Consider the following 71,806-nt stretch of genomic DNA (forward strand, 5'->3'; position numbering starts at 1 on the left):
AAGCTCAGTCCGATGATGCTGTGACACACCGCCCAAGACCATGACGGACCCTCCACCTCCAAATCGATCCTGCTCTAGAGTACAGGCCTCGGTGTAATGCTCATTCCTTTTACGATAAAGGCGAATCCGACCATCATCCCTGATGAGACAAAACCGCGACTCGTCAGTGAAGAGCACTTTTTGTCAGTCATGTCTGGTCCAGCGATGGTGGGTTTGTGCCCATAGGCGACGTTGTTGCCGGTGATGTCTGGTGAGGACCTGCCTTACAACAGGCCTACAAGCCCTCAGTCCAGCCTCTCTCAGGCTATTGTGGACAGTTTGAGCACTGACGGAGGGATTGTGTGTTCCTGGTGTAACTCAGGCAATTGTTGCCATCCTGTACCTGTCCCGCTGGTGTAATGTTCGGATGTACCGATCCTGTGCAGGTGTTGTTACACGTGGTCTGCCACTGCGAGGACACTCAGCTGTCCGTCCTGTCTCCCTGTAGCGCTGTCTTAGGCGTCTGACAGTACGGATATTGCAATGTATTGCCCTGGCCACATCTGCAGTCCTCATGCCTCCTTGCAGCATGCCTAAGGCACGTTCACGCAGATGAGCAGGGACCCTGGGCATCTTTCTTTTGGTGTTTTTCAGAGTCAGTAGAAAGGCCTCTTTAGTGTCCTAAGTTTTCATAACTGTGACCTTAATTGCCTACTGTCTGTAAGCTGTTAGTGTCTTAACGACCGTTCCACAGGTGCATGTTCATTAATTGTTTATGGTTCATTGAACAATCATGGGAAACAGTGTTTAAACCTTTTACAATGAAGATCTGTGAAGTTATTTGGATTTTTACGAATTATCTTTCAAAAGACAGGGTTCTGAAAAAGGGCCATTTCTTTTTTTGCTGATTTTATATATGTGTGTGTGTGTGTGTATATGAACTCAGCCAAAATGTCACGGTGTTCATAATAAGAAGGATTGGACCAAGGTGCAGCGTACATCTTTCTTTATTTGATGAACACAAATTTTATAAAAATTGGCGCTAACACAGCAACTATACAAAAACAAGATCCCACAAACTAAAGGTGGAAAAAAGGCTGCCTAAGTATGATCCCCAATCAGAGACAACAATAGACAGCTGCCTCTGATTGGGAACCATACCCAGCCAACAAAGAAATAGAAAAACTAGAATGCCCACCCAAATCACACCCCGACCTAACCAAATAGAGAAATAAAAAGGCTCTCTAAGGTCAGTACGTGACACACAAAAGAAACGTCCCTTTTTCAGGACCCTGTCTTTCAAAGATAATTCGTAAAAATCCAAATAACTTCACAGTTTCCCATGCTTGTGTTTTTGCTGAGTTTATATATATATATATACAGTTGAAGTCAGAAGTTTACATACACTTAGGTTGGAGTCATTAAAACTAGTTTTTCAACCACTCCACACATTTCTTGTTAACAAACTATAGTTTTTGCAAGACGGTTCGGACATCTACTTCGTGCATAACACGTCATTTTTCCAACTATTGTTTACAGACAGATTATTTCACTTATAATTCACTGTATCACAATTCCAGTGGGTCAGAAGTTTACATACACTAGGTTGACTGTGCCTTTAAACAGCTTGGAAAATTCCAGAAAATGATGTCATGGCTTAGAAGCTTCTGATAGGCTAATTGACATAATTTGTCATCATCAATTGTCATCATCAATTTGTCATCATCAATTGACATCAGTCAATGGGAGGTGTACCTGTGAATGTATTTCAAGGCTTACCTTCAAACTCAGTGCCTCTTCGCTTGACATCATGGGAAGATCAAAAGAAATCAGCCAAGACCTTAGACAATTAATTGTAGACCTCCACAAATCTGGTTCATCCTTGGGAGCAATTTCCAAACACCTGAAGGTACCACGTTCATCTGTACAAACAATAGTACGCAAGTATAAACACCATGGGACCACGCAGCCGTCATACCACTCAGGAAGATGATGCGTTCTGTCGCCTAGAGATGAACGTACTTTGATGTGAAAAGTGCAAATCAATCCCAGAACAACAGCAAAGGACCTTGTGAAGATGCTGGAGGAAACAGGTACAAAAGTATCTATATCCACACTAAAATGAGTCCTATATCAACATAACCTGAAAGGCTGCTCAGCAAGGAAGAGGCCACTTCTCAAAAACCGCCAATAAAAAAGACAGACTACAGTTTGCAACTGCACATCGGGACAAAGATCGTACTTTTTGGAGAAATGTCCTCTGGTCTGATGAAACAAAAATAGAACTGTTTGGCCATAATGACCATTGTTATGTTTGGAGGGAAAAGGGGGACGCTTGCAAGCCGAAGAACACCATCCCAACCGTGAAGCACGGGGGTGGCAGCATCATGTTGTGGGGGTGCTTTGCTGCAGGAGGGACTGGTACACTTCACAAAATAGATGGCATCATAAGGAGGAAAATTATGTGGATATATTGAAGCAAGCTTGGTCGCAAATGGATCTTCCAAATGGACAATGACCCCAAGCATACTTCCAAAGTTGTGGCAAAATGTCTTAAGGACAACAAAGTCAAGGTATTGGAGTGGCCATCACAAATCCCTGACCTCAATCCTGTAGAAAATGTGTGGGCAGAACTGAAAGAGCGTGTGTGAGCAAGGAGGCGTACAAACCTGACTCAGTTACACCAGCTCTGTCAGGAGGAATGGGACAAAATTCACCCAACTTATTGTGGGAAGCTTGTGGAAGGCTACCTGAAACGTTTGACCCAAGTTAAACAATTTAAAGGCAACTCTATCAAATACTAATTGAGTGTATATAAACTTCTGACCCACTGGGAATGTGATGAAAGAAATAAAAGCTGAAACAAATCATTATCTACTATTATTCTGTCATTTCACATTCTTAAAATAAAGTGGTGATCCTAACTGACCTAAGACAAGGGAGTTTTACTAGGATTAAATGTCAGGAATGGTGAAAACTGAGTTTAAATGTATTTGGCTAAGGTGTATGTAAACTTCCGACTTCAACTGTATATATACACACACTGTGTTTCTGGGAACGTTTATTTGTAGATTGCAGTGAGGTTCTGAGAACCTTTTACTCTGGTTCCTTGAAAATCTTATGAACACTCTGAGAATGGAAATTATTGGTTATTTGGAGGCCTTTTAATAACTTCCTTACAACTTTTAATAACAATGCTATTTATGTATTTATTTTTTAACTGCAAGCACAGATAGGACACATGGCAATTAAATTCCTGAGGCATCAATCATGCAAAGACATTTTGTTTTTATTGTGACACGGCAGCAGTGAGATTTGAACCTCTGATCTTCCGGTTTCTATCCATGGAATTAGTCCACTGTTCCACTCGAAGGGAGCAGGCATGCCATGTTTTTTTTAGACATACAAAGCTGTTCATTTTAGTCTGTTGCAACGGATCCCATTTCAAAGGAAACAAGTTATCATTAAGATCAGGTGTGGCCGATGAGTGGGCACGGCCAACACATCTGAACACACTTAACAGAGGATAGAGAGAGTTTTGTTGATGCTGAGAACGGAATGTATATGTGTTTTTTTTTTAAACATTCTCGGAACGTTCTTACGTTTCCTTGTGGTTTTTTTATGGCAAGTTTTATTAACGTTCTCTGAACAATTTGAGGATATAATCAGGAAATAACCATAGGTCAACCACGCTCTCACCACGCTCTCAGACACATATGGTTGTTTGAAGGTTTAATGTGCTATCTGAGTATGGTGTAGTTTAATCAGTGTGACTAGGGCCAACATACCATTATCTCTGACAGGACCATCAAGCAAAGAGAGACAAATACATGCTCAACCCTAAAGGTCAACCCTAAACCCTACCAGCCGTTTCACCCACCAGACAGACCAGTTCCAAACAAGAACTAAAAATGACCTGTCTCAGTTATGTCTCAGAGTTCCAGAGCTTGGAGTTCTGAGTGGAGTGTTTTTACTGGGAAGGACATGGTCCGAGTCAACCAATGGCAATAACAAGGCACACACCACCACAACTAGGGGGGCCTCGAGAGAGACCATAACACCGTCTGTCTGATGTTTATTTCACTATACTCCACTCTGGTAATTGCTCAGAAGTGATACTTATGGAGAAGTTAGGCCTCAACCTGTGTTTGGCCCCGTCTGTGATTGAAAACACACTCATCCAGGGGAATAAAACGTTTTTAAAAAGAATTGCGGCTAAGCCTGTTAGTCTTTACTAATCAACTCCAGACCAGACAAAGGAGTATGTTCTGGTAATTGAACGGTAGCAAAACAACGTCTGGTGCGTTGGACAAATCGGGGGAATCTATTTTCGGGGGGATTTGTGCAACATTATGGAGCTCAATGTGTACCTGACTGCCACTTCACTTTACAGGTTCTCATATACCGTTTGTGTCTCACAGGCGGGCGATGTGAAATTGGTCTGTTGTCTGTCTGTAACTGCACTCTATAAAAGCCCATTGGTCAACGTTAACAACGTTAGCTCTCACCTCGGCCAATCATAGGTGCATATTGGAGTCCAGAGGAATGCTTAATGTTACAGTTGTGTCCAGAATAAACTCTATGGTAAGTAGAGTTGGCCTTATAGCAAGACGTTTCAGCTGGAGAGAGACAGGAAAGTGGAGGAGGTCAGAATTTGGAAGTGTTGCAATCCTGTGAAGGGTGCACATTGCACACACACACACGTACACAATCTTCATGTTATATGCCAGACTGTGTAAACCAACCACTGAGCCCCAAGGTGTATGTCTGTAAACAATATGAACACAACACCATACAGAAAACAGCACTAACCAGCTGTTTACATCAATGGGGAGAGACTGAAGGTCGGGACGAGCCAATGGGAGGCTGTCACTGGACTGGGTCCACTTGCAGTTACGGAGTATAGTAGCTGTGATGGTCTAGCAGTCGGAGGCAGAGGCCAAGCGAGAGATGATGAGGGAGGTGGCGGGGAAGAGGGTGTCGGTACCAACTGTGCCCATGCCAGCCCTGCCAGTGGTGGTTAACCGACCCAGGTCACCTACACTTCCTCTGGCCTCTCCTCCGCCTCTCCTCTCTGCTCCTCCTCCTCTTCCTCTCCTTCAGAGGGAAAACAGTCTAGTCTAAATAATGGTGTAATTTTGGGCTCTTACATTGGGGCTGGAGTGCTAGGCTAGGGGGATAAATATAGCATCCGACCAGCAGCATCAACCAGGGGAGGGTTGGCTTTCGGCTGCTGAAACCGATTAAGAAACATAGCGAACAAAAATGTTTTTTTTTCATAAGCGGTGTTAAGATGTGTGGCTTGACTCCAGCTGCAGGCTGTAAAATAAATTCAGATGTGTCAGCCTACGCAACCCTATTATAACTGGGTTCTGTCTTCCGCTGCTTGCTCGCCCTCCATCTCTCCCTCCCTTCCTCGCCTCACTCCTTCCCCCTTTCCTCCCTTTCCCTCTCTCTGCGTGCAGTCGGCTGGTCCATGAAGATGAGACAGGGGGGAGTGTGTGTGTGTGTGTGTGTGTGATGCCTCTGTCTGTCTCAGACTCCAGACTCCAGACCTGTCTCACATGCCACTGTGAGTGTCATGCTCCAAAAGTATTTACCACCCTGCTGTTCTGGCACCTGCAATAGAGCTTTGCCTATTCAAAGAGACTGGATAAACGTGTGTGTGTGTGTGTGTGTGAGATACTATATAACCACAGGAGGTTGGTGGCATCTTAATTGGGGAGGACAGGCTCGTGGTAATGGCTGAAGCGGAATAGGTGGAATGGTATCAGATGCATCAACCACATGGTTAATGCCATTCCATTTGCTCTGTTCCAACCATTATTATGAGCCGTCCTCCCCTCGGCAGCCTTCCAATGTATATAACCATGTATACTGAACAAAAATATAAACGCATCAATTTCAAAGATTTTACTGAATTACAATTCATATAAGGAAATCATTCAATAGAAATTAATTAATTAGGCCCTCATCTATGGATTTCACATGACTGGGAATACAGATACTGTGGATCAGAAAATCAGTCAGTATCTGGTGGGACCACAATTTGCCTCATGCAGCGTGACACATCTCCTTCACATATAGTTGATCAGGCTGTTGATTGTGGCCTGTGGAATTTGGGGTGGCAGGTAGCATGGTGGTTAGAGACTTGGGCCAGTAACTGAAAGGTTGCTTGATCGAATTCCTGAGCTGACAAGGTAAACATCTGCCTTTCTGCCCCTGAACAAGGCAGTTAACCCACTGTTCCTAGGCCGTCATTGTAAATTAGAATTTGTTCTGACTTGACTTGTTAAATAAAAAAATTAATTTAGAAAAATGTTGTCCCACTCTTCTTCAATGACTATGCTAAGTTTCTGGATATTAGCGGGAACTGGAACATACTGCGTACATGTCAATCCAGAGCATCCCAAACATGCTCAATGGGTGACATGTCTGATAAGTATGCAGGCAATGGAAAAACAGGGACATTTTCAGCTTCAAGGAATTGTGTTCAGATCCTTGCGACATGGGACCATGCATTATCATGATGAAACATGAGGTGATGGCGGCGGATGAATGGCACGGCAATGGGCCTCAGGATCTCGTCATGCCATCTCTGTGCATTCAAACTGCCATCGATAAAAAATGCAATTGTGTTTGTTGTCCATAGTATATGCCTGCCATTACCCCACCGCGACCATGGGACACTCTGTTCACAATGTTTGCATTAGCAAACTGCTCATCCACACGATGCCATACAAGTGGTCTGCGGTTGTGAGGCCGGTCGGACGTACTGCCAAATACTCTAAAATTACGGAGGTGGCTTATGGTAGAGAAATTAATATTAAATTCCCTGACAACAGCTCTGGTGGACATTCCTCCAGTCAGCATGCCAATTGCACGCTCCATCAAAACTGTGGCATTATGTTTTGTGACAAAACTGCACATTTCAGAGTTATTGTCCCCAGCACAAGGTTCACCTGTGTAATTATTATGCTGTTTAATCAGCTTCTTGATATGCCACACCTATCAAGTGGATGGATTATCTTGGCAAAGGAGAAATGCTCACTAACATGTTTTTTTTACATTATTTTTGAGGGAAATAAGATTGTGTGTATGACTAACTAGGACCATAACCTATACACTTCACGTAGAATGGGTCTCCAAATTATAGCCTCAACTAGGGGAAACTGGGTATTATGCAACCAGTATAAAAAGTATCGTTTTTTCTCTCAGAAAAATATCCCAGTATTCTTTACCGAGGAGTCACACTAATAAATGTCACCGCATTCTTGCCTCCCCCTCAGTTTTCAGCGACTCTATTCTTAGGGTGCCATTCATTGAAGAAAACCAACAGGTCGTCTGTGTCAACAGAGTGTCTCACCGCCACACCACTGTGTTGTGACTCGTTGTGACGTTGTGGAGCCTGCCTACGTCAGGGAAGCCCGGTTGAGTGGGTGGAGGGGCTCCAGCCCGCATTAGGACGAGTGGAGCAGTCTCCAAAGTTATTGGGCATTATGACGGGGAGACCATCCCCATCCTGACGATTTCCATACTGATGCTATTTTAGGTTGGACCCGGGTCTGTTTTGAGTTTTATCCCCAAAGCCACAACATTATTAACGGAATTGAGCAATGTTTACTGAAAGGCTTGCCTGACTCAGTCGAGGCAGATGGGCGAAGAGACTGATAGTAGGAATGGGACATATGGAAAACATTTCTTGAAGTTTAAACTGCAATTTTTGGGGGGTTTTCCATTAAAATGTATTCAAGTCCACGTGAATTAACAATGCAGCTGCGCTGCTGCCAGCAACAGTTTGGGTCTCACGGTACGACCCTGGTTAAGCAGCTGTACTACCATTACTGTACCTCAATTGCACCTCGCAAAGTTTGCATTTGCTTGTCATTTAACTTGTCAAAGTATTGCAATACAGAACTTCGCTGCGGTCGCTTGCCTTTCTTTGTCATTTTCCCAACTGTTAACGACGGAGATGTAGTGGTGGAGAGTCGACTCCAAAATAATTGATTCCTCGACTCCTTGCGTGTCGACTCCGGGTGTAAACTCCCATTTCTGAGTGTCGACTCCTAAGATTCAGTATTTTTGGAACTGAAGAGACAGATTAGTTGCAGTTTCTTGGCTTGTAATGTCTCGCAACTTCCGTAAAGTAGGGTCAATGAATCAATGAATAGGCTAGGATATTTTGAATCAAATAACATTTTATTTGTCACGTTTCGTAAAACAACAGGTGTAGACTAACAGTGAAATGCTTACTTATGGAACCTTCCCAACAATACAGAGAGAATATTAACCCCACCGCCAATGAGTAGCGTTAACTATGTGCAGAGGTACGAGGAGAGGAAGATACTGTATGTACATTTATTTAACTAGGCAAGTCAGTTAGGAACAAAATCTTATTTTCAATGACGGCCTAGGAACAGTGGGTTAACTGCCTTGTTCAGGGGCCGAACGACAGATTTTTACCTTGTCAGCTCAGGAATTCGATTTTGCAACCTTTCGGTTACTAGTCCAATGCTCTAACCACTATGCTACCTGTCGCCCCAGGTATGGGTAGGGTTAAAGTGTGATGTTGTGGGTAGGGGTAAAGTGTGATGTTGTGGGTAGGGTTAAAGTGTGATGCTGTGGGTAGGGTTAAAGTGTGATGTTGTGGGTAGGGTTAAAGTGTGATGTTGTGGGTAGGGTTAAAGTGTGATGTTGTGGGTAGGGTTAAAGTGTGATGTTGTGGGTAGGGGTAAAGTGTGATGTTGTGGGTAGGGGTAAAGTGTGATGTTGTGGGTAGGGTTAAAGTGTGATGTTGTGGGTAGGGTTAAAGTGTGATGTTGTGGGTAGGGGTAAAGTGTGATGTTGTGGGTAGGGGTAAAGTGTGATGTTGTGGGTAGGGTTAAAGTGTGATGTTGTGGGTAGGGTTAAAGTGTGATGTTGTGGGTAGGGTTAAAGTGTGATGTTGTGGGTAGGGGTAAAGTGTGATGTTGTTGTTAGGGGTAAAGTGACTAGGCAACATGATAGATAATAAGCAGTAGCAGCAGCGTATGTGATGAGTCAAAAGAGTTAGTGCAAAAGAGTGTCCACGCAGATAGTCCAGGTAGCTATCGGGTTCATTATTTAGCAGTCTTATGGCTTGGGGGTAGAAGCTGTTCAGGTTCCTGTTGGTTCCAGACGTGGTGCATCGGTACCGCTTGCCATGCGGTAGCAGAGAGAAGAGTCTATGACTTGGATGGCTGGAGTCTTTGATTATTTTTAGGGCCTTCCTCTGACAGGAAAGTCCTGGGTGGCAGGCTCGGCACACTGTCTGCACTACCTTCTAAAGCCCCTTGCGCTCAGATGCCAAGCAGTTGCAATACCAAGCGGTTAATGCAGCCAGTCAAGATGCTTTCAATGGTGCAGCTGTAGAACTTTTTGAGGATCTGAGGACCCATGGCAAATCTTTTCAGCCTGCTGACTGGGAAGAGGCATTGTTGTGCCTTCTTCAGAACTGTGTTGGTGTGTAGACCATGTTAATTCCTTAGTGATGTGGACTCTCGACCTGTTCCACTACAGCCCTGTCGATGTGGATCATTTTTCGGTTTGTGATGTTTCTTAATGTCAAGGATCCCAATTTCATTCACACACCTAGCGGATAACGACAGTAGAAGGGATAGAGAAGATACATGTAAACACTGTGTGGCTTAAGGTGGGGAAAGCTAAAAGCAACAACAGTTAGCCATGATGTCACTAATGTACTTATGAAATATGACACAAAGGAATATACATTCTGACAAGCTTCAAGAGGAGGAAGTGTTTACCACACACTGTGTGACTCGGTACTTACACTGTAGTGTGAGGATTTAGAAATGTGAAGAAATAAAAGGAAAGCGTAGGTTAATTACTGTATCAAAGATTTATTTAACACAGCTTCCGCTTGTCAGATACTTTTTAAGAGCCTTTAGTAGGCTAAAAAAATAGACAGCCATTTTTTGACGAGTCTTCACCACCTCCATTCTACTGGCTGCCATACCTCCGCAAGACTGTGGTTTTCTTCAACGGTGCAATCACAACATCGTTCCTCATCGTCATCACTTCCTGTCTATAGAGGGAGGTTAGACTAGAGAACCATATCTGTCTGGACTCTGTCTGGGAAACAAACCAAAAAGTGGGTTCAGCTTTACTTAGCCAACTGTGCTATATATGGGGGTTCAAGATATGGGTTATGGTATATTATGTGATTGTTTGGTTGTGACTAGAGAAACCGGATTTGTCTGGAGTCTATCTGGGACAATTAACATAAAAGTGGGTTAGCCTACAGTAGGTAAAGTTTATCTAGGTGTAAGATATGTTCAGTTGTTCAGTTGAAATGTCCCACTCTATGCTTAAGGTAATAATAGTATATAATATCTTAATGTCATGTGACATCAAAATATAAGGTCCTATTAATACTGTAATTCGTTACCTGGGATCTTCCTTTTCTAAGAAGGTACATTTTTAAGTAAAGAATGTAGTTGAAAGTTATTGCTTTGAATTGCGTCAAGCTGATTTGATTCTGTCTGACTGAAGAAGGGAATCATTTATCTGGTCTGTCGAACTTCCACTCCTGTTGGTTCCTTCTCTCCTCTCTCAGTCTGCAGCTGTTTCCCATATGTGCCTCTGCAACCGCCTGTTGCACAAGAACAGCAGCGAAGCGACATGTAAACACAGCAATTACCCTCGATTAAAGTGGCAAAATAACGCCAGAGCCATTTTCTTAAATGTTTTTAACCAATATATTTTCATATAGAACCAACCCAGGATAGCCCAGTCAACCTCTCATATAGTCATTATCCTAAACAAAAAAAAGAAGGTGCCCTATCTCCTCCACCCCAAAATAAACCAGCCCACTCACTGGCCTATTGTAACGGGTGTCGTCAGAAGGATGAGACCAAGACGCAGCGTTCTTTGAGTTCCACATAATTCATTAACGAAGTGAAACTTTAGAAAAGAGAAAACAATAAAGAACACAACGACCGAACAGCTTCGTTGTGCAAACTACCTGCACACAAACAAAGAACAAGATCCCACACAGAAGGAGGGAAACGGGCTGCCTAAGTATGATCCCCAATCAGAGACAAACGATAGACAGCTGCCTCTGATTGGGAACCATACTCGGCCAGAAAAAAAAGAAATAAAGAACATAGAATGCCCACCCAAATCACACCCTGACCAAACCAAATAGAGACATAAAAAGGCTCTCTAAGGTCAGGGCATGACACCTATATAACACATTAAGGTTGTGTAAAATTTGATGTAAATGATGTTAATTAAAAACACAAACACATTTAATTCCCCCTATATTCTCTACATCTCGGACTCACTTCACGCCTCAAATTCACCGTAATAATAAACGTGACATATATACAATATGTGCACACTATTGGGCTTTTATTTATTAATTGAACCTTCATTTACCAGGTAAGTTGATTGAGAGCATGTTGTCTTTTATAGCAATGACCTGGGGAAGAGCAGGGATGATTGAGCCAAGCTGGAGACGATTAGGTGGACATGATGGTATGAGGGCCAGATTGGGAATTTAGCCAGGACACCGACTCTTACGATAACTGCCACGGGATCTTTAGTGACCACAGAGAGTCTAGACACCCGTTTTAACGTCCCATCTGAAAGATGGCACCCTTTGCAGAGCAATGTCCCCTTCACTGCCCTGGGATCTCTTTAGACCAGAGAGAAGAGGGCCAATTCTTCAACCAATAAGGTTTTAGCTAGCTTGATAAGCTAGCTAACGTTGCTAATAATAAAGTTGGCTAGCTTGCTTAAATTGAAAATATTGTCAAACTAGCTGGCAGTGGCGGGTTTAGGTATAGGTGACATGGGCAGACGCCCAGGGCGGCACGGGGCGGCCGCACCAAACAATTTGGAATGGTGACATTTGCACGATCGGTTTTCTATCGCTCATTTGCACGTCACGTCAATGATATCATGTCACCGTGTGGGACTGTGGGACAATTAACCTTGTCGGAGTTGGCGCCCTGATTCTAGTTTGTGAGCTAGGCAGGCTACTGCCTGGGAAGGTCTCCCACTCAGAAGTACAAGTTGGGGAGGGGGCTGGGGGTAGGTTGACCTCAGGTCTCCCCACTCAAAGCCCAAGGTAGGGGGAGTGGGGGAATCGATCAAATATTTTGGAGCATCCTCTGGCACAGGCTAGGAGCCATCTACCTCCTCAGCCACACAGGCCTCTTCAGAAATGACTTCGGAACCTCAGGATGAGGAGCCATCCACCTCCTCAGCCACACAGGTGTCTTCACAAATGTTGTCTGAGCCTGAAGATGAGGATGAAGACCCATTTGCTTCCACATCTTCCCAGCAGGATTCTTTAGATATGTTTGTGCGCATGCGTGTGGGTACACGCACATGTGTTTATGTGTGCATCCCTGCATAACATAAACAAAATTAATAATTTCCCTTTTGCAAAGTTTTATGCTTCCATATTGTAGGTAACAATGATGATTTTATTATTACTGGGTATGTACAGTATGTGGGATGTTCCACCACTATAAAACTATAAATGCTGTGAATAAAGTGTGTAAACTAATGCCCATGTGCTCTCCATTAGAATCCCCACCAAATCCTGCTTTTTTTTTGTGTGGGTGGGGCTGAAGTGGGGGTTCGCCCAGGGAACCAAACAAGCTAGAACCACCACTGCTAGCTGGGCTTCATTATCTACATTGATATGTTTGTAATTGTCCAAAACTGATATATTCTCATCTTTTGGTTGAAAAGGTGAAAGGTCGTGGTGAAATGTCACAACTCGGCAACGCGGGTAACAACATTTTCTCAGAGTTTCCCACTTGCAATTAAGACCTGGAGAGTTGTTCAAGTGAAACTTCCTAGTCAGAACTCCGAACGTCCAATAACTCCGACAGCATGTGAACGCCCCATATGTGCTTTCGAATAATGTCTTAAAAAATAACCAACATTATACTTAAAAATGTGAACTTGTTTTGACACTTGAACCCTTAATTTACTTCCTATAGGAAAACGATTTGTTTTGTGTACTTTTTTCCTCGTTAGTGTGCACTTCCTTGGAACCCCAGTTAGCTCTCTATTAACCCAAGGATGAGGAGAGCTTAGGAGAGTTTAGAATTATATATAGAATCATAGGATCTCTATGGAAGAGACTTCCTGAAACTGTCATTGTCAGTTACAGAACTCTAGGGATAATTCCCATAATTCCACAGACATTCAGTGGTGTAAAGTACTTAAGTAAAAATACTTTTAAGTAGTTTTTTGGGGTATCTGTAGTTTAATATTTATATTTTTGACAATTTTTACTTTTACTTTACTACAGTCCTAAAGGAAATAATGTACTTTTTACTCCATACATTTATCCTGACACCCAAGAGTACATTTTGAATGCTTAGCAGGACAGAAAAATGGTCCAATTCATGCACTTATCAAGAGAACATCCCTGGTCATCCCTACTGCCTCAGATCTGGTGGACTCACTAAACACAAATGCTTCGTTTGTAAAAATGTACAATGATGTCTGAGAGTTGGAGTGTGCTTCTGGCTATCCGTAAATAAAAAACAAACAAGACAATTGTGCCATTTTGTTTGCATAATATAATCAAATTTGATACTTAAGTATATTTTTGCCATTACATTTACTTTCAATACTTAAGTATATTTAAAACGAGATACTTTTAGACAAGTTGCATTTTACCAGGTGGCTTTCACTTTTACTTGAGTCATTTTCTATTAAGGTATCTTTACTTTTACTCAAGTATGGAAATTGGGTACTTTTTCCACCATGGCAGACATCCGCATGATGCCCACATCCTGTGACTAACAGGAACAGGTAATGCTAGGTAATGCTAGGTTTTATGATAAATAGGTCTGGTTTGCCATCACAACCCTTTAACCCTGGCCCCGCCCTGTTCTTACAGTTCTCTCTGTTTCAGCACTTAGCTAGTGTAATGTTAGCACTGATGATCTTTACAAATATGAAAGAAAAATGTGGCTTATTTTGGGGCTCGACTCAATGTTATGTATGCTGATGTTGAACATTACCAGACTGCAAAAGCAAAACCATTGCATTAAGTAATGGATCAATCGTTATTTGTCTTCAAAACAATTAAGACAAAAAAAGAATACCTCATGGTTGTTGATACAGGTCTTTTAATGTGTGTTCCATTGACAATTCATACTATATCAGCTTGAGGTCTATCAACCCTCAAGAGCATTGCATGTGGTTGATGTTTTCATGAAGAACTTTAGTTTCTCCTGTAAAACCATTGACATGTTCCCGCTTGCCTCTATCTGCAACTTGCTCCGACTATCTCTCTCTTCCACTTGTGTAAACCGTAGAGTTGGAGATCTGTTTAGGAGTGCCATAGAAACCAAACAAAAACAAATCAAGTAATTGTTTTTTAGCCCAATGATTTCCTCTGTAATAGCAGTTATTATAAGGGTGGTTTCATTGAGACATCCAATGTTCTACCTGGGTGAGATATGTCCTGACATGAAAAATCATGAACTTCTTCATCTACAGGTGCAGCTCAACACACACCTTACCGCTACAGAGGGATAAGGCCTTGAGCCTGCATTTCTCCTGAGAAAATTACAACTTGAGCGACACTTTCAGACAGGCAATGGCTTATTTGCTCAACCCGAGACATAGCTACATTAAAACACACTGGATCGCCAATGTTCATGAAAACAGTCTGTTTACAGTGCTTTAACAAGGTCTGAGTGCCGAGGAACGCAAAAATAAACGATTTCTTGAGTGTCAACACTTCAATAATGCTAGAAAACGTCACTCTCCACCAGTTCTTATTCTTATAAAGGCCTCTATAAAAAGGGTTGGGTAGCTTCGGGGAGACGGAAATGTAAATCTGAAAATGAATTGTTAGCTTTTTACGAGACAACTTGGTCTTCTCCAGAGGGATACCGCTACAGCAATAAAAATGGGTGATTTTGAGAGTTTTGGATATGAGGCCGATGTTGCGTAACCCTGGATTTTTCTGTCTGTGAACCTAGTTTTCCTTACCAGGTTTGGGGGAGGGTAATGGAGGAGGATTTGGGGCAAATTAAAAGTACCCATTCGTTCTATGCCAGGACCCGGTTTCCCAAAAGCATCTGAAGGCTAAGTTCATCGTTAGAACCATCAAAATCGATGAAATTAGACTTAAGATGCTTTAGAGAAACCGGCTCCAGCCCTCTTTGTATAATGAAAGACGTGTTTCCTGAATAGGTGACTTAGTCCACTTGTCATGTGAATAACATTTACAGACTTTGTCTTTAACGAAGGCTCCATGTCAGAACACCTGAGAGCCTACAGTTATCCAAGATGACACCACGCGTGCATGTATGTATGCAAGAAGACACAATCACATGTACAGCGTGTACAGTTTGCGGTTCCTTTGGATATTGATTTCAAGAGGCCAACACGTTGAAAAAACAAAGACTCAAATCCACAGCGGAATCAAAACATATACAGTATGTAGACCACATGCCACTTCCAAACAAAATCGGTACAACCCCATAGCATAGAAACAAACATTGTGGGAAATTGTGGTGTTTCTATGCATTGAGTAATGGCGGTAACCTCCTGACTTTGGGACAATATTAGCATCCAACAATGTCCAGCACAGGAGGCTGCTGAGGGGAGAATGGAGCGTAATAATACCTGGAAACCATGTGTTTGATATATTTGTTACCATTCCACTTATTCAGCTCGAGTCATTACCACGAGCCCATTCTCCCCAATATAAAATCTCAACATGTCGACATCTTAACCCAAGCTAGGGAGTAGCTGACTAACAAGCTGTTGAATTGACGAAACTTGTTTGTTGTTTACTTGAGGGTTGACTTGGGGTTTTGAAATCTATGCCCTCCAACTTGGACACATAAACACAGGACATACTGTTTTTTTGGGTGTCCTGACAGGACTGGGAGGACCAAGATCAGGCACGACATGTCATGTCGCAGCCAGGCAACGACCCACAACTTGGATACATAAATACCTACACAGTCTCAGGGGGGGGGGTGCTTCCCAAATACACCCTATTCCCGAAATAGAGCACTTCTTTTCACCAAAAGTAGTGCACTATATAGAGAATAGGATGCCATTTAGGAAACAAACTGGGTGTCTGTCGTACCAGGACCAGACAAGACATGTCATGCTCTTCAGCCAGGCAGTGCTGCCTTCCAGGCCCCCCTCTATGTACAGACGTGTTCACTTACTCTAGCCTAAGGGTCCTTAGCCTGAGCCCCACCACAGCTATGCACTGTCTGACCAGAACCCTGGAGCAAGGGTGTACACATACGAACATACACAAACAGAGAGACACAGGCGCATAGTACACAGGCCTACACACACACACATGCACCTGCACACAGCCCTGATCCACTCACCAGTTGCAGACAACAAGGGGAAAACAACTGCTCTCTCTCTTTCACGCTTTCTCTCAGTACGGCAACTGCAAGGTACCTGACCGCAAGGCGCTCCAGAGGGTGGTGAGTATGGTCCGGTACAGAGTTACCAGGTCAGAACTCTGACTGGGCCACTCCAGAAGGCGTATTTTCTTCTGTTGAAGCCATTCTGTTGTCGATTTACTTCTGTGTTTTGGGTCGTTGTCCTGTTGCGTCGCCCAACTTCTGTTGAGCTTCAATTGGCGTACAGAACTTGGGAATTCATTTTTCTGTCGATGATAGCAAGCTGTCCAGGCCCTGAGGCAGCAAAGCAGCCCCAAACCATGATGTTCCCTCCACAATACTTTACAGTTGGGATGAGGTTTTGATGTTGGTGTGCTGTGCTGTGCCTTTTCTTCTCCATACATAGATTTCCAGAGATTTCCGTAAGTCTTTAGCTGACACTCTAGGATTCTTCTTAACCTCATTGAGCATTCTGCTCTCTACTCTTGCAGTCATCTTTGCAGGATGGACACTCCTAGGGAGAGTAGCAACAGTGCAGAACTTTCTCCATTTATAGACAGTTTGCCTTACCATGGACTGATGAACATCAAGGCTTTTAGAGATACTTTTGTAACCCTTTCCAGCTTTATGCAAGTCAACCATTCTTAATCATAGGTCTTCTGAGATCTCTTTTGTTTAAGGCATGGTTCACATCAGGCAATGCTTCTTGTGAATAGCAAACTCAAATTTTGTGAGTGTTTTTTATAGGGAAAGGCAGCTCTAACCAACATCTCTAATCTCGTCTCATTGATTGGACTCCAGGTTAGTGGACTCCTGACTCCAATTATCTTTTGGAAAAGTCATTAGCCTATGGGGTTCACATACTTTTTCCAACCTACACTGTGAAAGTTTAAATTATGTATTCAATATAGACAAGAAAAATAAAACAATTTGGGTGTTGTTAGTTTTAGCACACTGTGTTTCTTCATTGTTGTGACTAAGATGAAGATCAGGTCAAATTGCATGACTAATTTATCCAGGTAATTCCAAAGGGTTCACATATTTTTTCTTGCCACTGTATGTGGATCTAGCCAGGACAATGAACATTGGTCCTCCAGCACTAGACTGATGCTCCATGCCACACCACTACCAGCCTGACAGCAGGGACAGAGCTGTCTTCCTTCACTCCAAACCAAGTGCCTGCTACCTCTTACACCTCACACCGCCACAGCCTACCCCCTGCAGCTCCAGCCCGCTGTTCCTGCCCCATCTGTTTTCCTCAGCCCCACATCCCTCACCTCAGCCCTACTTTCCCTAGCCCCATGCTCCAGCCCCATCTCCACACCCCACGTCCCTAGCCCAAACCCCTCAGTCCAAGTCTGCCCCACATCCATTGTCAGCCCCACACACAACCACGCTGCCTTCCCCATTTCCAGTCTGCCTCACAGCCAGCCTCAGCTCTAACTGCCCCAATCTCAGTCTGCCTCACAGCCAGCCTCAGCTATTCCATTAAATGCACCAGTCTCATCCCTGGTTACCCTGGGCCATCGCAGTCAGCCTCACCATTCCTCAGATGTCTCTGCACGTTCTTTTATAAACCTGCAGAATGACGGTGTCTGACTGACAGGCTGAATGCTGCATGCTGGTCTACGTGTAAATCATAAAAGGCCCGATTCATGAAGTTGCATATGTGTGAGGTGCTGTTGGCTGGTGGGGTTCTCTATAAAATATCAATGCAATTTATTGGATGTTTGTATATGATGATCATTCACTGTGGCAAAACTTTGAATTGTTGATCCACACCAAATGAAAGTTATTGAATATTTCTAGGCTTCTGAAGTTGTCCGTCCTAATATGTTTGTATAAGACTGCCATCTATGGGTCACATAGGGAAATACTGATTATTATTTCAGAACTGAAACAATAACAGCAAAGAGAGTCTCTGATAACAGCATACATCAGTGGAGGCTGCTGAGGGGAGGATGGTTAATAATAGTGGCTGGAATGGAGTCAGTGGAATGGTATCAACCTCATGGAAGCCATGTGTTTGATACCATTCCATTGACATCATTCCAGCCATTATTATTGCAAGGACCGACACCAGGGATGAGAAGCAGGTAATGGGAGTTGAACATTTAATGAGAAACAGACAGGTAACAGGACAGAACCAGCGTCAGCACATGGGTAAACAAGGACATTTGACAATCAATGCAGAAGCAGGGAACAGAGTAGTGAACCAGACTGATATAGGGAAGGTAATGACAGAGGTGATTGAGTCCAGGTGCGTCCAATAATCACTGACACGTGTGCCGGAAGGCAGGTATGCGTAATGATGATGGCAGGAGTGCCAATGCTGGGAAGCCTGGTGCCTTCGAGCTCCAGGGTGGAAGAGTGGGAGCAGTCGTGACAATTATGAGTCGTCCTCCCCTTGGCATCCTCCACTGGCATTCAGGTAGTTTAAGTTATATTCCCAATGCATTATTTGTGAATTATTGCATTGTTGAATGAGATTACAAGTGTATTCACAAAAGAAAAATGTATTCATGGAAGAAGATAATGTTTTTGTATGTAAATATTTATTTCTTCGTTATTTGTCTGCCAAAAATGATTTGATTGGGCTATTTTTGGAGGTTAATAAATGTGCGTTGCGAACGTGATGTCATTTTATTACCTGATGAGGTCATACATGTTCTCCTGGAATTATTTAATAAGATTTAGAGTGAGGGGGTTATACTTTCTGGATGGAAACATGTAGTAATATTACCTTTTGTAAAGCCTGGTAAGGATCCTTCATGTGCTGATAGTTACAGACCAGTAGCACTGACCTCTAACTTGTGGAAACTGATGGAAAAGATGATAGTCAACAGACTGTCCTATTTCCTGGAACATAGAGGTTTATTGAGTCAATATCAAAGTAGATTCCATAAAGGTAGATCTACCTTGGATGCATTAGTAAAGGTGAGCAATGAAGTTGAAAAAACTTTGGTCATGAAAGAAGTAGCCCAATAGCTACTGTCTTTTTTTTTACATTGAAAAGGCCTACGACACAATGTGGAGAGGCGGGCTATTGGTGGGAGGTTATATAACTAGGGTTTGGCCTTCATATTTAATCTCTGTTTTCGAGTTAAAATAGGATCCATTTTATGCAATGCCTATGGAGTTGACAATGGTATTCCTCAAGGCAGTGCTATCAGTCCTATTCAATATTATGATTAACAATGTGTTTACGAATGTGGGTAGGGGCATTGGGGCTTCCCTATATGCTGACTTTAGAGCTATTTGGAAGTGGGGAAGGAATGTCTCTCATGTGACCAAATCTATTCAACAATCTATAGTGGCTGTTGAAAGATGGTCGATTGACTGTGGTTTTAAATTGTCAGTGGCTAAGTCTTGCTGTATGTTCTTCTCAAAGAAGAAAGTTGCTGATTAATATACAGTTGTTTCTGAATGGACAGCCTAACGGTAGGCTTTCTACCTTCAAATATTTGGGTATATGGTTCAATGAGAGATATACATGGAAAGATCATGTCATAAATGTTGAAACAGAGTGTAAGCAGGACGTGAATCTTATGTGCTCGGACTCTGGTTATATGAATGGGGTGCTGACATAAACGCTGATGGATATTTATAGAGCTCTGATGAGGACGACAATTGATTAGGGTTGCATAGTTTATGGAGCATCGGCGAAGACCAGGCTTCAGAGGCTGGACAGAATCCAGTACATCGCTTTAAGGATATGTGTTGGTGCATTTAAATCAACATCTGTAAGTGCCTTACTAGTGGAGGCAGGAGAGATGCCTTTGGACATACGCAGTAAAAAAAAAAACATTATCTTATTGGATTATGACTACAGACCCGTAGCACTTACGTCCGTAGCCATGAAGTGCTTTGAAAGGCTGGTAATGGCTCACATCAACACCATTATCCCAGAAACCCTAGACCCACTCCAATTTACATACCGATCCACAATTTGCAAACCTCTATTGCACTCCACACTGCCCTTTCCCACCTGGACAAAAGGAACACCTACAGTGCCTTGCGAAAGTATTCGGCCCCCTTGAACTTTGCGACCTTTTGCCACATTTCAGGCTTCAAACATAAAGATATAAAACTGTATTTTTTTGTGAAGAATCAACAACAAGTGGGACACAATCATGAAGTGGAACGACATTTATTGGATATTTCAAACTTTTTTAACAAATCAAAAACTGAAAAATTGGGCGTGCAAAATTATTCAGCCCCCTTAAGTGAATACTTTGTAGCGCCACCTTTTGCTGTGATTACAGCTGTAAGTCGCTTGGGGTATGTCTCTATCAGTTTTGCACATTGAGAGACTGACATTTTTTCCCATTCCTCCTTGCAAAACAGCTCGAGCTCAGTGAGGTTGGATGGAGAGCATTTGTGAACAGCAGTTTTCAGTTCTTTCCACAGATTCTCGATTGGATTCAGGTCTGGACTTTGACTTGGCCATTCTAACACCTGGATATGTTTATTTTTGAACCATTCCATTGTAGATTTTGCTTTATGTTTTGGATCATTGTCTTGTTGGAAGACAAATCTCCGTCCCAGTCTCAGGTCTTTTGCAGACTCCATCAGGTTTTCTTCCAGAATGGTCCTGTATTTGGCTCCATCCATCTTCCCATCAATTTTAACCATCTTCCCTGTCCCTGCTGAAGAAAAGCAGGCCCAAACCATGATGCTGCCACCACCATGTTTGACAGTGGGGATGGTGTGTTCAGGGTGATGAGCTGTGTTGCTTTTCGCCAAACATAACGTTTTGCATTGTTGCCAAAAAGTTCAATTTTGGTTTCATCTGACCAGAGCACCTTCTTCCACATGTTTGGTGTGTCTCCCAGGTGGCTTGTGGCAAACTTTAAACAACACTTTTTATGGATATCTTTAAGAAATGGCTTTCTTCTTGCCACTCTTCCATAAAGGCCAGATTTGTGCAATATACGACTGATTGTTGTCCTATGGACAGAGTCTCCCACCTCAGCTGTAGATCTCTGCAGTTCATCCAGAGTGATCATGGGCCTCTTGGCTGCATCTCTGATCAGTCTTCTCCTTGTATGAGCTGAAAGTTTAGAGGGACGGCCAGGTCTTGGTAGATTTGCAGTGGTCTGATACTCCTTCCGTTTCAATATTATCGCTTGCACAGTGCTCCTTGGGATGTTTAAAGCTTGGGAAATCTATTGTATCCAAATCCGGCTTTAAACTTCTTCACAACAGTATCTCGGACCTGCCTGGTGGGTTCCTTGTTCTTCATGATGCTCTCTGCGCTTTTAACGAACCTCTGAGACTATCACAGTGCAGGTGCATTTATACGGAGACTTGATTACACACAGGTGGATTGTATTTATCATCATTAGTCATTTAGGTCAACATTGGATCATTCAGAGATCCTCACTGAACTTCTGGAGAGAATTTGCTGCACTGAAAGTAAAGGGGCTGAATAATTTTGCACGCCCAATTTTTCTGTTTTTGGTTTGTTAAAAAAGTTTGAAATATCCAATAAATGTCGTTCCACTTCATGATTGTGTCCCACTTGTTGTTGATTCTTCACAAAAAAATACAGTTTTATATCTTTATGTTTGAAGCCTGAAATGTGGCAAAAGGTCGCAAAGTTCAAGGGGGGCGAATACTTTTGCAAGGCACTGTATGTGAGAATTCTGTTCATTGACTACAGCTCAGCGTTCAACACCATAGTACCCTCAAAGCTCATCACCAAGCAAAGGATCCTGGGACTAAACACCTCCTTCTGCAACTGGATCCTGGACTTTCGGACAGGCCGCCCCCAGGTGGTGAGGGTAGGTAGCAACACATCTGCCACGCTGATCCTCAACACTGGAGCTCCCCAGGGGTGCGTGCTCAGTCCACTCCGGTATTAAGTTTGCTGACGACACAACAGTGGAAGTTCTGATCACCGACAACGTCAGAGACCTGGCCGGGTGGTGCCAGAATAACAACCTATCACTCAACGTGATCAAGACTAAGGAGATGATTGTGGACTACAGGAAAATGAGCACCGAGCACGTCCCCATTCTCATCGACGGGGCTGTAGTGGAGCAGGTTGAGAGCTTCAAATTCCTTGGTGTCCACATCAACAACAAACTAGATTGGTCCAAACACACCAAGACAGTCGTGAAGAGGGCACGACAAAGCCTATTCCCCCTCAGGAAACTAAAAAGATTTGGCATGGGTCCCGAGATCCTCAAAAGGTTCTACAGCTGCAACATTGAGAGCATCCTGACCGGTTGCATCACTGCCACCCCAGTCATAGACTGTTCTCTCTACTACCACATGGCAAGCGGTACCGGAGTGCCAAGTCTAGGACAAAAAGGCTTCTCAACAGTTTTTACCCCCAAGCCAAAAGACTCCTGAACATCTAACCAAATGGTTACCTGGATTATTTGCATTGTGTACCCCACCCCCAACCCCTCTTTTACGCTTCTGCTACTCTCTGTTTATCTTATATGCATAGTCACTTTAACTATACATTCATGTACATACTGCCTAAATGGCCCGACCAACCAGTGCTCCCGGCGCATTGGCTAACCTGGCTGTCTGCATTGTGTCTCACCACCCGCTAACCCCTCTTTTTACGCTTCTGCTACTCTCTGTTCATTATCTATGCATTGTCACTTTAACGATACCTACATGTACATACCACCTCAATAAGCCTGGCTAACAGGTGTCTGTATATAGCCTTGCTACTCTTTATTTATTTACTTACCTACACACACACACACACACACATACTTTTTTTTCGCACCATTGGTTAGAGCCTGTAAGTAAGCATTTCACTGTAAGGTCTACCACACCTGTTGTATTCGGCGCACGTGACAAATAAACTTTAATTTTATTTGATTAGACTGAAAGGTTGTGAGGTGGTTCAGCCCACTGTTATTGTTCTAGATGAATGTTGGGAAAATACTAGTAGACAAGGCAGTGGCTTTGGATGAACAGTTGGAAAGCTTGCTGAGGAGAGTGGTCTGAGGGAGTTGGAGTTTGGCTCTCCTGTGGTGATGGGGGATGTTCCTCCGTGGTTACTACTGGCTCTTATTGTTGATCTAACCTCTTATTGTTGATCTAACCTCTTATTGTTGATCTAACCTTGGATTAGATCAACATTGGCCCGATGTCAGTGATATAGGGAAACTGGTTTACAATTACATTGGTAGACGCTTTTATGCATTTTTACCCCATTTCACAGATGGCTCCAAGGACCCAGATAGTGGTCATACAGGAGGAGGTGTTTACTTTCATGAATTTTATGTGCAGATACAGTATGTAGAAGACAAACAGATGAACTGTCTGTATACTCTGTTGGAATGTTGGCAATAGTAGCTGCCCTCCAGTGCCGTGGAGGATGTTCAACCTGTCAGAATTGTGCTCAGATTTTACAACTGCGACCTGGCCAAGATAAAGCATAGCAGTGCGACAAAAACAACAACACAGAGTTACACATAAACAAACGTACAGTCAATAACACAAAATATCTATGTACAGTGTGTGCAAATGTAGACGAGTAGGGAGGTAGGCAATAAATAGGCCATAGAGGCAAAAATAATTACAATTTAGCATTAATACTGGAGTGATATATGTGCAGATGATGATGTGCAAGTAGAGATACTGGGGGAGTAAAAGAGCAAGAGGGTAAGTAATAATATGGGGATGAGGTAGTCGGGTGTGCTATTTACAGATTGGCTGTGTACAGGTACAGTGATCGGTGAGCTGCTCTGACAGCTGATGCTTAAAGTTAGCGAGGGAGATATAAGACTGCAGCTTCAGAGATTTTTGCAATTCGTTCTAGTCATTGGCAGCAGAGAACTGGAAGGAAAGGCAGCCAAATGAAGTGTTGGCTTTGGGGATGACCAGTGCAATACCTGCTGGAGCTCGTGCTATGGGTGGGTGTTGCTATGGTGACCAATGAGCTGAGATAAGGCGGGGCTTTACCTAGCAAAGACTTATAGATGACCTGGAGCCAGTGGGGTTGGCGATGGATATGTAGTGAGGGCCAGCCAACGAGAGCATAGAGGTCGCAGTGGTGGGTAGTATATGGGGTTTTGGTGGCAAAACGGATGGCACTGTGATAGACTACATTCCCTTTGCTGAGTAGAGTGTTGGGGGCTATTTTATAAATGACATCGCCAAAGTCAAGGAACGGTAGGATAGTCAGTTTTACGAGGGAATGTTTGGCGCCATGAGGGAAAGAGGCTTTGTTGCGAAATAGTAAGCCGATTCTAGATTTAATTTTGGATTGGAGATGCTTAATGTGAGTCTGGAAGGAGAGTTTACAGTCTAACCAGACACCTAGGTATTTGTAGTTGTCCACATATTCTAGGTCAGAACCGTCCAGAGTACTGATGCTAGTCGGGCGGGAGGGTGGGGGCAGCGATCGGTTGAAGAGCATGCACTTAGTTTTACTGGCATTTAAAAGCAGTTGGAGGCCACGGAAGGAGTGTTGTATGGGGTTGAAGCTCGTTTGGAGGTTTGTTAGCACAGTGTAGATACTGTATGTATTTACTCATTTATCTTCTGGCAAATCTAATAGGAGGGATCTACTAAGTAGTTCTTGATACAGTTTTTTAAAAACTTTTGCAAATGTATTAAAAATCAAAAACGTAAATATTTAATTTGCATAAGTATTCAGACACGTCGCTGCACAGCTATTTTCAGATGTTCGATCGGGTTCAAGTCCGGGCTCTGGTTGGGCCACACAAGGATATTCCGAGATTTGTCCAAAAGCCACTTGTCTTGGCTGTGTTCTTAGGGCGCTCTGGAGCAGGTTACTCTCTGTACTTTGCTCCGTTAATCTTTCCTTCGATCCTGACTAGTAACCCAGTCCCTGCCGCTGAAAAACATCCCCACAGCACGATGCTGCCACCACCGTGCTTCACCATAGGGATGGTGCCAGGTTTCCTCCAGACATGACGCTTGGCAATCAGGCCAAAGAATTTAACCTTGGTTTCATCAGACCAGAGAATCTTGTTTCTCATGGTCTGAGAGTCTTTAGGCAAACTCCACGCGGGCTGTCATGGGCCTTTTACTGTTTAGTGGCCTCAGTCTGGCCACTCTACCATAAAGGCCTGATTGGTGGAGCGCTGCAGAGATGGTTGTCCTTCTGGAAGGTTCTCCCATTTCCACAGGAACTCTGGAGCTCTGTCAGAGTGACCATCGGGTTCTTGGTCACCTCCCTGACCAAGGCCCTTCTCCCCTGATTGTTTGGCCGGACGGCCAGCTCTAGGAAGAGACTTGGGGGTTCCAAACTTCTTCCATTGAAGAATGATGGAGGCCACTGTGTTATTGGGGACCTTCAATGCTGCAGAAATGTTTTGGTACCGTTCCTCAGATCTGTGCCTCGACACAATCCTGTCTCGGAGCTCTACGGACAATTCCTTTGACCTCATGGCTTGGTTTTTGCTCTGACATGCACTGTCAACTGTGGGACCTTATAAAGACAGGTGTGTGCCTTTCCAAATCATGTCCAATCAATTGAATTTTCCAAAGGTGGACTCCAATCAAGCTATAGAAACATCTGTAGGATGATCAATGGAAACAGGATGCACCTGAGCTCAATTTCGAGTCTCATAGCAAAGGATCTGAATACTTATGTAAATAAGGTAATTCTATTTTTTTTAAATAAATTTGCAAACATTTCTAAAAACCTGTTTTTGCTTTGTCATTATAGGGTATTGTGTGTAGATTGATGAGGACAAACATGTATTTAATCCAGATTAGAATAAGGCTGTAATGTAACAAAATGAAGAAAATGTCAAGTGGTCTGAATACTTTTCGAATGCACTGTCTATAACGGGGTGGCAGGGTAGCCTAGTGGTTAGAGTTACCGAAAGGTTGCAAGTTCAAATCCCCGAGCTGACAAGGTACAAATCTGTCGTTCTGCTCCTGTACAGGCAGTTAACCCACTGTTCCTAGGCCGTCATTGAAAATAAGATTTTTTTCTTAACTGACTTGCCTAGTTAAATTAAAATAAATCAATCAATGTAGAGTTAATGTAAACCGTGATTGACCACACATTCCAGGACAGTAGGTGGCGGCATGCACCTTAAATCTTTATTTGCGGGCCGCTATTAAACCATGGAAGAAGTCACGTCATTTGACCGCGCCATCTCCACAAGCAGGCACATTTCAATGACAACCTGCATATGTAACAAATATTAATTACAGAATAATAGAGCCACATAACAATGCAACGAGCCGTTTTTGCACACATTGAGTGGACGCATGTTTTCAGTCCTTTGAGGATAGGACAATGTTGTTTGAATCACAGAGGTAGGCACTCAATGCTGTTTAGCTAGCTACAATGCTAAAAACAAGTCTGCTCAGTGTTCATACATGAATGCTGACCTACGAATGGCTTAGCTAGTCATATACAATTTGTCAGTGGTCAGTTTCTGTCTTGCTTGCATCCTCATAGCAGCTCAAGTGAGCTTTGCAGCTAGAGCTAGTTATTAGCTAACCAAACGTAACGTTAACTAACTTAGCTGGCAATTTCACCTTTTGTTTACATGGTGCTTTTGTAAGGGGTGAGACACTTCAGTCGTTATAGCTAACAGTTATGTTGTTCTGCAGAAGAAGAAAAAACTGTAATGCAGGTGACACGTTCGACTGCAAAGTAAAATAGCTACATGTTTTAACAAACCCTTTCGTCCTGTTTGAAGCACTACCAGTACAGCTCAGTTCTCGGGCATACAGTGTGATACCGCCCCCGCGCGACGAAGCAGAGAAGGCTCTGCTGCACAGTATGTTGCGGGTGGACCACGCAGGGGAATACGGTGCCAACCGCATCTACGCCGGCCAGATGGCAGTGTTGGGAAGGTCACAGACAGGACCGCTTATTCAGGTATAGGTATTCTGCATTACACATGCACAGATGTAGCTACTTTTCTTACATTCTTGCAGACGGCAATAGCCTAACTACTTGTTTTGGTTTTTAGATGAGTCACTATTGGCTACCATTCCAGTATCCCCAAAGTTAACTTCAAGACAACAATTAAAGTGAATGGATGTAATCATGTTGTCAGTGCTTGGTGACCCACAAAAACAAAATGTTGTCATTCCAGCATCCTCAATTATATATTCATTTTCACTATGCTTCAAGGAAATGTGGGATCAAGAGAAGAAGCATCTTGCCAAATTCAATGAGATCCTTGCAGAGAACAGAGTTCGCCCAACGTTGCTGTTGCCCCTCTGGAACGTTGCAGGTTTTTTACTTGGTAAGGAACAAGGCTTCACTCCATACAGTCAACAGTTGTCACATATGCCTGACAAATAAACAAAGGGAATGGATGTATATTTTACATTGTAAAATAAGTAGCCTAGATTTAATGAATTAAAATGGGTCTGTAGGTAAGCACTTAACACGTCCCATTGTAATGTATACTGTGTCTGTGAGTTCTGTTGCAATGAGACAATAATCCAATACAACAGTATGATACATATGGTACTTCGGGTGATAGACCATATTCTGTTGTGTGTCCCCGCAGGAGCAGGCACCGCTCTACTGGGTAAAGAAGGGGCCATGGCCTGTACTGTGGCTGTGGAGGAGAGCATCTCAGAGCACTACAACAGCCAGATCAGAGCCCTCATGGAGGAGGACCCAGACAGATACGTAGAGCTGTTAAAAGTAAGATAATGAACCATCCCTCGTACCATGGGCCCTGGAGTTTTTCCTGACCAGGGCTGGGCTCTATCAAGAAAAACTCTGTCCCCCAGCTAAGGCTCTTACTTGTAGCTCTTACAGTAGCTTTCTTTAGCCACAAAGTCAGGTCCCACAGCCAAAAAGTCCAAATGTAGGCTTTTTGGTCTTTCATTTAAGGTTAGGCATAAGGTTAGCAGTGTGGTTAAGGTTAGGGTAAGTTTTAAAATCAGATTTCAAGAAGATAAATTGTAGAAATGGGTTGGATTTATGACTTTGTGGCTATAGTAGCTAGTGAGGACCCTCGTACTTTCCTGGTCAGGTAAAACCCTACCCCTATAAATTAATAATGCACACTGTACTTTGTCTTGAGTGTTTGTTGTTTTGATTTCTGAGAAGTGAATGTAGCCATTTATTTTCCATACAGTTAATAAAGGAATTCCGAGATGATGAGATGGAACATCATGATACAGGACTGGAGCACGATGCTGAATCTGTAAGCCCTCTTTCCCACTTTGATCTTTAGGTTTTACTTCATTTTAATCCTTTGGTTAAGCTTCTGTTGTTATGCTGTTATTGACAACAGCTATGGCTGGTGGAGTGAATCTTAATCAAGTTCAGTTCTAATAATAATCAAGCAAGCAATATATCATGATCGGTCAATAATGATGTTATTGTGGTATGTTGTTGTTGTTGTTGCATAGTGATGTCTCAGTGTTTCCCAGTCTTTTTTATGTTGTGGTTTATTGTCCCTGGATCATTATGGGTTTTCCTTTAAATTTATTCCATGAAAACAAGGAAGGGGTTTCGTCTCATTATCTCCCACTCAAATGCTTTGATTCCTCCAAAACTGGGTCATGGTGGGAAAGATTGCGTGCGGCTTGGGAACACTGTGGTGTTACATTCCTTCACTGTTTCCTGTCAAACATCATGTGCTTTGAACTCTTCTGATAAAGGTTTTCTTTCTTTTGTTTCAGCTACCCGGATACAAGGTTTTGAAGAGTGCAATACAACTTGGCTGCACAGCCGCAATATTTGTGTCTCAGCGCCTATAAAGTAATAATTCATTCAGTTTCTCAAAGATGGTTTTCTAAAAAAATATAATGATTTAAGTAATGTAAATTGTATTAGTAAAGTGAACCTGGCTACTTTATACAATGTAATAGTCAGTGCACTTTTCCAAAAAAGGACTCCCATCAAAAATATATGTTTTTTGTCCAATTGTAACCAAGATGTTGTCATTTACTTCAACGCTAGCACTAGCAGCCAAACCATATAGGTACCAGCTCAATGCTGAAACCTCTCTGAGTTGGCATCCTAGAATAAGCAAGTTGTCAAAGAGATATTGGTGGGAAAGTTGGTGTAATTCTACCCTCTGTCTGGTCTAGGTGATGGGGATAGTGTGTTATCCTGCTATACTAAGGTATTGTGGTCATCACTGACAGAGCTGGAACCTACCTTCCTTATCAAGTTTACTTTGTAACATCATTGATACTAAGTAATATACTACATACTGTAATTACCTATCTGTTAGGTTTAATTGTTTGAATGACTAATCACCTTTCCACTGCAACCCCCCCCCCCCCCCCCCCCCCGTGCCTTTGTAATTCCCCGAAAGATAAATATCTAACATAGCTCTAACTAGGACATATCGATATTGGCATTGTTATGCCATCACCATACCTTTCAACAAACTATCCTGTTTCACACATTATGTGTCATAAATCACAATGAACAATGGCTTGTCAGTCCAGATGAATGGTTAAGCCTCTTACACAGCTGTTCCAGTACATTAGATCAGAGTGAAAGAAGGATTGACAACTGATGGGTGCTGGCAGGGGGGTCTAGCTAATCTATGCCGTTCAGCGCTGCAGAGAAAAGTGTTCCGGTGGTTCAGTTTACTCCCCAGAGACCCCTGTATTGACTATAGGGATAGAAGTGTCCTTATAGTATGTTCTGTACTGACCTAGTGCCTGAGATCTGCCCTAGCCACTTCAGATGCAGTGTATATAGTACACATCAGTTAGCACAGAGAGACGTATTGAACTCCATTCCACGTGCAATGTCTACGACAGAATGTAAAGTAGCAAAGAGAGAATACAAAGTAGCTGCGTTGTTGTTGGTGCAACAAGGAGGGTTTAAAGGAACAGTGTGATATCATGCTTTTGACGTATATTATTCTTCGACAGTACCGATCCTGCTCTGTATGCGAGGGTACCTCTGGCATCCAAGCCACAGCCCACTTATGTGCTTTCTGCCCCTGCCGGCCCATGAACGGCCCGCTGAACTGTTTCCGCTCCTGCCGCCCCAGCCAAGGCCCATGAACAGCCCACTGAACTGTTTTCTGCCCCAATGTCGAGGGACGTGCTTTTGTCTTGACATGAGACTACTGTAGATGTCTGAAAAAATCTGACAAACTTTAATTTGGAAGTGTAATGACCCTTTAAACTTCACTAGGCATTGTGTGTATGTGTGTTTCGTCACCTGTACCCCAGCTGTTTTCGGCTTCTACCGACCCAGGAACGGCCCACTGAGGAGTAATTTCTCACTGGGGCTAGGCCACTGGTTCTCAGGCAGGGAGTTATTTTCCCCAGCATGAGTTCAGCTGAGTTTTTTTTAGATGGGGTGGGTTTACGTATCAGACCTGACCCTAAAGGTTAACATGCTGTAACTCTGCTCTTTTTGTGCCCTCTGCCTTAAAAATAGCCCCTCCTCCCCTCATGTAATGCACCGAGCGGGCCGGCTGGCACACACCCCAAAATGGACAAAACTACTCAAATGTATTACGAGTCCTATACCGGGAACACTTTGTTTAAACCTTACCCGTCCACCCAGCGTACTATTAGCAGTCCGCGATGACTTATGACGACACAAACAAAGACGCGCATGTATGTACAGTTGAAGTTGGAAGTTTACATACACCTTAGCAAAAACATTGAAACTCAGTTTTTCACAATTCCTGACATTTAATCCTAGTAAAAAATCCCTGTCTTTGGTCAGTTAGGATCACCACTTTATTTTAAGAATGTGAAATGTCAGAATAATAGTAGAGAGAATTATTTAATTCAGCTTTTATTTCTTTCATCACATTCCCAGTGGGTCAGAAGTTTACATACACTCAATTAGTATTTGGTAGCATTGCATTTAAATTGTTTAACTTGGATCAAACGTTTCGGGTAGCCTTCCACAAGCTTCCCACAATAAGTTGGGTGAATTTTGTCCCATTCCTCCTGACAGAGCTGGTGTAACTGAGTCAGGTTTGTAGGCCTCCTTGCTCGCACACGTTTTTTCAGTTCTGCCCTCAAATGTTCTATAGGATTGAGTTCAGGGCTTTGTGATGGCCACTCCAATACCTTGACTTTGTTGTCCTTAAGCTATTTTGCCACAACTTTGGAAGTATGCTTTGGGCCATTGTCCATTTGGAAGACCCATTTGCGACCAAGCTTCAACTTCCTGACTGATGTCTTGAGATGTTGCTTCAATATATCCATGTAATTTTCTATCCTCATGATCTATTTTGTGAAGTGTACCAGTCCCTCCTGCAGCAAAGCACCCCCACAACATGATGCTACCACACCCGTGCTTGATGGTTGGGATGGGTTCTTCGGCTTGCAAGCCTCCCCCTTTTTCCTCCAAACATAACGATGGTTGGTCATTATGTCCAACAGTTCTATTTTTGTTTCATCAGACCAGAGGACATTTCTCCAAAAAGTACGATCTTTGTCCCCATGTGCAGTTGCAAACCGTAGTCAGTTTTTTTTATAGTGGTTTTGGAGTAGTGGCTTCTTCATTGCTGAGCGGCTTTCCAGGTTATGTCGATATAGGATTAGTTTTACTGTGGATATAGATAGCATCTACACAAGGTCTTTTGTGTTGTTCTGGGATTGATTTGCACTTTTTGCACTAAAGTACTTTCATCTCTAGGACACAGAACGCGTCTCCTTCCTGAGCGGTATGACTGCTGTGTGGTCCCATGGTGTTTATACTTGCGTACTATTGTTTGTACAGATTAACATGGTACCTTCAGGTGTTTGGAAATTGCTCCCAAGGATGAACCAGACTTGTAGAGGTCTATATTTTCTTTTCTGAGGTCTTGGCTCAGGCACTGAGTTTGAAGGTAGGCCTTGAAATACATCCACAGGTACACCTCCAACTGACTCAAATTATGTCAATTAGCCTATCAGAAGCTTCTATAGCCATGACATCATTTTCTGGAATTTTCCAAGCTGTTTAGAGGCACAGTCAACTTAGTGTATATAAACTTCTGACCCACTGGAATTGTGATACAGTGATTTATAGGTGAAATAATCTGTCTGTAACAATTGTTGGAAAAATTACTTGTGTCATGCACAAAGTAGATGTCCTAACCGACTTGCCAAAACTATAGTTTGTTAACAAGAAATTTGTGGAGTGGTTGAAAAATGAGTTTTAATGACTCCAACCTAAGTGTATGTAAACTTCAACTGTATGTATGTAGGTGAAGTCTTTTTTTGGCATGATGTGATACACAGACTGACATGGATTGGTTTGCTCTGTGACCTAGTCCCATACCCGCTCCCTTCTTCCTTGGTACTATGTTCTCATATACCTTTTAATACCATGATATCACAGCATAAAGATACAAGTGTACCTATCTGAACAGCCAATGAGTCTCTTTCAGTATTAATAAACACTGGGCTACCCAGCGTTTATTATTACTGAAATACCCAAATAGGCTACCCATCATCAATCATAAAGTTCCTGCTTTAGCTCTTGATGCAAAACAGTCTATAAATCTGAGGGTTGGACAAACAAAGCGTCTCTGCAAGCCGTGCATTTGGCAAACGCTGCTAATAGGCTTACGGATATCTGGCAGGAGAATTGCTAATTAGCTACTAATATCCACCAATCAAAAATACACTATAAACGCAACTTCTTCACCTGCGGGATCGTCTGCGACCAGCCACCTGAACAGCTAATGAAACTGGGTTTGCACAACCAAAGAATTTCTGCCCAAACTGTCAGAAACCGTCTCAGGGAAGCTCATCTGCGTGCTCGTTGTCCTCACCAGGGTCTTGACCTGACTGCAGTTTGGCGTCATAACTGACTTCAGTGGGCAAATGCTCACCTTCGATGGTCACTGGCACACTGGAGAAGTGTGCTCTTCATGGATGAATCCTGAATTTCAACTGTACCAGGCAGATGGCGGACACTGTGTATGGCGTTGTGTGGGGGCGAGCGGTTTGCTGATGTCAGCGTTATCAGTGCCCCGTGGTGGTAGAGTCATGGTATGGGCAGGCGTAAGCTACAGACAGCAAACACAATGACATTTTATTGATGTTAATTTGAATGAACAGAGATAACGTGATGAGATCCTGAGGCCCATTGTCGTGCCATTCTTCCGCCGCCATCACCTCATGTTTCAGCATGATATCACATGGCCCCATGTTGCAGGGATCTGAACACAATTCCTGGAAGCTGAAAATGTTCTTCCATGGCCTGCATACTCACCAGACATGTCACCCATTGAGCATGTTTGGGATGCTCTGGATCGACGTGTACACAGCATGTTCAAGTTCCCGCTAATATCCAGGAACTTAGCACAGCCATTGAAGAGGAGTGGGACAACATTCCACAGGCCACAATCATCAGCATGATCGACTCTATGCGAAGGAGATGTGCCGCGCTATATGAGGCAAATGGTGGTCACATTAGGTACTTTCAAGGTATCTGTGACCAGCAGATGCAAATCTGTATTCCCAGTCATGTAAAATCCATAGATTACGGCCTAATTTATTTATTTAAATTGATTGACTTCCTTTATATGAACTGTAACTCAGTAAACTCTTTGAAATTGTTGCCTGTCGCGGTTTATATTTTCGTTCAGTGTATGTGTTTATGGCTTTGCACATGGTTTCATGTTTTTGTGCAACAATTAGGAGTTGAATATCATTGGAATAGTGATAATAAACTCGTCAAAAAAAGAAACGTCCTCTCACTGCCAACTGCGATTTTCAGCAAACTTAACGTGTAAATATTTGTATGAACATAAGATTCAACAACTGAGACATAAACTGAACAAGTTCCACAGACATGTGACTAACAGAAAGGGAATAATGTGTCCCTGAACAAATGGGGTTCAAAATCAAACGCAACAGTCAGTATCTGGTGTGGCCACCAGCTGCATTAAGTACTGCAGTGCATCTCCTTCACATGGACTGCACCAGATGTGCTAGTTCTTGCTGTGAGATGTTACCCCACTCTTCCACCAAGGCACCTGCAAGTTCTCTGACATTTGTGGGGGGAATGGCCCTAGCCCTCACCCTCCGATCCAACAGGTCCCAGACGTGCTCAATGGGATTAAGATCCGGACTCTTCACTGGCCATGGCAGAACACTGACATTCCTGTCTTGCAGTAAATCACGCACAGAACGTGCAGTATGGCTGGTGGCATTGTCATGCTGGAGGGTCATGTCAGGATGAGCCTGCAGAAAGGGTACCACATGAGGGAGGAGGATGTCTTCCCTGTAACGCACAGCGTTGAGTTTGCCTGCAATGACAACAAGCACAGTCCGATGATGTTGTGACACAATGCCCAAGACCATGAAGGACCCTCCGCCTCGGTGTAACACTCATTCCTTTGACGATAAACGCGAATCCGACCATCACCCCTGGTGAGACAAAACCGAGACTTGTCAGTGAAGAGCAATTTTTGCCAGTCCTGTCTGGTCCAGCGACGGTGGGTTTGTGCCTATAGGTGACGTTATTGCCTGTGATGTCTGGTGAGGACCTGCCTTACAACAGGCCTACAAGCCCTCAGTCCAGCCTCTCTCAGCCTATTGCAGACAGTCTGAGCACTGATGGATTGTGTGTTCCTGGTGTAACTCGGGCAGTTGTTGTTGCCATCCTGTACCTGTCCCGCAGGTGTGATGTTCGGATGTACCGATCCTGTGCAGGTGTTGTTGCACGTGGTCTGCCACTGCGAGGACGATCAGCTGTCCGTCCTGTCACCCTGTAGCGCTGTCTTAGGTGTTTCACAGTACGGACATTGCAATTTATTGCCCTGGCCACATCTGCAGTCCTCATGTCTCCTTGCAGCATGAGCAGGGACCCTGGGCATCTTTCTTTTGGTGTTTTTCAGAGTCAGTAGAAAGGCCTCTTTAGTGTCCTAAGTTTTCATAACTTTGACCTTAATTGCCTACTGTCTGTAAAATGTTAGTGTCTTAACGACCTTTCCACCGGTGCATGTTCATTAATTGTTTATGGTTCATTGAACAAGCATGGGAAACAGTGTTTAAACCCTTTACAATGAAGATCTGAGAAGTTATTTGGATTTTTACGATTTATCTTTGAAAGACAGGGTCCTGAAAAAGAGATGTTTCTTTTTTTGCTGAGTTTAGTATATTTAGCAGGCTTAGGCTACCTGATGTTGTGGAATGAAATCGTTCCAATAAGTCCTATAGAGAATGAAGGGGGGGGGGGCTTTTTGTGACTAAAGTTTGATCGTCACATATTATTTCTGTTCCAGATTAATAGTGTTGACATCTTTATAGCCAAGATGCAAGTCTTTTTAAAAAAGCAACAAGTGTACAACTGCATTTTTGGCACAGCTTTGGGTGACAAACTTGCTGCTACATAAAAACATGAGTGACGACTCCGTCATGATGCAGGTGTTAATAACAGTTAACCATAAAACCCAACGTCTAAATTAGCATCCGTTTTCTAAATTAGCAACGATACTCGATAAGCAGTAGGATTTCGTTACGAGTCTACGACTCAAGCAGAAATGCATATTTTTTTTATGACGCAGCGTAACGTTCTTCATTGACATTCATTTTACATAATATTATGAAGCTATTTTTAGCATCCAAACATGGCAATCAGGAGAACTGTGGTTGAATTGTTCGGCTTCTTCCCCCTAGATTCACCTCAAAAGGAATCTGCTGATATATCGACCGAGAAATCAGCAACAAGAATTTGAAAATAGCAATAAAACTCCCGAACGGGACCGTGAATAATCAAGGCTGTAAATTTTGTGCATGTGGACAATATAAATTCATATAACTCATAAAATCTTTCGGATGCAGAGCATATTGTTTCTTGACCTAGATCTACAGGGTTGTCCATCACCTGCCTTGGGATAAAATCTGACTGACATTGATCATACGGTGCCATTCTCTCAGCAGGATCACAATAGAGCTCAGTTCTGAAACCCACACTATCATAATTCTAAGAATGTGTGGATATTGGAACATAACCGGAGTCTCTTGATATGAAGAAGCCACTCGTTAGGTTAAGACACCGTTCATTAATTTGTGTATTCAAGAGGCTTCCCAATGGACCGTCTTAAGCTCCTAAAATGTTGACGTTTTGAGGCGATTGGTATTTTCCAGCCTGCTATCTACCTGGTATTTACCTTAATAATAAATACACATTTTGTTTCTTTGAGTTTCTTTGTAAAAAAAAAAAAACAACTCTGTATCAAAATATCATATTCAACTTTCCCATAATGCTGTATGCTGATACTTTTTGGACATTCATTTTTAAGCCGAACAAACCTATGCTTCTGATGTGAAATAAAAAGTAGCACCTCCTATCTGTCTTCTTTGTGTACATTTTTCTGGTTAATTTCCATGTTCTTTGTAAAGTTATTGGGTTTTATCTGTTTTAAACATTGCAAAACCAGGTGCGAGTGCTTGGTACTGTAATGGGGGTTTTACTGACCTAAAAAAATAATTCACGATTATTTTCAAAAGACTGATTTGACTTTGAAATTAAACATATATTTAACATATCTTGTAACAGTTGCATTGATACATTAAGGCTATAACAAGGGCAACTAGCCAATCATATTTTGTTTTGTTTGTATCACAACATCAGTCAGCCCAGTGGGAGAGTCCCTAATTTATTATCAGAGCATACTAGCGCAGATGCTAGCTGTCACATTACCATAAATTCAAGCAGAATTCCTACGCAGTGTTTGTATGTTCAAATTCTGTTCTTGTTTGTCACAGCATTCATGCCTGTAACCTTTATAAGAGCTTCTGAGAAGCGAGGGGCCATTAGCTTGATCTGATCCACTGCAGCACTGAACACAATGGTGTTGGCCAGTGGCCAATTCTGTACACAAATTTGGTTGTCAAAGTTTTTTTTTTAAACAACATTTCTCTATACTGCCTGTTGTAGCTGGATGTGGGAGTGAGAGATGACAAGCGGGGCTCACATGTTTTTTGAAACATACCGTACACTCATACATAAACTGACTTCTCTTTCCAGTAAATGGTCAGACATGTGGGTCCCCTCCCTCCCCCCTGTGAAAAGGCTCTAGAAAAGCTGTGCCCACGTGTCCACACAGTGGGGAGCCACAACACATGATGTAAAGGACTGACATCACCTCAGCAGGAATCCCTGATTTACGGCCGCCCCGACATGAGCAAGACCGCCACCTACCAGCTCCAGAGAAATCCAGCCAAGGTCATGTTCTGTATCTGGGTTATACTGTATGTCATAATGGATGACCATGTGAATATTAGGTTTAATATTAACATGTATCTACTTTTACAGATTCAGGACATTAACATTAACTCCCAAGACTCCGATAGCTCTCTTATTCATTGGTGGTAGCAATCATTACGTGTGCTTGTCCTCAGCAGCTGTGTTGGCAGTTGGCACCCTGCGTTGTGGATCAGCTGGGGAGAGGCTTATGTGAGGGCCAAGGCCCTGCTGCCTGCTTCCCTCTGAGCGTAGCGTGACCCTGCGGGCACATACATCAGCACAGTGACAGGCTGGGTGCTCGGCCGCTCAAGCATGACTCCAAGGCCACGTTGCTGCTCCTCCGTGTCATGAGCCCCAACGACTCTTCAAGCTATCCACTGAAGCATGTCCCCATGCCCCCCTGGGACCCTGGCAAGAGGACAATGACCTGGGCAACAGGAGACCGTTCATGGACTCGGCAATACTCTGCTAGTAAGTTTGCAAGTACAATTTCTCTGATTAATGTGGTGTTTTTGGTACTAGGTGTGCCACAGGGCTCGGTTCTTCACACGATTAATAAATAAAGAATATTCCTTGACAGTGGTGTTTGCTTTCAAAGTTTTGTTTGTTTTGACAGTTTTAGGGTCCAGTGTGTCAGACAACATTGGTATTTTATTGTGTTTTCACTGAGTTTTTGAAACTTTTTTTTTTTTTACAATGGTATTTGCTTTTAAAATGTAATTTGTTTTCACACATTTAGGTTCCAGTGTATGTTGCATGAGACCAAAGAGGCCTGACCTTCTGAAGTCGTGGAGTTATACCCCCTCTCTCTGTCTCGCCTTGTTCTTTACTCGCACGACAGTTGCTAGCTGGAGGATAGGGGCTGTGCAGTTCATCTACTGATGAAATCTGTTCTGGCAAACATGCTCCAGGCACGCCGACGATGGGCTGAGAGGTGGGAGCATTAGATGCACCCCTCTGTGGCCTCTCACGGACCCACCATACCTATGGGCCTACAGTATGTCATGCCACCGTGTCTATGGCCGTTACATTACCCTGCTCCTGAAGCCGATCCCGTTTTCACCGCTATCGGTCCCCTCCATCCATCACGCTGACTGGTTGACAGTTTGCAGAAGGTTGCCACGCATGGCCTCTAAACACCTGGCTCTAGTCGAGGGCGTTGCCCACTCCACCTGTGTCCTCTTTAGTGGTCATTTCACACTTTGCACCAATCCCGGTCAAGTCCCTTCTGTCGACTGGGCTGATTGAAGGGTGTGTCCTGGCAATGATGTTTCTCACTGGGCTCCATTGTTCTCCGCTGAGCCCGGCTTTCATGCAGCTCGTAAACATGCCACTCTCCTGGCTCATCAGTCACGGGCCCTCTCCCCTCACCAATGCCCTACAACGCTGGTGACAACCCTGATATCAGGGTGATGTGGTAGCAGATTGCCAATTTAAGCTCCTGTGTGGTTTATATGTCACTGCAGGCCAGTATTCACACCCACAGAGCTTCTGTATTCTGTCCTCTTACAAGTTGACTTCAAGCTGCTATGAATACTGTTCACCGGCGGGCACCCATGTGGCCAGCATATGGTGGGCATTTACTGCCCGTGTGCTTGATTTTGAAGTTGTTACCAGTGGGTCATAACCTTTTCTGTGTTGTGGTGTGTCCCCATAAAATGTGGTGTATGTCAATTCTTTGATGCTCTCTGCCGACAGATATTCTAGCTCGCCATCAGCTCACTGACACTGGTGATGACACACATGCTCAGCAGACAAAGTGCCCTGGACCACCCAAGCTTTAGGTGTCTATAGCCTGACCTTGAAGATGCGTAGGGTACGTGAGAAAAAAACAACACAGGGAGAAAGTATGCCTCTTATGTGCTCAGGGGTCAAGCTTCTAGCCCTGCTAGTGTTAAGTTCAGCAAGGTCTTTACGGCCTCGGCACATTCTGTGTGAGGTTATGCTAAATGTTTTTCTTTACAAGTAAAGTGCAGTAGGTAATGGACCTCGGAGATGTGTGTGTGTCCTCACGGTGGTTAGGAGAGGCTTGGCCCCTGACCTCTAGCTGGTTCAGAGAGTTGAAACCAACATGGGGAGCCGAGAACATCGAATGTGCTTTCGCTATTGATCTGAAGCCCGTCGGTGCGTAAAAAAAATTATCATCTGTCGAATCCCATATCAAAGAAAACAAAATAGCAGCAATGCCATCTCAAACGCTCTGCTCAAGGCGTTCTAGCGAAAAGGTGATAGATTTACAACAGGTTTTTTCTTTCGTTTCTCAGCTATTTGAGGTATCTGTTAAACAGATTGTTGCATTGATTTCTGGGAAGACAGATGGTTGTGTGCATGCTTTCAAGACGACCGAAGGAATGAAGAAATTGTTCAGCTCAGTAGATCAAGTTCAGAATAGCAGTGTCATTAGATCTCATTTTATTGTTTCGACACATACGTTCTCACAGACATATTTTCACGTATGGTCCTTCTGGCATAACTTGAAAGTAAAAAAAAAATGCTTTAGAAGAAGCTTTCTATTGAGAAGTGAGAATGTGAATCAGAATGAGATTTTAAAAAAAATACCTTTCTAGAACATGCCAAAGCAATAAGACTAACTATAAATGTCTGATTTTATACATGACATTTAGTTACGAGACTAAACACACCAACATTTCTGGATATTATCGATGTCATTTCTGGATATAATTGATGTCCTTGACGAATAATGTCCTGTACTATGTATTATGTCATGTTTATGTGGACCCCAGGAAGAGTAGCTGATGCTTTTGCAGCGGCTAATGGGATCCTAATAAATACCAGTACCAAAATACCAACATTTCTGGATATCATATCTGTGTTGTAGGTACACCTGGATTACTGTCTGCTGTAACTGTTTGGTGTATAGTGTCCAAACATAGCGCAACCCTTAGCCGTTTAGATGAAAGTACCCAACGCTCAGTTAAAGGGATAGTGAGAGTGTTTTGTAGGTAGTCGAAATGCTAATGGTCTAGGCTGACTAGTGCTGCGATCAATGCTTTTGTGTCAAGTATCGTATGTAACTATCCCATGCCTCCCTCCAAGTCCCCAGCCCCAGTCCCAAAATCCCCAGCCCCTTATCCCAGTCCCTTAACCCCAGCCTCTCTGCTGTCTCTCCCAGTCCCTGGGTCTCGTTAAGGGACTTGATTGACACGTCAGGATGGTGTGCATTTCATTGATGAGAATTTTAGAGGCCGGGCTCGTGAACTTCTGTACTGATCAGTACGTCACCCCACAGCTATCACAGGGGGGACGTGAGATCGGTTTCAAATACCCTGCCTCTTCCCTCAGTGGCAAACCTTCTGTCCTGTCCAGGAGCCCCCAGCCCAACCTGGCCCCCACAGGAGCACAGCGAAAGGTAAAGCAGCTCGCAGCCGGTCGACTACCGCCACATCGTGTAGAACTTGGATTTACTTCTGTACTGTGCGTATGCTGAGATCTGTAATATATTGCATAGGGTGTAAAGGGGATTTGGGGATTTTACTGGTAATACTTTATTTTTTCACAAATATTTGCCTGGAAATTATATAGGAAGATATTGTGGTCACAGTGGGTACTTTTTTGGTGCTTCTGTAAACAGATTTGGTAACTACCAAATTATACCTTTCTTGCTTTAACGAATCCCAAAGAAACAAATTATTATTGTTATTAAATAAACAATAATGTTATAACTTTACCCTATGTTATCTATATGTAAATACAGAGCCCGATAAAATATGGACTGTAAAATAATCCACAACCCTCAATTGTTTTATCTCTCAATTTCCTGATGATTAGACTTATATTTGTTGTACACTTGTCCTATTCAAGTCTCACACAATATAGGCTACCCCAGCAGGTGCAGTAATAACAGCAACAATGATTTATACTCTAGACAGTTATATTTCAAGCATTTAGAGTGTTTCAAGCCAGACAATGTTTGAAGATGAACAACCCTTCACGATTAGAAAAGGTTTTGATGGCGGTGTTTTGCACGCAATGATTTTTGGAGGGCTTTAGCTCGAGGCTTTTGCATTTGAATTCTGTCATAAAATGACGATGGATTTGACTAAAAGTCAAATATATACATAGCAAATTCAATTGCACATATTGTAAACTTTTAATCAATATATTTCTAATAATTTTATATATTAACATTAATAGCCTTCATTCAACACATCATTTTCTTATTGTTATGTCTAAACGTTTTACTGTAGTGGATTGATTTTGCAGTTTTAAACACAGATACTTCACATAACTGTTATTGAGGTCATTTACAAGACAGTAGTTTTGGAATTGTTAGTTAGATTACTTGTTATTACTGCATTGTCGGAACTAGAAGCACAAGCATTTCGCTACACTCGCATTAACATCTGCTAACCATGTGTATGTGACAAATAAAATTTGATTGGATTTGTTTACCAACACATCTCCTTCAGTTGGCAAATTAAACATTTGTGGCACAAGGGGTAAAGTTCAGCTTGATAAACATTCATTTAGAGCTTCTATCTGATATCATTAAGCTGGAAACCCATCGCTCAACAAGACAGCCACCACGTGCTTTTGCCACCCAAAGTATCAACCACTCTGTACCTTTGTGTGTGTCCTCTGGATCTTTCAACGTGAGGTCAACATACAGGGGCTTATGCGCTCTTGTCGGAGTGTGTCTGAGCTTTGTGCTCTACTGACCTCCGGGGTACACGGCACACGAAAGGATTATGCTGCAGATATGCCAGCCATGTAGGTGTTTAAATCAAAGCACAGGCGAACAGAGGGGAGAGGGGTGGGTGAGAGGAGGGGAGAGGAGGGGATGAGGGAGGTATAGTTTTTTCTTGTTGTGGGACTGGGTCAAGTGGGTGGATGTGTGGGTGCGAGGCGGGAGTGGGTGGGGGCGCTTGAAATATGTTCAGCAGAGCGTGTGTTATCTTTTCTCCTCGCCACTAACCATCCAACACCCTTAGCGTGTCGTCACATCGCACAGTCAGAACCTGGCGGCAGCTCAAAGGGAATGCTGGGAAATAGGATCCATATGGTGGCACTATAAAGTGCACCGCCAACCCAGAGCCTTCACCAAAAAACTGGCCAAGCCGTCCTCAACGCCAGCATCCATTCACCTACAGTCTCTCCTCACCTGTCTCCTCAGTAGCATCGCTGCTCTGTTTTACCCAAGATCCTTCCTCACACGTGACCTTCTTCAGAACTGGATACTGAAAGGGGTATGTTGATTTTCTGTGGCATTTAATTTATCCTGATTGTTATTGATCATTTCTTTAATCTATTTTAACTTTTGAGAAGGATGTTTGGTATGTTAAGTCAATTTGCCTAACATATCATTAACCTTCATTCATTTGCAATGCTGGTGCCCAATTACTCTAAACCAAACTGCGTCTCTCGCCTATACCATTGAGTAAGGATGGTGTGTTTCAGTGTCTATAAGTTGAGTGTTTCATGTAGCATGTTTTGTGCTAAACTCTTAGGCTGGATTGACTATGAAGATCCCGGGCCATGTGGTTTTCCTGCTGCTGATAGGAGGGATTTGTTGCCAGAACAACCGCAATGCCAAACCTAGTGGCAAGTCATCTAAGAAGAACCAGGGGAACCAGAACCAAGGGTCTGAGGCAGCCCAGTCGGCCCCAGAAGATGAGCCCCATTCTGGGCCAGTGGAGTCGGGCAGGGAGGGTAACTCTGGAGGTCGGGCGGCAGCCCAGCAGTCAGCTTCACAGAACAACAAGGCTTCAGATGATATGAAGCTGCATGTCCTCAAGAATACTCAGGTCACATGCAACGATGGAACAGCAGCAGGGTAAGATGCTCTGGAAAACTATTTAATGGAGGCAAATGATGACTGTTTAGATAATAAAAAAGCTCTAGAGATTTTGTCTTATGTCCTGAGTACAATCACTCTATCAATTTCAGCAAAAATGGATGTGATTAGGAATCATATAGTGCCGTGAAAACACTGAAATAACTAACCAGTTGTTCGTGTCTTTGTATTTGTCAGTGCTATTACAGCTGTTATTACACTGTAATGTGTTTTAATATTAGATAAAGTAGTAATCTAGTCCTCAGCTATCAGCTATCTAAGTTGGTGGCGGCAAGGGGTAAATGGTTTTAATCACTATCAAAGGACTTTGAATTAGAGTTTGTGGTTGAACTTTGAAGAAATAAAATAATTCAGGAATTGTCACGTACTTTATGGTACTTAGCATCATTGTGTTGATAAGGGGTTACAATGATGAGTGATTATGGTTGGAAGATCGGCCAACACATGACACTATACAGCAGTGTTCTCTAGGTTTCACCATTCACAGCCCTTCATCCATGTTTATTTGTGGTCCACAGGTTTTACCTAAAGGACTTCAAAGGGAGTAAGCGATGGCTGATATTTCTGGAAGGTGTGTATTTTAAACTCATCTGGTTCATTTGATCTTGAGAGGTCAGCGCGTGGCATGTTTGTGTGACGCCCTCATCGGCATCTGGACCGGTGGTAAGTCTCCTTTCCCTTTTTCGTCTTTTTCGGCGACTGTCTGTCACTCTGATTGGACGCCTCCTCTGGCATTCGCCCCTCTGTCGCTATGGGATATTTATGAGGATTGCGTTGTGACATCACACGTGTATTCTGAGACCTACAACCGGATGTGTCACATCCTCTAAGAACAAACATTTCAGCAGGTTGAAATGTCACAGCGTACATATCCTACATCAGAGGTACTTTGCTGTTGGATACAGGTCAACAAGTACCAAGATATCCACTCTTTTATACGGCAAGGATCTGATTAGGTCACAAATGCCACAGTTTGTTCATTTGTTTATTTTCTCAGCAGGTGGTACGGTTCCAAAAGGCTTGACTTACATTTGATTTACATGTTAAATATGCATATAAGCATAGGTATGACTAAGATTATAACTCAACCATTAATGGACCCCAGGTGGGATTTTAGGAAGCAGTCACATAATAGCCACCAATTTATATCCCTGCCGTTTCTATTCAACAGTCCATTGCCATACATGTGCATCAGACCCCACAGACACTCCCTCAGTTCGGGAGCCTGACCAGAGGCTAGCCGATGGAGCTGCAGGTGGATGCCTCAGTTACCCTCCCTCTCCCATTCCTCCCAACCCCCATTCCTCTCAGGCCTCTGAAATGGGCTAACAAGGGGGTCTCCCTTTCTGAGCTTCTGAAACCGGATGTGAGAAGCTAATATTAGTGTCTTATTTTTAGGCGGTTGGTGCTGCTACAACAAAGACTCCTGCGATACCAGATATAAAAATATCCCACGACTCATGACCTCATCCGACTGGCCCCAAACGCGCAAAGGTAGGTACTGTTTTAGAATGCGTCCTCGTCATTCATCATACATGTTTTACATGGGCGTCCATGTTTGGTCCCATTCCCAATATACATTGTGTCATGGGTTGTTGATTGTCATATGACATCAGAGTTGTGTCCTACTGTATGTCCAATGAGAGGTCACCACTGTCTCTGCTTGACTTTCTATTGGTTGCTTTACAGGAAGTGGAATATTGTCAGCCCAGGCGGAAGAAAACCCTCATTGGTATAACAGTAATATTGTGTAAGTATGCTTGTTAACACGCTGGTTGTTGTATGTTACCGGTACATGTTGTCCTACATACTGTACTGCTCATACTGTACTGCTAACTAAAGTTCTCAGGATCTGTGTGATTGAAGAAGCCAACTGCAGGCTGAGATGATGAATATCAAACATGACGTGTGTGTGTGTGCGTGTGTGCGTGTGCGTGTGTGTGCGCGTGTGTGTGTGTGTGTGTGTGTGTGTGTGTGTGTGAGTGGCTCTGACCCAGCTGTGTATCTCCTCTTCTGCAGATTCATCCCGTACTGCTCCAGCGACGTGTGGAGTGGCACAGGGCCCACAGCCACCAAGGAGAAGAGAGGCCCGGGAAAAGAGAAGGAGAAAGATGCCAGTAGGTCCTCTCACCACCAGCAGATCCTCATTATTTTCCTCAACACCAAAGCCATTTCAATATGGTGGTTTGTTCAATTGATTGCTTATCTATGTTTCCCTCCAGTTGAGTATACCTTCATGGGTTCCCTGATCATCCGTGAGGTCATCAAAGACCTAGTCCCTAAAGGCATCAAACAGGCCAAGGTTGTCATGCTGGCTGGCACAAGGTGAGTTCCTCTCCTCTGCTTTGGGTCTGTTCCCAATCTTGCCCCGTTGTCTGGCACCATCTGTCTCCGCTACCCAGCTCCACACACTCACACACATTGACAGAGTGAGTCTATTTTAGGACGTCCTGTTACTGTTGTCTACCATAAAGATGTTTACGAGCCCTGCTGTCCTGTATTGGCCGTAGAGTGTGGGACAATGACATCATGTCTATTAGGGGCCTCTTCCATAAAGGAGGACACAGTTCTGGAGATTCTTCCCAGGTTAGCAACATGTTTGGTGAGACACCCTGAGGACTAAAACAAGGACACACAGTTAAGTCTGACTGTGACAGCATAGCATTATTGTGGCTAGCTGTCGGCCATTTTGGCTCCAATTGGCAGTGTGCCAATTTTTACCCAGTTTCTTTGCTCCCCTGCAGTGCTGGAGGGACGGGAGTGCTACTGAACATTGAGAGAGTGTCCAGTCAGCTGGAGCAGCTGGGGGTAGAGGCCCAGGTCCGAGGCCTGGTGGATTCGGGCTGGTTTCTGGAGAGTAAACAGCAGAGGGTTCCTGACTGCCCAGACAGTGTCTCCTGCTCACCTGTAGACGCCATCAAGAGAGGACTCAAGTAAAGCACATCTGTCTCTCTCCCTTCAGCTTATCCATGTCTCTATGACCTTATAATGACAGATGCCCTGAACAAAGCATTGCATCTCATCACACGTGTAGCTTTATTTCCATTGTTTTGAAGTACACCAATAATTTTAGCATATAACAGTTGCCCTGTCTATGTTCAATGCGCACTGGAAGCCATTTTTCTCCAATGGCTGTTTTCTTAGGCTGTGGAACGGGGTGGTCCCAGACAAGTGTCGGCAGCAGTACAAGAAAGGAGAGGAGTGGCAGTGCTTCTTCAGCCACAAACTCTACTCCTCCCTGACCTGTGAGTGTCTTTACTACCTACCATCATCTTGTAAGAATGTGTCTTTCATATATGAAAGCTGAAGGGTCATGAATCAGAACGCTAGTAAACTTTATGTCCATCGTGTTACCCATCAAGATACCAATAAATGTTACGACCCTCATGTTACCCAATAAAACACTTATAGGTACAAGCAACACCCCAACTCTGTTCTCATACTGTGTGTGTGTGTGTGTGTGTGTGTGTGTGTGTGTGTGTGTGTGTGTGTGTGTGTCACAGCCCCTCTGTTTGTGGTGCAGTGGCTGTTTGACGAGGAGCAGTTGAGAGTGGAGAATATCTACCTGGGGGGTCAGACCCTGTCAGAACAGCAGTGGACCTACATGCAGAACCTGGGAAAGGATATCAAGAACTCACTCAAAGATGTCACGTAAGTGTGCAGCTGCAGCGACGGACGTGACCGTGGAATGTGGTAGACAGCTGAGCTTGAGATTGATCCATGACATATAGGCAAAGAATTCACAAAACCTACGTTTCGTGATCAAAACAAGTAAGAGCACCTCCCTAATATTGAGTTGCACCCCATCACCTCTTCCCCTCAGAACAGCCTCAATTCGTCAGGGCATGAACTCTACAAGGTGTCGAAAGTGTTCCACAGGGATGCTGGACCATGTTGAGTCCAATGCTTCCCACAGTTCTGTCTAGCTGGCTGGATGTCCATTGGGTGGTGGACCATTCTTGATACAGGCAAACCCAGCAGTGTTGCAGTTCTTGACATACTCAAACCGGTGTGTTTTTGTCACCTTCTACCATACCCTGTTCAAAGTCACTTAAATATTTTGTCTTGCCCATTCACCCTCAATGGCACACTTACACAAACCATGTTTACATTTTCTCAAGGCTTAAAAAAAAGTAATTAACCTGTCTCCTTCCCTTCATCTACACTGACTGAAGTGACATCAATAAGGGATCATAGCTTTCACCTGGATTCACCTGGTCAGTCTGTCATGGAAAGACCAGGTGTTCTTAATGTTTTGTACTGTCAGTGTATACTATTGATCAGCTGAAATGGAAAATTAGCTCAAATGAATCAACAGCAATATTCTCCACATGTTCCCAACACTATGAAATATGTCACGCTGCTCAGTGCTGACGTTATGCTGTGGTGTGTGTTGCAGGGCTGTGTTCGCACCCTCCTGCCTGTCCCACACATTGATCACTAAAAGGTAGGACATCTGACTCCCTGGGGGCCCTGAAAAGCACATCCACTGTCCCATCTACCCCTCACCCCTACCCTGACCCATCTCTACCCAGTGAGCTCATGCTACTCTTTTTGTGTAGCTCGTTCATCAAACCGCATTCTGCGTGTCACTGAATGACATTTCACACTTTCACTAACCCTCCAGCACGCTTTACACATACACACACACACACACACCCACCCATACACACAAACGTGCACAAACAAACTCAGCCCTTTAAGCAAGCAAACACATACACACTTAAAAGGGAACACACACACACTTACAAAATCACGCACACTTAACACACACACACACCTCTCCAGCTGGACATAGGGTCAGTGACAGGGCAGAAGGTGATGGGAGGAGTGATTATGCTCAGGGTTGTAGGGGAGGAGCTGGTTGCCTAATCTTACTAGTGTGAGGTAGGTGGATCACATTTTCACAGTTTTGTAATCTAATGCAGGGCTATGTTGATGGTAGTTATGGTGGTGGTGTTGGAGGCAGGACACAAGGAGGGCACAGCTGGGGAACCAATTGAGACGCAGCCTGCCAAGGCATACTGCTTGTGAGAAGATACAGGGCTCAAGTGGCCCAACACGCTCTCTCTCTTTTCACTGCTACCTACTTCAATCATCTCCCTGTTCTCTGGCACCCATTCACTCCCTCTCCTCTCTCTCTCTCTCTCTCTCTCTCTCTCTCTCTCTCTCTCTCTCCCCCCCCCCCCCCCCTCTCGTTCTTTACATTAGTAACTGGATGACGTTTCAAGTCAAAGGCACCTCCCTGCCCCGGGCTCTGCAGTGCTGGGATAAGAGTTTCCAAGAAGCCAACCGTAACAGCAAGACCCCCCTGAAGGGCTGTCCCTTCCACCTGATCGACACCTGCCACTGGCCCCAGTGCAACCCTACTTGCCCAGCCTTGGTGGACCAAGCCACACAGCAGGAGCTCACCCTGCTCCAGATGTTAGTGGGCATGGGCCTGGACCTCCAGAAACTAGGCCTGGACCTCAGGAGGGACAGTAGCTCTATAACTAGCATGATCAGTAACGGTGGCTAAGACAAGGAGTATAGAAGCCCACTCTCTGGCTTAGTAAAGGGACATTTTTTATGAGTTAGGACGTAACCATGAAAGGTACAGAATCTGGTTACTTCTGTTGTGCCGCTCAGCCATTCCGTTGTGCTCCACTGTTACCATGCCGTCTTGACCGGTGGGTATGTCACTGGGCTTACACTATGTCTGTCTGTAACGTTACAGTTTGCCTCCAGGATCCCTCTCCTGGACAGTTTAAAGAGGGGAGGGGAGTGATTCCAGTTTACCCCTGGGTTGTGTCTCACATTTGATTCCAGGGAGAACGAGGAGTGCCAGGTACCTGTAGCTAACCAGTCAGACACCAAACCTGCAACACACTTTCACCCAACTACATGTACTATACAAAACTTCAACAACATTTTGTGAAGTGAAACGTACTGCTTTTGAGGATTTTTGAATAAGCTATTGGCACATTTTATCATCTTGCCAACATAGGACTGGTACAGTATTCAGAGGAAATGTACATTTTATCATCTTGCCAACATAGGACTGGTACAGTATTCAGAGGAAATGTACATTTTATCATCTTGCCAACATAGGACTGGTACAGTATTCAGAGGAAATGTACATTTTATCATCTTGCCAACATAGGACTGGTACAGTATTCAGAGGAAATGTACATTTTATCATCTTGCCAACATAGGACTGGTACAGTATTCAGAGGAAATGTACATTTTATCATCTTGCAAACATAGGACTGGTACAGTATTCAGAGGAAATGTACATTTTATCATCTTGCCAACATAGGACTGGTACAGTATTCAGAGGAAATGTACATTTTATCATCTTGCCAACATAGGACTGGTACAGTATTCAGAGGAAATGTACATTTTAATGTAGATGGTTGACTGGAAGGATATATTATAAGAGTCTGCTGTTTTAGATCCATGTCCAAGCTCAAACACTGCCCGAGAATGAAGGACTGCCTTGCAAGGACACTTCAAATCAAATCAAATCAAATGTATTTATATAGCCCTTCGTACATCAGCTGATATCTCAAAGTGCTGTACAGAAACCCAGCCTAAAACCCCAAACAGCAAGCAATGCAGGTGTAGAAGCACAGTGCCGAGACCATTCTCTAACTTTTATTGAATGTGTTCTACACGCACGCACACACACACACACAGCCTACAGTTTATATTTCCCACATTTCTACTGCTGCTGCAATTACAATGTTGACTTTTTAGAGATATATATAAATATATATTTGATATGCATGTGAAGTAAGGGATGTTTGATCTTGCAAAAGTGGCCCAAATGAAGAGTAATTGTCATACTTTCTAATATTTTATATTATCAAGAGAAGGTTGTGACCATCTCTTCTTTCTTTGAGTTTACCGTGAAGTGTGTTTGAACCTAATGTATCTTCCCCTGGACCCTTTTAAGTGATGTTTCCTCTTCAAAAACACTGTAGTCGATACTACTCAGCTAGTGTGTCATGTACTGTAATATCTACATAATTTACATCATTAAAGATGCATTTAATGTGATTATATCTAATCTATTGTATGGTAATTATAATCAGAATTGTTTGATTTGCTACTGTTTTAAATTGTATGTAGTAATGAACCCTATTTTGCTTGAAATATTTACCTTGTAAACAGAACTATAACTTGACAGGCATTATATAGTGGATGTATGTTGAATTGAATACAGAACAATAAATAAAAGGTTGGATTATCCTTGAAAACCTGTTCAGAGTGAGCTTTGTTACTTTTTCTTTGATTGAACCTCCTGTTATTAAATCATTATTATTTTAAATTCATCCTCAAATTCAGAAGATCTGAGATTTAAAGAAAAATCTCCATCAGGTTTCAATAAAGCATAATCTACTCGGTAGGCCTACTGGTAAAACATCATACTGTATTTATTTCCCACACTCCAACCACTAGATGGCGATCTTTTAGATTTAAACCAAAGCCCCACATAAGATACTATAGTTTGAAAAGGGATTACAGACTTCCCAACTACTACTGTAAATATGAAAAGAGAGACATCAGAGATGTTTCAGAAAGATTGTAATATGTTTTGGACGTTTACATTTGCTTACCGACACATTCAAAATATCTTGGTAGATTTGTCTTTCATTTAGAAATCTCTATTTCTTGCACAAATATAATCAGCAATATGAATTGAATGCTTCTGTTTTATCAACTTGGAAGTTTGTTTGCATTTAGACTAAAGGGTAAATAAGGTAATGAGACTGTAAAATAAGGATGCATTTGCATCTAAATCACTGTCTGAATAAATATAATATATATATTTAATTATCAACCTTATTTTGTATCAAGTTTTCATAAACCCAGTGGTTTTCAGCTGGTGATCGCGTGAACTCGTCGTAAAAAAATCTTAGTTTTTGCCCATAATGCATCGCTAGGTCTTCCTACTTCCTCTTTCCGCCATATTGCAGAACCGGTAAGGGCCCCCTCTAAAATTTCATTGTCAATCTTTCCCAAATCTAACCCATCCAGCCGTCTAAAACACAATTTATGAAATTATATAAACGTTTAATAATGTACTAATGTCATGAAATGGTTATTGTGTCGATATGTTGTGAGATGTTGGTGTTTTGCCTTGTGATTCGTAAAGTCCCCATCACTGTCCGTTTTACTGGTGTGTTGAATCGGTAGCTACAGCATATTAATAAAACCCGACAATTAATACTGCTAATTACGTTGTGTTTTTAAATAATCGACAAATTTGCTTTATTGTCAAGATATGGTATAAATGTTGAAGAGTACAGTTTGGTTGGCCAACCAACTCTTCTAGCTAGTTTGGCCCGTACTCGTAGTCCTTCCATGCGTGGTAGACAGTCGATGGTGGTTGTTAAACGTGTCTGTATGGTCGTGCAAACCTCTTCTAATTTCTTATCTAAGGACCTAACGTTTGTCCCAGTTTTGAAATAGTTGGTGTTGGCGCTAGCCATTCGAATGTTATGTCTTGACCAGTGAAATGTAGACGGTTCGCTCTAACCAGGTAATTTGGATAGCTAGCATAATGTCTGTCGAGGTTGCTACTTTAGTATGTAGCCTTCTGTTTTCTTCACCAAAGTAACCACGTAACGTAAGCTAACCGGCTAGTTGGGCAATACTTTGCTAGTCAATATCTTCGCTAACGTTAGGTAAGCCTATACTCAAATTGTCATTGCTTACTCAATATCCATCTACCTACATTTGAGCTAGCTTAGTCAGTTTGTTGGCTGACTTATTTGTCAAGTCAATAGCTAGCTAGACAGCTAACGTTAGCTTGCCAGTTTCACAGCATGTTATGAGGAGAACAAACCACTATTAGACTGTTTACTATTAACTAGTTAGCTGAGCAGTGGTTGGCTGCCTTTCAACTCCTAAACTAATTTAACTTTGTATGTATCTTTGATCGACAGGCATCATGGTGCGCATGAACGTTCTTGCGGATGCGCTCAAAAGCATCAACAATGCTGAGAAACGTGGGAAACGCCAGGTTCTGATCCGGCCGTGTTCGAAGGTCATTGTACGTTTCCTGACCGTCATGATGAAGCACGGTGAGTTACTGAAATGTATCATTTGATTTGTAAGTGGTATGGGTCCAGTCAAGATGTGCAGGTGTCAGTTACAGGTATGACCAGGAGACTACATAACCCACTTCCCTCCAGGAGGAGAATTGCTTGCCTCCGGTTGAGGGATCTGAGTTCAAGCCCTGTAACGTCCTGTCGACAATGCTGTGTGTCTGTACTTGATTTTGATTCCCTGCCTCCCTTGTTATCCCAGGTTACATTGGTGAGTTTGAGATCATCGACGACCACAGAGCTGGGAAAATAGTCGTCAATCTCACTGGCAGGCTGAACAAGGTATAAAATAAAAAAAGTTCAATAAATGAGTGCCATTCTACTTAATTTTACTTATCTTTTGTATTGGGGTAGATTGATAGACTGTGACCCCTCTGTTTTGCTCTTCTTCTCTGACATGTTTTTTTCCCGTGCTCATATTCTGCATTGTGGCATTATCAGCCTACCTGCGTAATTGTATATTTGCACCTGGCACTTCTAATCTTTCTTTTGCTCATTTCAGTGTGGTGTGATCAGCCCTCGTTTTGACCTCCAGTTGAAGGATCTGGAAAAGTGGCAGAACAACCTCCTGCCCTCAAGACAGTTCGGGTGAGAATCAGTCAGCAGCACCCTAATGGTGGCATGAATGTCGGAGTGGCCGTATCCCGGTTGTGCAGTGGCGACTTTGTTTGCTACGGTGTTTCACGTATGAATGCATCTCTTGATGTCGTGTTAATGTGCACCTTTGGGGTGTATAAAATTGTGCACCGGGTTTCACAGACTTTAAATCTCTAACGTTTATTTGGATGTCAAAGCAACTAAACTAATAAGCCTTTTATTTCCGTGCCTGAATGTTCAGCTTCCGATAGCATTAAGAGCAATCAAATGCAGCATTAGTCTAGTATTTATAGATGCTGGGAGCTGGTTGGGTTGGAGATTGGAACAGTCCTTGAAATGCACTTTGAAAAGATGAGGGCAGCCTGGGCAACGGGAACTAAAACCTTTATCATAAGTCGGGGATGGGCAACTTGGGTCCCTGGGACTGAGTGTCCTCTGTGTGCTTCCACTTTCTACGGAATGTATCCATGGAAATATGATTGCTGCAGCCTCTTGAACAGGATTTGACCTGCAAAAAGGGGGTGAATATGATTGAATGTTCTTACAGTATCACTATGTGCATGAAATTGCTCTCAGCTTTACTTAAGTCCAATGGTGGATGTGGTGAGGGCATGGTCACAGATTTATTGATCTGTGTGATGTCGATTGATGAATCCAATGACTCGTCCGCAGCTAGGGGGAAAAACCGACGGGACTGGCTTAGGTTGTTGATATGTGGACTGTATTTCGTCTCCAATGTTTATTGAAAACCCAAATTTGCACAATAAGCACTTGTCTCTCAAATGCATTGTTACAGTGGTTGGCTAGCTAGCTAGCGAACTTTAGCCATTAGCAAATCAGTCAAAACACCTCAAAACAAGACATGGCATCAAGAACAAGATGAACTAGCTGAAACGGGTCACGATTCCCCACAGGGCAGTTGTCATTCTTGCTAGCTATTTGGCCATCCACAACTATGCTTGGACTTCTGCCCCATTTAAAGCATGTGCATCGTTTTCTTGCCGTTATCAGCTAGCCCATCTATAGTCGGCATATTTTGGCGTTCCATCTGTGGCGTTTACCTGTGTCAGTCTGACATAGAAAACCTTTGAAGGCTACAGACGGGAAAGTCATGCTATTTGTATTTGAGCAATATAATTGGGAGTTCATTCAACTTGAACTCGCAACTTCTTGAACTCCAACCGTACTTGAGGCGTTCGCATGGCACACAAACTGTCAAGAGTAAAAATAAGTATTTATCAAGCTACTCACTGCACTTATTTGTTTTAGGGTAAGCGATTTACAAAAGTAAACCTTCAATGCTGCAAAAATTGCAATAGGTTGGCTACTGTCGACTATTGATAGTCTGCAAAAAGAAAGCTACAAAAAGACACATTCGTCTTGGCTGGCCTGCTGTAGCCATGTCTCTTTTGAAAGTTCTCGTCTTAAAGGGGCAACGTCCTATTTCTTAAATTGATGTACTTTAGAAACAACATTTTATATAATTAATACAATTTTAAAGAATATAATGTCTTGCATTGCTACATTGTTACACAGACTTTTATTATATGCCATCATAACCAAATGGAGCCTATTACTAGCTAAATGGAGCCAGAGCATGTCAATCTAGGTCCTGCATTTATAAACTACCCCATATCCAGGCCAGTGAGGGGGGAAAAGGTTTGTGTTGGACCCTGGTTGGTGCTCATTTGATGTGACTTAGCGCACTTATACGGTTTGCACTATTGAAGATGGAACTGAATTTTGATGACATGATCAGGGTTCGTATGGTCATGAAAATCCTGGGACGGTCATGGAATTTTAAAATTGTGTTTTCCAAGATCCCAAAAGTTTAGGGCAAGTTTGAGTTTTATTTCTGGTAATGTAATTTGTTTAGGAATGGTGTAAATATTTTTATAAATTCACAAAAAATCTACATCAGACAGGATCAGAATTACGCTTAAGTGTGTTTGCGAGCATCGTCTGCATGTGCGAGAAGTGTGGGCTGTTGCTCAAGGAGAGAGACAGTCGGACATTGCTGAAGCAGGTAGGCCTAGTCTATAAAATATGATCGAGAAGAGACTAGGTAGCCAATTCCAAACATCTTGTACCCTCTAATGGTTTAGCAAAGGATAACGTGTATTCATGTTTTTACCATGTTCAAAAATATCCCCTGACACTTGCGAATAAGGCCATGCAAAGTTGATTCACTTAACAATTTGTTTCATTTAAATTATTTTTGCAGAAACAAATGATTCACTTTGCTATTGTATTAGTTGGGATTCGAATCAAGATTATTTGTGAATCCTTAACATTAATTTTAGGAACTTGTTTTGTATATACTTACAGTTGATTTGGGCATCCAATGTATGGGACATTGAAACTCAATAGATGCTAGACAGCCTGCAAAGTAAACACTTCTAAGATAAATATGACAACTCGAAAAGCTACATTTCCTGAATAAATTTTGTGGTTGATTCAGATGAATAAAACGATTAGTAGCCTACATAGCCATTTGATATGTTGAATGAGCAAATTATTTCAAAGGGCACAAGACGTATTTGGTTGCAATGTTTTTCATAAAGGGTGGTAAACCATCCTCCGGGAGAGCTAATGGGTGTACCGGCTTTTATTCCAGTCCCCCTGTATGACTTCATAACATTTGTTGCATCTAGCTTTTTCTAAGAGAATGACTCTTAAAGTGAAGATTGAATGTGATTTGGATAATCACTATCAGGAATAGTTTTACCGCCGCAATGCATTTCTTGTTATGATAGGCTTCACTCTGTACATCCACATGCATTGCTAACTTTGCTTGATTGGAAAAGCATTGAATGTTTATGATCATAATGGCCTCCATACAACATAAATGGAGGACTAATGTCGCCAAAATTCAGTCCATCTTCAATAGTGCAAACCATACAAGTGAGCTAAGTCACATCAAATGAGCACCAACCAGGGTCCAACACAAACCTTTTCCCCCCTCACTGGCCTGGATATGGGGTAGTTTATAAATGCATTAGACTCATGCAGGACCTAGGTTGACATGCTTTGGCTCTATTTAGCTTTACTGTGGAAAAGTGGTTCGGGAGTAGAGACCAAAACAGTACCTTAAGTTGTCTTGATGCGGTAATGATGGTGTGCAATTGGTTTCTAGCAGGTTTTTGAAGGACGAGGTTGGGAAATGCTTGTTTAAGTGTTGTATGGCATCAATGGAAGTGACTGATGTTGCTTTAGAAGGGGTTCAACTGGATTTGTCTCAGCTGTTCCTGGTGTTTCATGGTCTTAGTCTATTAATGTTAAATGTACTTTTGTAATAGAATTTCCCTACTGCTTGCCATAAATGAATTTAAGTCTGCCTGTTGTGAGTGTTTATAAACTCATGTCTTACACACCTTGTCTGTTTCTTCAGATACATCGTGCTGACCACCTCAGCTGGCATCATGGACCATGAAGAAGCCAGACGAAAACACACAGGAGGGAAAATTCTTGGATTCTTTTTCTAAAATGTAAAGAACTGCAAAATAAAACACCAAATCCAGTGGACTGGACTTTGTATTTTGTCTTATTAGATTGCTACAGTCAAAATGTTATGTATTGGTACAATGAGAATGATTCATATTTTATACTGAACAAAAATATAAATGTGGCTATTTCAAAGGTTTTACTGAATTAGTTCGTATAAGGAAATCAGTGAATTGAAATAAATTCATGTGGCCCTAATCTATGGATTTCACAAAGCTGGATCTGTTGGTCAAAACCTTTTTAAACATTTTTTTAAAAGTAGGGGTGTGGTTCCGAACCAGTCAGTATCTTTTGTGACTACCATTTTCCGCATGGAGCGTGACACAGCTCCTTCGCATGGAGTTGATCAGGTTGTTTGATTGTGGAATGGTGTCCCACTCAATGACTGTGCGCAGTTGCTGGATATTGCCGGGAACTGGAACCCGCTGTCATACGTTGATCCAGAGCATACCAAACATGCTCAATGGGTGACATGCCTGGTGACTGCAGGCCATGGAAGAACTGGGACATTTTCATCTTTCGGGAATTGTGTACAGATCCTTGCAACATGGGGGCTGTGGATTATCATGCTGAAACGTGAGGTGATTGCGGCAGATGAATGGCACGACAATGGTCCTCAGGATCTCGTAATGGTATCTGCATTCAAATTGCCATCGATTTAAAATGCAGTTGTGTTTGTTGTCCGTGGTTTATGCCTGCCCATACCATAACGTCACTGCCACCATGGGTCACTGTTGACATCAGTGAGCCATTCGCCCATACGACACCATATACATGGTCTGCGGTTGAGGCCCCAGAACCTCTAAAATGGAGGCAGCTAATGGTAGATAAATGTTAAATTCTCTGGCAACAGCTTTGGTGGCATGCTGACTGCAGGAATGTCCAATTGCACGCTCCCTCAACTTCAGACATCTGACATTGTGTTGTGACAAAGCTTCACATTTTAGTGACCTTTTATTCCCAGAACAAGGTGCACCTGTGTAATGATCATCCTGTTTAATCAGCTTCTTGATATACCATACCTTTCAGGTGGATGGATTATTTTACCAAAAGAGAGATTCTCACTAGGCGGGATGTACACATTTGTGTGCAAAATGAGAAGCCTTTTGTCCACATGGAACATTTCTGGCATCTTTTATTTCACCTCATGAAACATTGGACCAATACTACTTGAGTTTTATAACAAAAATATATTGTTGCATGTAACACTACATGCAACAATTTCAATGGTTTTACTGAGTTACAGTTCATTTAAGGAAATCAATTGAAATAATTTAATTAGGCTCTAATCTATGGATTTCTATAACTGGGAAAGTGCAGCCAGGGGTGGGGCCCACCCATTTGGGAGCAAGGCTCACTCACTCAGAATGAGTTTTTCCCCACAAAAGGGCTATATTACAGACATAAATACTCCTCAGTTTCGTCAGATGTCCGTGTGGCTGGTCTCAAATGATCCTGCAGGTGAAGCTCTATGTGGAGGTCGTTTGCTGGCGCAGGTACACGTGTTCTGCGGTTGTGAGGCCGGTTGGAAGTACTGCCAAATTCTATAAAATGACTTTAGAGGCAGTTTATGGGAGAGAAATTCACATTCAATTATCTGGCAACAGCTCTGGTGGACATTCCTGCAGTCAGTGTGCCAATTGCACGCTCCCTCAAAACTTGGTACGTCAGTCGCGTTGTGTGACAAAACTACATTTTAGAGTGGCCTTTTATTGTCCCCAGCACAAGGCGCACCTGTGTAATGATCATGCTGTTAATCTGCTTCTTGATATGCCACACCTGTCAGGTGGATGGATTATCTTGGAGAAATGCTAACTTTTTGTGTGTAATGGAACATTTCTGGGATTTTTTTAAATTTCACCTCATGAAACATGGGACCAACGCTTTACATGTTGTGTTTATATTTTCATTATATTTCCGGTGTGGTATTCAGAGCACAGTATTCAGATGTCTGTTATCAATCTTGAAGTTAAGCTGTGTAGGTGCAAGATGGCAATTTGAGCCAGTGTTCCTAGGATTCAGTTGTGGCCTCCACAATTATTTAGCTGAATTCTGAAAATGCGTCTGGAGGGTTGACCTCCCCCATTAGCTGCCCCAGATGTGGCTAATGAATTACTGGATTCACACTCAATTAAGTCTAAAACCTTCCCTCTCTTGCCCTCGGGCACTATAGTAATTACTTAGTGTGAGCTGGCAGGTAGCTGCGTTCTACCTCTTCTAAAGTATTTTAAGCTACAGTTTCAAGAAACAGGCCTATTTTGTAATGCAAAGTAGACTTTCAGTCCAGCGTTTGTTCACTAGCATCAAGTGAGGCTGAATCACTTGTATATTGGACCTTGGTTATATACGCTCGGCGGAGGATTTCCTGGTCTGGTCATGTCAAGGAAATAAAATTGCCCGATTGCCCGTGTAGGCAGGAAGACTTGGAGGGAAATGGGAAGCAACTGGCGGAAAGTGTCAATCATGGCAGGTCTTTTACAGTCAGCTCCAACGGAAGTCCCTCATGCCTACTGCAGATGGTGTGTTTCCCTATGATGCTGCCATTCCATGAAATGTTGAGTGCTCCTATTCATGGATGGTTTGGAAGGGTGTGCCCCAGTGGGAATGGATGATGTTTCTGTACTGTAATGAGTTTGCTGTAGCTTGTGTTGGATTCACGGAAAGTGGAGCACAACAAAAAAGCCCTAGATCCAGTCTCCTGCAAAGGCACCCATAAAATTAGTTCCTTATTTTCTTAACGGACACATTTTTGACATTTGTCCGCATCGTGTGGTGGCTTGGTCCTTGCTGGCTCTTTTTTCAACTAAAAGCAGCACTTTTCCACTACACGATGTGGGATATCTATCGCTGTCCACTGTACCTCACTGATGGGACACAGACATCCCAACCTCTCCTACCCCAGAGCCCGCTTGTTGTGAACCTAGCAGCCTACGCCAGACTTGGTGTAGAAGGGTACAGCTAATGCATCTGCGCCAAAGTGCTGGGTAGCAGCACACAGTGCATGATGACATTGTTATATGGGCTAAGTGCACAGAGACTGTCTTGCTCCCTCATGGGTTCACAGCACTATGTGCTGGTCCCCGTAAAGAGGACAACCAAAGTCTTTGTTGCTGTTTTGCTTTGAAGCCCAGGGAGGGCTGGGACACTAACACAAGCTCAGAGAGAGAGATGAGGGGGTGCATGTCCATGACAAGGCCACGATGAGAAGTTCAGGGTCCGTTCTCCTATTGCTCACAGTAAATATTAACCAACTGAAGAGTCATTATCTTCCTGGCTTTATCAAAGTATCGAGTGTATTATTATAATTAGATGCCCGTAATGAACTCTTCGTTCTCTCTTGACCTGGAAGCTAAACTCCACAACGTTTTGGCAGGACCAATAGAAACCATGAAATCAGGAATGATGAAACCCCCAGCTGCTGGTGTGTTCTGTGATCCAAGGTGGCACCGTTTGAGCACAATAGCAACCAACCACACAGGCACGTGTACTAGTCACTTAGCAATTTTATGAAGTTGGCTTTAGCTAGCCCAGATAGGTTATCAACCTCATAACTAGCTACCAAGAAGCCATATCAGGCTATCAATCAAGTTAGTGTAGCTTGTCTAACTATCTTAGCTGGCAAGCCTGCTGGTAAGGTTGATAGACTTTAGAAATGCAAGCAATAACTAAATGTACTGAATAATACTGCTTTCACATAGGATTTTCTGTATTTTGTCTGTAACGTGTGGAATCGCTGTCATATAAATGATCTTTTGAAACGGAGTCCAAGCCCATGCTGCGTTTCATCTTTTTCCTCCCCTCACTCCACTTTGTTTGGGAGCAGGCATTTGGTCATATAATTGTCATGATACCAAGACAAAATAATAGCAATCCTATTTTTTAAAGCATCTGAGTCTCTTGGTCATATTTCACAACCTCTGCAGGCTTTGGAGTTGCCTGTTGAGCAAAATAATAGGTTTAGGCCTACTCTTGATTTAGGCTGCATTATTGCCAATGGCAATTTTAGCATGTAAATCTTGGTGGGGTAAGACAAAGCCACTACACAACACTAAACAACATTAATTGCACTATAACAGTGACAAACGGTGCCCACAAACTGTTAGGGCCTACATAAAACTGTCTCAAAAGCAGTTCCAACACCTTACCACTGCTACACCTGGCTATCAGCGGAGCCTTGTCTGGCAGTGAAACAGTTAATTCAGCCTCATTTACTTAGAAAAAAAACAGCTGATATGGCTGATTTGCTTAAACAAATGTGTTTTCTACTGACAACTGAGATGTATAAACTATGGCATAAGGGGACAAAGAGTGGATAAGAGGCAGTCCGTGATTTCGATTAAGACATTAATGAGCGAGCTAGGACGGACGTAGTCAATATAACTATTTGTTCAGCACTTTTGAAATGTAGAGCAACAGAATTCAGAACATGGGCCGTTCTTACAGTGTTCTCTCTGTACACCAAGTCAGAACCGTAGGATAAATAAAGGGGGCATATAAGCAGAATGAAAGCAATATTCAATGATTACCTTTCTCAAAAACAGGTTAACGGCTACATGTGCACCACCAAGTCAGAACAGTAGGCAAAATTAAGAGGTGAAAATAAACCAAATTATTAGGGTGAGGCACATGGGCTACTAACAGCTTACTACACAACATACACTTAGTATTACTTTCTTAGCTACAGTATACATATCTCCCTGGCACATTACGTAATTTATGCAGCAGCATACAATACATTTGCGAACACACAGCCACTCCACTGAATAGCAGGTTAGTGATTGCTTTGCAGTGCTTGCAGTTAGCCAAAGATTCCTTCCAAACCATTCATTGTTGAATTTTCGGTTTCCAAGTTGTTGTGCAATGTTTATGTCCAATGGCCGATAAGCACCGATATGAATAATGTATATTTTCTCTACATTATTTCTCTTCATATGACAAGGATTAAAAAGGATTTGCAAGTAGATTGTCGACATGATTCATGATGATGACTGCTAGTTTGCTAGCTAAGATTTTGAATGTATGATATTGACATGACCAGTACGAATCAAAGCTACTGTAGCTATAATATGATTTGATGTCATTTTAGCTGTGGCCAATGACCTTAAGCCTTCTTGGATGGGCACATATAATGTAACTCTATGGCAGCACCCAAGGGGATAGAATTTCCGAGGTCTAACCTTAGACTTGGCGGTGACGTAGTGTCCCCATGAGTGACAGAACACTGAGCAAATCACAGTGCAACACTCTGTATTTTCTGCTGGCTTCCACCTCCATGCTTCACGGTTGGGATGGTGTCCTTGGGGTTGTACTCATCCTTCTTCTTCCTCCAAACACGGCAAGTGGAGTTTAGACCAAAAAGCTCTATTTTTGTCTCATCAGACCACATGACCTTCTCCCATTCCTCCTCTGGATCATCCAGATGGTCATTGGCAAACTTCAGACGGGCCTGGACATGCGCTGGCTTGCGCAGGGGGACCTTGCGTGCGCTGCAGGAGTTTAATCCATGATGGCGTAGTGTTTTACTAATGGTTTTCTTTGAGACTGTGGTCCCAGCTCTCTTCAGGTCATTGACCAGGTCCTGCCATGTAGTTCTGGGCTGATCCCTCACCTTCCTCATGATCATTGATGCCCCACGAGGTGAGATCTTACATGGATCCCCAGACCGAGGGAGATTGACCGTCATCTTGAACTTCTTCCATTTTATAATAATTGTGCCAACAGTTGTTGCCTTCTCACCAAGCTGCTTGCCTATTGTCCTGTAGCCCATCCCAGTCTTTTGCAGGTCTACAATTTTATCCCTGATGTCCTTACACAGCTCTCTGGTCTTGGCCATTGTGGAGAGGTTGGAGTGTCGTGGAAATTTCCTCTATTTACCAAATCATGGGAGCAAACAATACACACAAGTCAGAGTTAGTTATAAAAGTCCATCTTTAATTATATGAGCTCTTTCACAACCCTGTGACTCTCAGATTGATTCAGTGTCTCCCAGTGAATCCTCTGAGAGCCCCCTTACAATGCAACTGAGTTCCTTTAATAGCAAAGACACACATAGTCAGACAGCATAGACATAACTCATCGTTCAGCTTTGTCTCCTTTCCCAAACCCATGAAACTATAAACCAAATCCATATCAACAGGCATATATCAAATTGTCATTTATATACAACCCACTCTAAATACAAACTCCTGGACAAACTCACGGAGAGGAGGGTGAGGCTATAGGTTAAGATATAAACAACATAAGAGGGAGCATAGAATGATTCCAGACACTGCAACCTTCCTTTCCCCACTATGGGAAAGGTAGAGAGTGAAAGATATGTTTACACATGATGACACTTTGACCTCTCCCCTCTCAGCGGCCCAGGCAACTTAGTCTTGACATAGAACAGATACTGCAACCCTGCCCACAGTATTATACAAAAATACCATTCTGATGAGAATTAACTTACACACATTTGATAAATATAAAACATCTTACATATGTTACCAACAAATTCTGAATCTTCCCTAACAGGAGTCTGTTTGATTGAGTGTGTGGACAGGTGTCTTTTATACAGGTAACGAGTTCAAACAGGTGCAGTTAATACAGGTAATGAGTGGAGAACAGGAGGGCTTCTTAAAGAAAAACTAACAGGTCTGTGAGAGACGGAATTCTTACTGGTTGGTAGGTGATCAAATACTTATGTCATGCAATAAAATGCAAATGAACTACTTAAAAATCATACAATGAGATTTTCTGGATTTTTGTTTTAGATTCCGTCTCTCACAGTTGAAGTGTACCTATGATAAAAAATTACAGACCTCTACATGCTTTGTGAGTAGGAAAACTTGCAAAATCGGCAGTGTATCAAATACTTGTTCTCCCCACTGTGTATATACAGTGGGGCAAAAAAGTATTTAGTCAGCCACCAATTGTGCAAGTTCTCCCACTTAAAAATATGAGAGAGGCCTGTAATTTTCATCATAGGTACACAAAAAAAAAAAAAAAAAATCCAGAAAATCACATTGTAGGATTTTTAATGAATTTATTTGCAAATTATGGTGTAGCATTCAAATGGAATAGACAACAGGTGGAAATTATAGGCAATTAGCAAGACACCCCCAATAAAGGAGTGGTTCTGCAGGTGGTGACTACAGACCACTTCTCAGTTCCTATGCTTCCTGGCTGATGTTTTGGTCACCTTTGAATGCTGGCAGTGCTTTCACTCTAGTGGTAGCATGAGACGGAGTCTACAACGCATTCAAGTGGCTCAGGTGGTGCAGCTCATCCAGGATGGCACATCAATGCGAGCTGTGGCAAGAAGGTTTGCTGTGTCTGTCAGCCTAGTGTCCAGAGCATGGAGGCGCTACCAGGAGACAGGCCAGTACATCAGGAGATGTGGAGGAGGCCGTGGGAGGGCAACAACCCAGCAACAGGACCGCTACCTCCGCCTTTGTGCAAGGAGGAGCAAGAGGAGCACTGCCAGAGTCCTGCAAAATGAACTCCGGCAGGCCACAAATGTGTATGTGTCTGTTCAAACGGTCAGAAACAGACTCCATGAGGGTGGTATGAGGGCCCGACGTCCACAGGTGGGGGTTGTGCTTACAGCCCAACACCGTGCAGGACGTTTGGCATTTGCCAGAGAACACCAAGATTGGCAAATTCGCCACTGGCTCCCTGTGCTCTTCACAGATGAAAGCAGGTTCACACTGAGCACATGTGACAGACGTGACAGAGTCTGGAGACGCTGTGGAGAACGTTCTGCTGCCTGCAACATCCTCCAGCATGACCGGTTTGGTGATCAGGTCAGTCATGGTGTGGGGTGGCATTTCTTTGGGGGGAGGCGCACAGCCCTCCATGTGCTCGCCAGAGGTAGCCTGACTGCCATTAGGTACCGAGATGAGATCCTCAGACCCCTTGTGAGACCATATGCTGGTGCGGTTGGCCCTGGGTTCCTCCTAATGCAATGCAAGACAATGCTAGACCTCATGTGGCTGGAGTGTGTCAGCAGTTCCTGCAAGAGGAAGGCATTGATGCTATGGACTGGCCTGCCCGTTCCCCAGACCTGAATCCAATTGAGCACATCTGGGACATCATGTCTCGCTCCATCCATCTGTTGCACCACAGACTGTCCAGGAGTTGGCGGATGCTTTAGTTCAGGTCTGGGAGGAGATCACTCAGGAGACCATCCGCCACCTCATCAGGAGCATGCCCAGGCGTTGCAGGGAGGTCATACAGGCACGTGGAGGCCACACACACTACTGAGCCTCATCTTGACTTGTTTTAAGGACATTACATCAAAGTTGGATCAGCCTGTAGTGTGGTTTTCCACTTTAATTTTGAGTGTGACTCCAAATCCAGACCTCCATGGGTTGTGATTTTGTTGTCAGCACATTCAACTACGTAAAGAAACAAGTATTTAATAAGAATATTTCATTCATTCAGATCTAGGATGTGTTATTTTAGTGTTCCCTTTATTTTTTTTAAGCAGTGTACATATGTATATGTATATATATATTAATATGAGTCACATATCAGTTTGCAAACAATGTAAAAAAAAAATATATATATAATATATATATATATATATATATATATATATATTATATATATATTTTTTTTTTACATTGTTTGCAAACTGATATGTGACTCATATTAATGCCAAAATAACATGCAAAACAGGAAAGCCCCCTAAAAATGTGGGGCTCAAAGTATCCCGGAATGACAGGTCGCCACTGATTATTGTTAATGTATGTATGTAGCATGCTAAATGTTTCTGATCAATGATAGATGTTCAAACAAATAAATGAGCTATACCACATCCACTTATTTTCCCAGACAGAAACCATTTAACCAAATAGCCTATACAGACAGAGATTCAGTGAAACAAAATGACATTGATTGATTTTCAGTGAAGTCACAGTCTTTTGGTTGGGAGGCTACTAAGCGACCGCGAGTAAAGGGAAAAAATACATGTTAATATACATAACGTGGCAAAATGTTCTAATAAATGAGCCAACTAGACAAGATGATCAGGAACTAACATTTTCCCGGCCTAATTGTAGCCTAGCTAATATCCAAACGTATATTCACGCTCGTCACAAATCAGCATAATGACTCTGTCCCAATCAAAACGGTTCTGAAATGATAATCTAGTTTACCACACTGTGTGGATTGGATGACTGGGAGTTTCACTAAGCAAAAAAAAAATGAATACATGCCTTCAATTCATTCCAATATTTTCGTCTTCAGTTCTTTATGGATCCATCAAGTTGAGGTGAAGAAAACAGTGCATGCTTAGTGGTGGGCTATGTGAGTAGATGGGCGAAGTGACATGCAAAGTTTAGAACTGCCAGGAGGATGGTAAAACTTGAGCTGCCTAGCAACCATCAGGAGTTTAAGAGGGTAGTGCATGCCACTTTTCAACATTACCGAAATGATTGCTAGCTTGTTTGGTGGAAATAAAAATGTTGTCTTTGATACCGGCAATACTTTTCAGGGATATACGGTGCATTCGAAAAGTATTCAGACCCATTCACTTTTTCCACATTTTGTTACATTACAGCCTTATTCTAGGATGAATTCAATACATTTCCCTAATCAATGTACACACAATATCCCATAATGACAAAGCGAAAACAGGTTTTTAGGAATGTTAGCATATTTATGAAAGATAAAAAACAGAAATACCTTATTTACATAAGTATTCAGACCTTTTCCTGTTTCCGTTGATCATCCTTGAGATGTTTCTACAACTTGATTGGAGTCTACCTGTGGTCAATTCAATTGATTGGACATTATTTGGAAACGCATATACAGTGCATTGCGAAAGTATTCGGCCCCCTTGAACTTTGCGTCCTTTTGCCACATTTCAGGCTTCAAACATAAAGATATAAAACTGTATTTTTTTGTGAAGAATCAACAACAAGTGGGACACAATCATGAAGTGGAACGACATTTATTGGATATTTCAAACTTTTTTAACAAATCAAAAACTGAAAAATTGGGCGTGCAAAATTATTCAGCCCCTTTACTTTCAGTGCAGCAAACTCTCTCCAGAAGTTCAGTGAGGATCTCTGAATGATCCAATGTTGACCTAAATGACTAATGATGATAAATACAATCCACATGTGTGTAATCAAGTCTCCGTATAAATGCACCTGCACTGTGATAGTCTCAGAGGTCCGTTAAAAGCGCAGAGAGCATCATGAAGAACAAGGAACACACCAGGCAGGTCCGAGATACTGTTGTGAAGAAGTTTAAAGACGGATTTGGATACAAAAATATTTCCCAAGCTTTAAACATCCCAAGGAGCACTGTGCAAGCGATAATATTGAAATGGAAGGAGTATCAGACCACTGCAAATCTACCGAGACCTGGCCGTCCCTCTAAACTTTCAGCTCATACAAGGAGAAGACTGATCAGAGATGCAGCCAAGAGGCCCATGATCACTCTGGATGAACTGCAGAGATCTACAGCTGAGGTGGGAGACTCTGTCCATAGGACAACAATCAGTCGTATATTGCACAACTCTGGCCTTTATGGAAGAGTGGCAAGAAGAAAGCCATTTCTTAAAGATATCCATAAAAAGTGTCGTTTAAAGTTTGCCACAAGCCACCTGGGAGACACACCAAACATGTGGAAGAAGGTGCTCTGGTCAGATGAAACCAAAATTGAACTTTTTGGCAACAATGCAAAACGTTATGTTTGGCGTAAAAGCAACACAGCTGAACACACCATCCCCACTGTCAAACATGGTGGTGGCAGCATCATGGTTTGGGCCTGCTTTTCTTCAGCAGGGACAGGGAAGATGGTTAAAATTGATGGGAAGATGGATGGAGCCAAATACAGGACCATTCTGGAAGAAAACCTGATGGAGTCTGCAAAAGACCTGAGACTGGGACGGAGATTTGTCTTCCAACAAGACAATGATCCAAAACATAAAGCAAAATCTACAATGGAATGGTTCAAAAATAAACATATCCAGGTGTTAGAATGGCCAAGTCAAAGTCCAGACCTGAATCCAATCGAGAATCTGTGGAAATAACTGAAAACTGCTGTTCACAAATACTCTCCATCCAACCTCACTGAGCTCGAGCTGTTTTGCAAGGAGGAATGGGAAAAAATTTCAGTCTCTCGATGTGCAAAACTGATAGAGACATACCCCAAGCGACTTACAGCTGTAATCGCAGCAAAAGGTGGCGCTACAAAGTATTCACTTAAGGGGGCTGAATAATTTTGCACGCCCAATTTTTCAGTTTTTGATTTGTTAAAAAAGTTTGAATTATCCAATAAATGTCGTTCCACTTCATGATTGTGTCCCACTTGTTGTTGATTCTTCACAAAAAAATACAGTTTTATATCTTTATGTTTGAAGCCTGAAATGTGGCAAAAGGTCGCAAAGTTCAAGGGGGCCGAATACTTTCGCAAGGCACTGTACCTGTCTATATAAGATCCCACAGTTGACAGTGCATATCAGAGCAAAAACCAAGCCATGAGGTTGAAGGAATTGTCCGTAGAGCTCCTAGACAGGATTGTGTTGAGGCACAGTTCTTGGGAAGGGTACCAAAACATTTCTTGGGAAGGGTAACAAGCATTTTTTTTTTTAAACGTAGAATTAAGCATAATGATTATGGCTCTAGATGGCAGGAAAAAGCTGTTTCAGGTGTTTGAAAAAATACAAAATTCACCAATTTATGGACGGGGGCCACAGCTTTGTGACCCTTCAGATATTTGATGTCCATGACGCGCCCCTGCAACCACATGCTGGGTTTGGGTGCCAGAGGTCGGAAACCCCTGATGGCAGACACACACAGCACCATATGTCGTGGGGAGCAGCACCCATAAGAATGCCAGTAGAGGGATTTGCACTCATCTGAGCAACAAATGGAATACATTAATACTGAAACATAAAGGTCTGTTAATCTTGGCCTCCTTTATCTGGGTATAAAAGAGACTCAGCACTGAGATGTTTCCTGGGTTTGTGACGTCTGTTCTGTACGGATGTGAATATGGATCTGAACGTTTGAGAGTTCTGGAAAGTATTTTGGGAGTTCTCTATGGTATTATTTACTGAAGGAAGTTGACCAGAAATGACAGGAAGCTCCTTCCACGTTCTCAACAAACACAGTTCTCCTAAAAACAGTTCATCATAGTAGCGTCAAAGCATTATCTATGAACATTTGTCTCCTGCACCACCACACCTTATTTCTTATTCCTCTGACACTATACCAAACTACCTGTACATGTCATCATCGCAGCGCGGCCATGGGGACTAAAACGTACTTGTGAATGGCACATTATGGCCGGTGGTATTAAATCCTGCAAATGTATTTTAACCTGGAGGCATTAGCGAGAAAAACATTCAATTGAACACATATAAATGAAGTGAGGGGAGCTTTTGTAAACCTTCCTACCGTTTAGCCTGTCCGTCATCTTGTATTACCGTGGCAACGTTAATCAGGGTCAGAGTCAGTTGTGTTTGTGTACAGGTTGTGGAAGAGTTATGAAGGTTATTCATATTTTTAATGTATTCAAATATTCTACGTATAGAAATTCATGGTAATATATTCATCATATACAATATCTAGTTTGCTGTTGCATTCAGAGGGTATGAAATTGGCATTCATGTTGTCTCCAGTCCAACTCTATCTCATGACTATGGAAAGTAGAGTGTGGTCTTATCATATGATAAATGGGTAGGGAATCAGTCTCTTCTATTGATGCTCCTCTTCTACCGTTTTTACTTGTCCATTTCCCATTTGCTGCAATACACACAGTGGCCACTTGGGGGCGGCCGTGAGACAGCCGATTGTCCTTTCTTGTCTCGTTTTCACTAAACACCAGACTGGACCTTTCTTTCAGTATATTCTATGAGCCAGCTGCCAGACGCGTATTGCAAAGACTAATTAAGATGGATTTCAGAGATAACATAATTAATATTGAAATGGTGGAATAGGTTGAAATGACGTAAAATTCGGTGGAAATGAAATACATTTTACTTTATTCAGACCGTCTGCAATTGTCTTTTGTCCATAAATTAATTTGCAGTCAGAGAGAGAGAGAGAGGAAGGAACAAGAGATCAAGGGAGAAAAAAAGAGACATAAAATGTATGCAATGAAATCATCATATGTATCTCAACCTGCACCTTGATGCCAAACCGGTGTTTTGTACCTTGTCCTGTTTGTGTCTTTACGTTCCCTCTCCAGGTGTTGCTTTGGATTTCATCCCAAATGGCACCCTATCCCCTACATAGTGCACGTCTTTTAACCAGGGCCTATAAGGTTCTGGTCAAAAGTAGTGCACTATTTAGGAAATACGATGGCATTTGGGATGAAGACATAATGTATTCTGCATTGCCTTTGGACTCTCCGGTAATCCTCAGACACACAGAAAGTGAATTATTTGACCACCCAATATGGCACCGTTTGCTTCTCTAGCCTATCTCTCTAAATACCTGAATAAATTCAAACATATGGGGACTAGAGAACCCGTTAGGAGAAGTGTGGAGATATACTGTAGCTTCCCAAATGGTACCCTATTCTCTATATTGTCCACTTCTTTTGACCAGAGCCCATGGGGAATAGGATGCCATTTGGGATGCGGACATAAAATGTATCCATCTATTGTAAAGACAATATTGTTCCCTCAGCCAAGAGATTCAGGCATTCCAAGGTGAAATGGAGGTCTCACGTCATCATATGGTCATACACTGTCCCCAATATCTCTCTCTCTGTCTGTTGCATTTGCTAGGTAGCAAACCTGGGGGGGGGGGGGGGGGGTTGGGATGCTGCCGAGAGAGAGTGTGTGGCGTATGATGAATGAGATAGTTAGAAAAGCTGTGAATTTATGGATGTGAATGCAGGCCATCCATTTGTCCTGTCCTCAAGGGCATCATCTTTCCAGGGCCTGATGATCTGGAAGGGGGCTTATGGGGATCGGATCCCACCCCTGCCACCAGTGGACATCCAGACCATGCATCCCCAATGTCATGCTATTCTCTATTTAGTGCACTACCTTTGACCAGAGACCTGTAGGACATAGTGTACCACTTGGGACACATGCAGGGTCTCTGCCCCGTGAAAAGCCACCGTGGCCAGCCTGCAGCGTGTTAAACAACAATTAATTAACAGGGTGTTTATAAAGTCTGTTAATGCCCATGTATTAATGGGGAGGCCAAGAGGTGGAGGGAAACGATTCCATTCATAAATTAATACTGTGTCACTACATAATATACCACCTTGCATTAGAGTAGCTGTTTATAATGCTACTTACTTGAGATGAGAGGTGCTGTACTGTGCTGCAGTAAACTAATTAGTTAATACAGTGTTAAAACATTAAGAAACACATAAACAAACCAAGTCACACAAGTCACATATTTTACAATTGGTGTTAAAATCACTCCATTGCCACTTGATTAAATGACTTCAAATCTGATTACCTGTTACATGCTGCTCAACAGTGGCACTGTGGCGGGGTGTCCGTCAAGACAAGCTCGTCATAACAACCCATTGTCCTACCTTTAGGGTTTTAGGGTCTCTGTCACCTTAGGCTTTCTGTTTGAGAAGTGGTTCAGGCTTATTTTCACAGTTGATGGGGGAAATATGAAACGTTGATGATGCTTAACTCACCAAGGTGAATCGGAACGAGTTAGATTCTAATATTGAAACTCTCAATAGAGATGTACAGTATCTTTAAACATTCACATCACCTTAGTCTGCTGTTTGCATGCAGACCTGAAAGGAAAGGAAAGTTATTGATGGAGTTAGTGAGTTGTTAGTAGGGAACTGGGAGTGTGTTGATGATGATGAGTTAGTGAGTTGTTAGTAGGGAACTGGGAGTGTGTTGATGATGATGATGAGGAGTTAGTGAGTTGTTAGTAGGGAACTGGGAGTGTGTTGATGATGATGATGAGGTGTTAGTGAGTTGTTAGTAGGGAACTGGGAGTGTGTTGATGATGATGAGGAGTTAGTGAGTTGTTAGTAGGGAACTGGGAGTGTGTTGATGATGATGAGGAGTTAGTGAGTTGTTAGTAGGGAACTGGGAGTGTGTTGATGATGATGATGAGTTAGTGAGTTGTTAGTAGGGAACTGGGAGTGTGTTGATGATGATGAGGAGTTAGTGAGTTGTTAGTAGGGAACTGGGAGTGTGTTGATGATGATGAGGAGTTAGTGAGTTGTTAGTAGGGAACTGGGAGTGTGTTGATGATGATGATGAGTTAGTGAGTTGTTAATAGGGGAATGGGAGTGTGTTGATGATGATGAGGAGTTAGTGAGTTGTTAGTAGGGAACTGGGAGTGTGTTGATGATGATGAGGAGTTAGTGA

General features: G+C 42.8%; 3 protein-coding genes across 7 annotated transcripts; all 3 read left to right on the top strand.

The window, feature by feature from the left end:
- The first annotated feature begins 26,460 nt into the window (after nt 1-26,460).
- Nucleotides 26,461-31,020, top strand: LOC110493493 (5-demethoxyubiquinone hydroxylase, mitochondrial). Of its 2 annotated transcripts, XM_036949403.1 has the most exons (7): nt 26,461-26,651; nt 27,041-27,222; nt 27,481-27,595; nt 27,866-28,005; nt 28,445-28,513; nt 28,995-29,073; nt 29,406-31,020. In XM_036949403.1, the coding sequence occupies exons 1-6, from the start codon at nt 26,567-26,569 to the stop codon at nt 29,070-29,072; spliced, it is 669 nt and encodes a 222-aa protein (XP_036805298.1). In that variant the 5' UTR covers nt 26,461-26,566; the 3' UTR covers nt 29,073; nt 29,406-31,020. The 2 variants fall into 2 exon arrangements, with proteins under 2 accessions (XP_036805298.1, XP_021423470.2); XM_021567795.2 differs by lacking the exon at nt 29,406-31,020 and having other exon boundaries at nt 28,995-29,244.
- A 6,305-nt stretch (nt 31,021-37,325) lies between these two features.
- LOC110493492 (carboxylesterase notum2) lies at nt 37,326-49,721 on the top strand. Of its 4 annotated transcripts, none has more exons than XM_036949405.1 (14): nt 37,326-37,962; nt 40,795-40,861; nt 42,444-42,698; nt 42,960-43,285; nt 43,825-43,877; nt 44,705-44,800; nt 44,996-45,056; nt 45,326-45,423; nt 45,529-45,631; nt 46,051-46,239; nt 46,451-46,551; nt 46,810-46,957; nt 47,706-47,753; nt 48,518-49,721. In XM_036949405.1, the coding sequence occupies exons 1-14, from the start codon at nt 37,940-37,942 to the stop codon at nt 48,822-48,824; spliced, it is 1,875 nt and encodes a 624-aa protein (XP_036805300.1). In that variant the 5' UTR covers nt 37,326-37,939; the 3' UTR covers nt 48,825-49,721. The 4 variants fall into 4 exon arrangements, with proteins under 4 accessions (XP_036805300.1, XP_021423469.2, XP_036805301.1 ...); XM_021567794.2 differs by having other exon boundaries at nt 42,626-42,698; XM_036949406.1 differs by having other exon boundaries at nt 42,629-42,698.
- A 1,453-nt stretch (nt 49,722-51,174) lies between these two features.
- On the top strand, nt 51,175-56,523 carry LOC110493491 (40S ribosomal protein S15a). Its single transcript, XM_021567793.2, has 5 exons — nt 51,175-51,272; nt 52,240-52,377; nt 52,604-52,683; nt 52,904-52,989; nt 56,390-56,523. Exons 2-5 carry the CDS (start codon nt 52,245-52,247, stop codon nt 56,481-56,483), a joined length of 393 nt encoding a protein of 130 aa, XP_021423468.1. The 5' UTR covers nt 51,175-51,272; nt 52,240-52,244; the 3' UTR covers nt 56,484-56,523.
- Nucleotides 56,524-71,806: the final 15,283 nt, after the last annotated feature.

Source organism: Oncorhynchus mykiss, chromosome 17 (assembly GCF_013265735.2).
Source record: "Oncorhynchus mykiss isolate Arlee chromosome 17, USDA_OmykA_1.1, whole genome shotgun sequence".
NCBI lineage: Eukaryota > Metazoa > Chordata > Actinopteri > Salmoniformes > Salmonidae > Oncorhynchus > Oncorhynchus mykiss.

What these genes read in the sequence shown, in the direction of transcription:
- LOC110493493 (XM_036949403.1), top strand. Translation starts at nt 26,567, where the DNA reads ATGCAACGAGCCGTTTTTGCACACATTGAGTGGACGCATGTTTTCAGT. An exon ending in ATGTTGTTTGAATCACAGAG is followed by an intron (nt 26,652 to 27,040) that starts GTAGGCACTCAA and finishes TCCTGTTTGAAG; the next exon opens with CACTACCAGTACAGCTCAGT. An exon ending in AGACAGGACCGCTTATTCAG is followed by an intron (nt 27,223 to 27,480) that starts GTATAGGTATTC and finishes CTATGCTTCAAG; the next exon opens with GAAATGTGGGATCAAGAGAA.
- LOC110493492 (XM_036949404.1), top strand. Translation starts at nt 40,664, where the DNA reads ATGGTGTGCATTTCATTGATGAGAATTTTAGAGGCCGGGCTCGTGAAC. An exon ending in GCCATCAAGAGAGGACTCAA is followed by an intron (nt 46,240 to 46,450) that starts GTAAAGCACATC and finishes CTGTTTTCTTAG; the next exon opens with GCTGTGGAACGGGGTGGTCC. An exon ending in CACACATTGATCACTAAAAG is followed by an intron (nt 47,754 to 48,517) that starts GTAGGACATCTG and finishes TCTTTACATTAG; the next exon opens with TAACTGGATGACGTTTCAAG.
- LOC110493491 (XM_021567793.2), top strand. Translation starts at nt 52,245, where the DNA reads ATGGTGCGCATGAACGTTCTTGCGGATGCGCTCAAAAGCATCAACAAT. An exon ending in TCACTGGCAGGCTGAACAAG is followed by an intron (nt 52,684 to 52,903) that starts GTATAAAATAAA and finishes TGCTCATTTCAG; the next exon opens with TGTGGTGTGATCAGCCCTCG. An exon ending in CTGCCCTCAAGACAGTTCGG is followed by an intron (nt 52,990 to 56,389) that starts GTGAGAATCAGT and finishes CTGTTTCTTCAG; the next exon opens with ATACATCGTGCTGACCACCT.